At 37.8% G+C, this 72,089-nt stretch overlaps 3 protein-coding genes and 1 long non-coding RNA gene across 4 annotated transcripts; all 4 read left to right on the top strand.

Moving 5' to 3' along the window:
- The first annotated feature begins 16,138 nt into the window (after positions 1–16,138).
- LOC142506194 (uncharacterized) lies at positions 16,139–19,828 on the top strand. The gene is made up of 7 exons (XM_075619375.1): positions 16,139–16,183; positions 16,756–16,942; positions 17,046–17,195; positions 17,438–17,563; positions 18,388–19,298; positions 19,406–19,589; positions 19,705–19,828. Exons 2-5 carry the CDS (start codon positions 16,759–16,761, stop codon positions 18,426–18,428), a joined length of 501 nt encoding a protein of 166 aa, XP_075475490.1. The 5' UTR covers positions 16,139–16,183; positions 16,756–16,758; the 3' UTR covers positions 18,429–19,298; positions 19,406–19,589; positions 19,705–19,828.
- A 5,605-nt stretch (positions 19,829–25,433) lies between these two features.
- LOC142506195 (uncharacterized) lies at positions 25,434–28,036 on the top strand. The gene is made up of 3 exons (XR_012804537.1): positions 25,434–26,281; positions 26,653–26,740; positions 26,840–28,036. It is a non-coding gene; the product is annotated as an uncharacterized LOC142506195 (long non-coding RNA).
- A 1,039-nt stretch (positions 28,037–29,075) lies between these two features.
- LOC142506005 (putative proteasome inhibitor) lies at positions 29,076–32,106 on the top strand. The gene is made up of 9 exons (XM_075619144.1): positions 29,076–29,323; positions 29,454–29,625; positions 29,705–29,851; positions 30,368–30,445; positions 31,056–31,133; positions 31,245–31,276; positions 31,361–31,424; positions 31,507–31,584; positions 31,811–32,106. The coding sequence occupies exons 1-9, from the start codon at positions 29,149–29,151 to the stop codon at positions 31,884–31,886; spliced, it is 900 nt and encodes a 299-aa protein (XP_075475259.1). The 5' UTR covers positions 29,076–29,148; the 3' UTR covers positions 31,887–32,106.
- A 9,027-nt stretch (positions 32,107–41,133) lies between these two features.
- LOC142505674 (uncharacterized) lies at positions 41,134–42,368 on the top strand. Its single transcript, XM_075618758.1, has 2 exons — positions 41,134–41,644; positions 41,731–42,368. The coding sequence occupies exons 1-2, from the start codon at positions 41,156–41,158 to the stop codon at positions 42,247–42,249; spliced, it is 1,008 nt and encodes a 335-aa protein (XP_075474873.1). The 5' UTR covers positions 41,134–41,155; the 3' UTR covers positions 42,250–42,368.
- Positions 42,369–72,089: the final 29,721 nt, after the last annotated feature.

Below are 72,089 nucleotides of genomic sequence, written 5' to 3' on the forward strand. Positions count from 1 at the left end.
ATCTTATACTTTTCCTTTCATCATATACATATACAATTCCTTTGTGGTGAAATCGGTTCATTAATTGTGACCATCATTTCATTTTTCGGTCGATTGATCAATCTCAGCTGTAACCATGGTACCAGACGGAGGGGCGACAATAAACACTTTTCCATACTGTGCCTTGGCCTATAGTTGGCGGGGACACCAGCAACAACTTTTTTGTTACTGGGCCGCGGCCTGTGGAAATTTGGTATTGGGTTCCCAAATGGCTTTGTCCTGTAAACGGGTTCCACTGAGGCTTTGTCCCTCACGAATCCCTCTTACCATGGCTTTGTCCTTCACAAATCCCTCTTACCATCACAATCAAGTCATTTTATTCAAAATATTTTCAGTATTTTCATCACTTTATAAAAAACAGGTATAAATATCATTTTCCTTTTAAACCAAGCATGCAACACGATTTTTAGCATTTATCATTTTTCATCATAAAATTCCATAACCTTTCAAAATAAACATTTAACATTCATTACAGAATTTAGGACACTGCAGGACTCCTAACATTTTTCAGGTGTAAAATGACTGTTTTGCCCCTGAAACCCTAATTTTCTAGTTTTACCCTTGGACCTTAAAACTTCGACCCGAATCAATCCAAACTTACCATAACACCTTAAACACACCCACAAACATTTCTTAAACGTAAACTTAAGCCCCATGAATAAATTCGTAATTAGTTTTAAAACTTGAACCGAAATGCCGATTTTTACCCGAATCATCCCGAATCTTAACCAAACTTTAACCATAGCTTAGTAACAACTAACCAACCCATTTTCAACCCAATTCAAGCCATTTAGAACCATTAGAAACCACTATAACCCTACTGAAATTTCTGCCAAAAACGACTAAACCCTAGCCTCAACAAGTCCCATGTTCTTCGATCCAAGCCCCTAACCAACGAGACCGGACCCTAACCAACCATCCTAGGACCCTAACCGAACCCTTAGCACACTGGTGGACTAAACCTAGTGATCCATGCACGAGGACGTGCATGGTCATCCCTTTTTGCGTGCGGCACAGCTAGATTGTGCCCTAGCCGTGTGCCTGCCCTTCCAAGCCTCTCCAGTTGTGCGTGGACCACCATGGCTCATGGCTAGGACCCTCACAAGCCCAGCCCCTCGCCTGGACAGCAACCCACACAGCCTTCTCCAGATGAGATTCTTCAATCACGAAAAGCAAACGCGCTCAAAAAGGAGTCACGCCCTCGATTCGATGAAAAAAAAATGTTGTGTTGTCTCCATTTTTTGAAACAAGTAATTGTTGTGATACTCACCTCCAAATTACGAAGAACTTAGCAACAAATATTAACGAAGATAATGATCGATCACAAATGAACCTTGCTTGCAAGCTCTTCTCGATTGGTCATGAGTCCATGCAATGATTCATTGAGTCTCTTCTCAATCATTTGCACGCCACGCTCGATCAGATTCATATCATCTCCCTTATTTCTTCCAAAACCATGCCCTAGCTCCCTTGAACCCCAAAATCATTTAGCCCCTTTATCCTCCCTTTCCAGCCTTGCACAGCCGCATCTAGGACTCCTAAACAGCCCATAAATCGAATCCATAACATCCCGAACCTGGCACCCCTTGTGTACATCAAGATCATGAGTTATAAAGCAAGGAAATCCAAGTTTTTCAATGTGTATGTCATAGAAACGAAAATACTATGATCCTTATTAGATTTTTCATACAAGAACACATATTCACACATAACATGGTATGAACGATGAGAAAAGAAGGAATAAGGTGTGTCTTTGCATGATTCACACACGAATATTCAAGTCTTGACGCGAGGAAACATTGTCGGAGCGATGGGGAAAACGTTTGCTGTGTTTTTCCTTCAAAACCCGATGTGTAGAAGCCTAGGGACATGTAGGTGTGTGTGTGTGTTGCTAGGGAAGAAAACCCTAGGTCTCTTTGAAACGTCAACTACTCATTTTCTTAAAAAATACTAAAATATTTTTTTTCGTATCCTACAGGATTCGGCCGAAATGATACATATACATATATATACTTTAAAATATGAGTTGTACCATTTTAAAAATAAAACAACCAACTATATTTGAAAATCAAAGGAAATAGTTTAAGAACATAAAATCGTCAATCGTTTGCATATCCTAACTTATCAAAATTGCTAAAACTAACAACCTCTCAAAAACCACTCAAAATCATAATAAAAGTCATAAAACATCTTTGACATAATCCTAAACATCATAATTCATAATCATAAGTCTAGTGCGAAAAACTAGTGTTGGTCCTCTGGTTATATGCACCTTTAGTCCAGTCAGATCAACCCTCAAGACCTTCATTATCATTAGTATCATAATCACCTGCATCAATCACACCTAGTGAGTCTAAAGACTCAACACACTATAATCTTTATAACAAGTAATACATATACAGAACACATGCAACAGTGAAACTAATTGTACGTAAAATAACATTTTCATGAAGATGCATAAACTTTAAACATAAACATTTTCATAAATATTTTCATATCATCATAAACATATTCACATTCATATTCATATTAAACATATTCATATTCATTTTCGTTGAATTCAGATCGTTAATTGTGACTTCGTATTCGTATTGGGCGATGGATCCATCTACATGTGACCACAGTACTAGGCGACGGGGACATCAGCGACACTCTCACCCGTCAACTGAGCCTTGGCCTACGTATTAACATATCATTGTATCATCGTATTCATATTAGTCACAATTACTTCACTTCCTTCAACATTTCATATTCTCATCACTTAACAAAAATTAAACATGCATATAACATTTCCTGTTAAACCAAGCATGCAACATGTCTTTTAACATTATCGTTTATCATAAAATTCCACAAACATGCAAAATAATCATATTAACATATGAAACAGCACTCAGGACACTGCCATGACGTTTATTAATTTTCGGGTGTAAAATTACTGTTTTACCCCTAGACGTAAAATTTCACGTTTTTGATATTTTCTTAATTCCGTTGACTCTAGAATATCCCAAATAATTATTTAAGCTTAAATTAATCTTCTCGTATTTTTATTTAGCTTAAATCGATGGCTTTTAATTTATTATTTAATTACAACATATTAATGCGTTTTAATCTCAAATTAAATCAATTTTTAATATAAAATTCCCAAATTAAAAACTTAGACTTTTAATAATTATTTAGCCATCGTGAACCACGACTCGCCCCCGTTGAGACATGTTTCAACTTTAAAACAAAGGAAGAAAACCCTAACCAAACCATGCTACGACCATACGAGCCATCTTTAATTTTTACCGAGCCATGCTCTACCCGGCCTGAGCCAACTTCTAACCAGCCCTCCCATGGACCCTCGTGAACTATTAGCTGCCGTAGGACTCAACACCAAGCTCGCAGCCACCACATAAGATGAAGCAACGGCCGAGACTCCTAGTTCGATAGGACTTTTTTTGTACGCGCCTAGGACCTAGCCACCGGACCAGCCCCTGAACCAGACCCTTGTGCACCCTCCTAGGACCCTAGTGAGTCCTATTGTGGCTAGGACTCCTTCCCTGACCCCTACGTGACCCTAGCCAGCCCTGGTCCTAGCCGAGACCAAGCCATGCAAAGATTAACCATCAATCGAGCCGTGATCAACCCAAAACAGTGAAGATGGTTCCAGCTTGTTTGTGCTTTGAGTGCAGCATGTTTGGGGTGTTCTAGGACTCTTTAAACTTGTATAAAACCTCCCTTGAACATACCCTAATCATGGCAGCCCCTTAAGAACATAATAAACAATTTTTAGGAACATATAACAAGAGTTTATCACATGTAGGTGCATAATTACGAAAATATAAGAAGTGTGGCTTATTTTTCCATGCAATTCATGATCATACAAATACTATGGTGTGATGGATGAGTAAAGGGAATAATATGGCGTGGCTTTGCGTTATTAACGCACGAATAAACGTTGACGATTGTGAAAAACGACGACGAACGACCTTGGCTTGAATTTTCCTTGACAATTTAGAAACTCCTTTTGTAATTCTTGTCTGTGCCGTGTGATGATGAAAGGAAAGAGTTTGAGATGCTTTGGGGAGTGGGGCGTGTAATTATGATTGGTTAAGGGGTGGGTTTTGGTTTTAAATAATAATTAAAACACTAGTCATATCTTAGGTCTATTAACTAGGTTAGTTAGGCCCAATAAGCCCATTAGTTCTTAATAAAATTATTTTGTTTAATAAATTTTGTGAAATTAATAGCCGGGTAGTCAAAACGTTCGTATTTTTTATAAAAATCGTATACCGATAAAAATTATATCCCGGCGTATAAAATCACCTCAAAACTCCTTATTTTCAAAAATAATAAAAACCATCACCCCTATTTTAAATTATTGAAAACAAATACCTAATAAAAGCATTTTCTATTTTTCAGTCATCGGTCTTCGTTTCTCGATCGCAACTCGAATAACCTTTAAAATACATTTAAATGCAACCATGAAGAAAAGTATATTTTAAACATGTCAACATGCACAACATAATTAATTTATGTAATTAAAACAATTAATTGAAATACACAAGGAATTTGATAATCTTGCATGCATGTGATTCACGTGGACTTTCGAATTTTCGGGACGTTACACTCTTGGTGTTGTAGGCTTGTGATTGTGGGAGAATTAGGGCTTGGAAACTCAAGTTTGGATACTAATTATTTGGGTAGAGAAATAGAACCATTAATATTAGCATAATATGCCCACTAGAATGTAGGACAAATATTTCGTATAGGAAAGTTTTCAAAAATATTAACTGAGTCTCCAAAAAGTCTTTATTTTCGTCAAAAATTGATTATCGATTTAAAATACGACTCGACACGTAAAAATACTCTGAAAGACACCATTTTCGAAATTTTCATATTAAATATATCATTTATTAAATAATTAAAAATAATCATTTAATAAAAATATTTTTCCTTACAGTCCCCGGTCTACGTTCCTCGGTCGCGTCTCGAATAACCCTTGAAAGCACTGATATATGTATTTTAGTAGAAATTCATATTTTTAACATGTAAACATGCCTACCACATTTAATTAATGCAATTAAAATAATTTAATTAGGTATTTTTCATTTTTCGTAGATTTGGTTGCAATTGGATTACGTTATCGAATTTTGGAACCTACAACGAGAATCTTAGCATAATTATCTAAGATCTAGAAAGACAAACCCCTTAATTAATTATTTTACACAATCTTATTAATAAAGAAAATATAATTTAAGGAATAAATTATTGGAAACCAAGATTTATTTTTCCTTTAAATCTCCTCATTTTTGTCTATCTTTACAAAATGAGCACAAACTCGAGTTTCCATGTTTACTCCATCTTATATCCCCCTGATTGTGAAAATCTACCTCCCCTAAATTTAATAACATCTCTCCCCAAAATTTGATCATGTTAGCATCAGTTTTGCTAGCAGTGTTGACAACATGGAAGACAACACAAGAGAGAAACATTCATTGCATATTATCAAAGTAGAGCATAGACTTGACACAGAACAAAACAAAACACAGACACAGAGTACATGATATAAGATGATAAATCACTTATCACTATTAATATTAGATGTTGCTTCATCTTCTTCTTTCGTTCCCGACGGTCCTCCTTCATATATTTGTGCACCAACATTTTGTGTTTCTCCCCTTTTTTGTCCAAAGTGGACGGCAACTTCCAGGGCCAGCATGTAGTCATCAACAAGATTTTCGTATAGATCAAATCAGTCTAGGTTTGAATGATCTTAGCCAGGGCAAGATCAAGCGGAGCCTGTATGACAGTGGTGGAGAGCATGACATATCTCGTGGAGGCGGCTGTGTTGTGAAAACCTTGGGATGTGCTGGAGATTGATGATTATATCAATGAACTGCTCTTTTATTAGAGTAAAATATTTCATAACGAAGAAAAGTGTAATTTCATATTTTTAGTAAAGTAATAATGAAATTAATAAATTGGATAAATTAATTAAATAATTTATTTATTTATCTAATTTGTTGGAGCTTCTAATTATGGGTCTTTGATCCAGTACACCTCCCAAATTAATTATGAGTTTAAATTGCAATTTAGAAATCAAAAGTGATGATGAAAAATCGTTTGCATAACTTCAAGGGCTTGTAGATAAATGTAATTATGAGATAATTATAATTTGCATTATTGAGGTAACATCCAAATAGATATCAATAATATCTTTAATATATTGAGAAATATCTTTAATATATTGAGGAGTATGTCTCTTGTGAGACGGTATCACGAATCTTTATCTGTGAGACGAATCAACCTTACCGATATTCACAATAAAAAGTAATACTCTTAGCATAAAAATGAATATTTTTTCATAGATAACCCAAATAATATATATGTCTCAGAAAATACGACCTGTGAGATCGTTTCACACAAGTTTTTGCCGTTATAAAAGAACACACGCCAAATTCTGAAGTTGGAAATTGATGTGCATTCTTTTAACAATTGGGATTAGGGATGTCAACTTTCCCCACGGGTTTGGAGCCCCGCAAAGGAAAACCCGAAACGGGGATGGGGATCCCCGATTTTTTCGTGTTTGGGTTCAGGTTCGGGGATTTTAGTTCGGGACGGATATAGGATTATTATCCCCATCCCCGAACACGCCCCAAAAATAATATCAATAATAAAATAATAATATTATTAGAATTAATAATATAATAATATTATTATTATTTAAACTATTAATAATAATATTATTATTGATATTAATATTAATATTATAACTAATAATAATAGATAATAATAAGTTTTGATTTGAGAAAATTTCTGAATCCGTTATCGTCTTGCCATATTAATATTTTTGAAACGAGAATGAGGGCGGGGATAGAAAGTTGATCCCCGAAGTTTCGGGTTTGGAGATTCTCCGAACCCGAAAAAGCGGGGATAGGGGCAGGTATGGGGGTGGGGATGGAATTCGAGGACAGGGATGGGGATGCCAAATTCGCCCCCGCCCCGTCCTATTATCATCCCTAATTGGGATCTCTAGTACCAAATACTTGAAAGAAAGACCTAAATAAAGAAGGATATTAAAAAAATACCAATTTTGAAAAGGAAAAAGATTAGGAAATTTTTTGTATGTATTAGCAAAGAAACCATCGGCCATGGAAAGAGAAAAATGGTAGTGGAAAATTTTCTATAATATTTTGCCTTAGAATCCCATCTAGTTTTCACAAGTCTACTCTATGTTTTCATGTGTTGAAAACAACGTCGAGAAAAATTTAGATTCTAAGTATTTGTATTTTGGAGTGCCCACACACGAATTTGAAGACCTGTATGAAGAAATTTGCTCAGAAAATTGTTGAGTACGTGGCAAAGTCATAATTATTGTTCTTTAGCTCGTTTACGATCAAAATAGCATTTTTTTTCCTCTCAAATCCAATATTGTTTACAATCCGCTAATTTTACTTGTCTTACTTAACCTTGAGGTGATCCCAACATACCAAAAAAAACATCAAAACGTGAATCGAGATTTTTATACCTACAATAATCTACAAAACCTTGTACTGATAGAGCAAAATTTACTAGATTCTGCTTTACATTAATAGAAGATTATAGACGACGTTTCATAAATACAGCTTGCAGGAATATGTTCTTCGTTTAAAGCTGACTGTTATGTTCACTTATTATTCACTTAAGAAACGTAACAATCATCAACAAGTTTTCTAAATTCCATGCATACGTTCGTTGGTGGGCTTAAAATCGTTGGGTCATTTTCCAATCAAATCCATTGATTTGTAGAGGCTAAATTTTCTCTATAACTTCAAATGACCTCTTGTATCTCAAAATAATATATATATATATATTAATAATTATAGACACACACACACACACTATATATTTTATTAATAGAATAATAATTATAGACACACACACACACACACTATATATTTTATTTCTATACTATTTTTTTATTATCAAATTTTAGTCCAGTAATTTTACATTTCAGTTTTAGCCCTGAAATTTAAAATTTTGGCAATTTTAGCATTTGTTTTCATTGGGAAGTACGTATATAGCACTGGATACATCAGCGTCACATCAGTATTGCATTAGTTCCATGTCAATGTCGAGTTGCAAAAACAAAAACAAAAATAGTGAAATAAAACTAAAATTCGATAATATAGAAAACTAAAATCGCAAAGAAACAAACGTACAGGACAAAAAAGTAATTTTCTCTTATAGTTTTAACATAGATTTATCCAATCATTTACGATATAATTTAATAGTCATAATAAATATTTTTAATCAATTTATCTGTTTACAGATCGAAGATGGTAGACAGAAAGAATAATACGTGCATGCTTGTTGAGCTGTAAAATATGTTCCTCTCCAAATAATTGTATAGAATAATAATTATAAAAATAGATTTTCTTACGTAATTAATTAGTTTATCTATGTTATATTATTAAAACATTTTGAGTAATTAACTTTTGGTGTTATAGTTTGTTTTAATAATTATATATACTAATAAAGTGTTAAAATTTTAATGCAAATCACATGTAGTTCAGCAGATAGATTTTTTGTTTTTTATACATCAAGTTGTAGGTTCAATTAATTTTTGGGTATTTTTAATTTCTTTCTTTTTTCTATTTATTTTTTTAATTAATATATCAAAATTGCGGTATAGTCTCTCGTTATTTCTTATAATTATATTTTGATTTTTATTTAAATATAAATCAAATAAATTATAAAAAATATTATTTAAGTGAGTCGGTGCACTGTTATAAACTAATGGTCTAATAGTGCCCTGCAAATAGACCCAGGTTCGATCCCGGCTGGTCACTTTTAAATTTTGGACCCTTGAAGATATTCTATTAGGCCAATCAGCCCAATATTTTGCTACTATAAGAGAAGAATTGACCTCGGCCCATTTGTCCAATAGCCAGGCCTTGGTCATAAAAATCCAAACGAAAATGTACCATAAACATATTCTTAAAAGAGGATGGGTGTATTAATTCTAAATTTTTTAAAAAAAATTGTAAAATTTAAAAATTTAGAAATATTTAATCTAAATTTTTATATCTTTTACTATTTATTAAAGTTAAGGCCCATATAAAAACTGAATGATGTCTTGGTCTGTTATTTATTTACCCAAAAATACCACTGCATCTCCTTTTAATTTCTCTCCATGTTCTTCTCTTCTCCTCTCAAATCCAACGTAGACATCGGTTTCTCTTAAAACAGAAAGAAAATTCTCTCAAATCAAATGTATCGTTTATTTGAAAACAGAAAATCCAGATATCGGATTCTCTGAAACAGAACACCCGCAAATCTATCATGGTTGTTGCTTCCTCTTCCGCTTCCACAACAAACCAACCTCCTCTTTCGCTTCCACAACAAACCAACCCCACGCTTTGTTTATTTTTCTCACACTACTTAAAGCGGCACAAAACATCACAACGACTTCCACAAACAATCAGCTACACTCAATAGCCGCAATCAGTTTCAATTTCTTTCGAAGAATAGCCCACACAAATTGTCATGTAAGAAACTCTTTCACAACGTTGTGTTCTCACGATATTCACATATTTTTTTTGTTTTGTTTAGCGTTAATGGAAAGGAGTAACATATCCAATTTAATTTTTAATTTATTGTTTTTTCAATATTTTTCACACACATTTTTGTATACCCAAATTTCTGAATGTATCTGATTCATCGTGTTCTGTGTAGAATTATCCATGAATTAACGTATCCAAAAACAGATTTCAGAATTTGGGTTTCGGGAAATTCAATTATTTTCGGTTTCAAACACCAAACTATTGTTGACAGAGAGGTTATCACCTCTCACGCTGCAAAATGGATGCAGGTATCCAAATAAACCAAATCGCCTTTTGATTGGTTTATCCATAATATTGATTGTTCGTACGAATTATTGTAAGTATTGTTTGAATTATTAAAGGGTTTCGTGAAATATTGACTGGGTTTAAGCTGATCTGCTGAACTTCTCTGTTGAGATAGTTCTATGATCTGGGAGGAGGAATTCATGTATTGGAGTGTTAGTTTAGGTATACGATGCTTGACAGTTGTTTATGTTCTTGGATCAATCATTTCCTAGATTGTACGAGGTATGTTGTCTGATTTTTTCCTTTTTAAAAAATAGAATAGTATAATTTTTTTCTTTACAAAATTCAAAAGTTAATATGTTGTGGTGAATATGAATTGTGTTTGTGTTGATCGGTGTTCTTGCTGATTTTGTGTTTGAAAGTTTTTTCTTTTGTCAGGTTTTTCATGGTAGTTGTAGGAAACTTCATCTAATGAACCTTGGGATTGTTATTATTTCAACAGAACAGTTGAAATTTCAATTTCGTCGGCTGAAGCGGATAACTTTGTTCTTCTTAACACATGTAATCATTGTCTCTACCACTATGTGAATTTAGAATGTGGAATTTTTATGCCACTTGATTATATTGTTTCTCGCATGGACTCCCCAGAATTATTTAACAATCTGATTTGTGTTGTAAATTTTATCGAGGTAATAGTTGAAGTGTTGATATACGTTCATATTTTTTATTATTATTTTTATCTGTATTCGAAGCCCCGAGTTTTTTTTGGGGGATCGAGTCTGTGAATTATTGGAGAAGCAGTAAAGATGATGTCATCTGCTTATCTTAATCGATTCATCTATTTGTATCACATGGCATAAAATATTTGGTGGTTAACTTTGCTATCCTCCCATGATTCAACGGAGGAGCTAGGATTATGAAGTTGGGGAGAGGTCCCAAGCTTAAACTTCCATAAGTTGGCGAATAAGTGTTCTATAATTTACGCTCAGTACCTTTATAATTTACAAGTGATCAAATTTGTTGAGATTATTATTTGTTAATGTTGTTTTCTCTTGGCACCCTTACCGAATATCTCCATGTTATTTTATTCTGATCTTGGGATTCAGTAGTTGTGACAGGCAAATCAGAAACATTACGAACGGTCAAATGTATTGACAAGTTCATTGTTATTCTGTCACTTGAACCTAAAGAAAAAGATGTACATAGTCCTTTTGTTTTGTTAAGAGAAAATTTTGGTTTTGAATTGGATGCAATTAATAGTTTAGTTTAATTAACTGCCTCTATGTACTATGCGTATATAGCCCATGTGATATGTACCAACGGTATCAAGATTCCATGACTTTAGTACAAACATATGGAAAACCAGATATAATTGATAGGATCGGTTAAAGGTGAAAAAGTGTTTAGAAGGGGGGGTTGAATGAACACTCACGATTTTAGAATCTTTTCGAATGAAGTGTCAGTTCTGTGACAAACTGAAACTAGAAACCTTGTCAGTCAATGACAATCAGTTTAACTGATAACAGTTGCGGAAATAAACTGACTGAAAGATAGAATAAATAACTGAAGTAGTAACACACGAAGATTTATGGATGTTCGGAGATTGAAATAACTCATACGTCACCCCTTCTATCACAAGGATATGATATGCACTAAATGACTTTGATCGATACAAAACTAGTACAGACCCACTTCAGTTTGGACTTATGTTGGAACTTTTCAAATTCGCAATCTTGATTTTGATGTTAACAAAACTTGTTATTGTGTTTCTAACATATTTACTCAAGTGTGAAATTGCAAATACAAGAAGCAAGCTGAAACTGAATTTTGCACAAACTGAATTTCTGGCGAGCTTCGTTATTTTGATGATATCTCTCAACTGGATTATTCAAATGACAATCCGCCAACTAGACTGATTAGAAAACTCAATTTGGAACAAATCATATTTCACATCAGTGGGCAAAATCGGATGTTATCATGGTCTAACTGATCGCTCAATTACCGAACTAATCACACGAAAACAGCAATCAGTTGAGTTTGAGCAGCTGCGGTATTTTGGTCATATCTCTGAGCTCGATTATCGAAATGAAGCGATTCAGTATGCGTTGGAAAGATAAGACGATGATCTACAAATAATCTTTAGAAGTCAAAGTCTGAATCAAAGCTTAAGATGCAGATAAATAACGATAAAGTTACTGGTTCTGCACAAACTGAAATCAGCTTTGGTTTAGTTTCAGCTGGGGTGCTGAAATCAGCTAGGCTGATTTCAGCACACCAGCTGAAACTAAACCAACTGAACCAACTGTTGACCAGCTGACCAACCAACTGAACTGAACCAGCTGCTGACCAACTGAAACTGAACCAGACCAGCTGAAGACCAGTTGAACCAGACCAGTTGAACTGAACCAGCTGAAACTGAACCAGACCAGCTGAAGACCAGTTGAACCAGTCCAACTGAACCAGTTAAACTGAACCAGACCAACTGAACCAGTTGAAGTGATTGACCAGTTGAGTTGACCAGTTGACCAGAGTTGACCAGTCGAGAAAATGTCCAGCAAGACGAATTTGACCGTTGCAATTCCAGAAACAGTACAGAAACTTTCCAACGGTCATATTCTTGTGTCTAACGTATATATCAGTGTTGGAGCCTATAAATACAACATATTGAAGATCAAACAACAGCTTTTGAAGTGGATTCAAAGCATGGGCAGTTAGCATGAAGATATCAGCTAGTTGAGAGCACAAGCCCTTGTGTGAGGATACATTTGAGATGTGCACTGTAAAAGATAAATTCCTCACACACACAATCACTCACGCATATACAAGAGAGTTGAACTTCAAGAATTAGTTGAGTGAGTCTTGCACAAAGACAATAAACTTGTGTATGTAGTCTTTGCATATGAGACATTAAACAAAATGCTGATTGTGATGTGCTGCCTACAATCTTGAGTGCTAGGAGTTCTAGTTGGGTGCTGCCCTTCCAGATCGGGTTTGTACAAAGAGTTGTATAAATCAAAGTCTTTTAGTGGATCCTTCCCAAGGGGAAGAAGGGGTGACGTAGGAGTGTTTGAAATCTCCGAACATCCATAAACAAATTCGTGTCTATTTGTTTATTGCATTTGCTTATCATTTTCACGGTTTTTAAAGATGCATTGTTGAAGCATTTTATGTGTTCTTCAAATATCAAAATATTGTATACCAAGTGTTTGATAAAATGCTTCAACTGAATATTTTTACTCATTCAACTTGCATATATTTTAAATGGTTTACAAAATATTTAATCGGTTTCTACGAAGGATTATTTCGAGTATCGTCCGCTTGGTTTTTAACCAAACTCGATTTAATTCATCGGTGTTCAATATTTCAAGAACCGAGCTATTGTAGCTCAACGATTACCCCCCTAATTGATCCCAACAATTGGTATCAGAGCAGGTGTTCTTGAAAGAACATTGAAACTGATTTTGATGTTTAAAATTCGAAAATTTCAGATTTTTTTTACACATATATATGCAAAACTGAATTTTCGCGCAGCTTGCAGCGACCGTAGGAAAAATGGCATATCTCCTTGCTCGAGTGTCCAAATGACGAACCATTTTTTGCGTTGCAAACTAGACTCATAGAGGTTTACAAAGGTATAAAATTTACAGCCTAATTATGCTCGAGAAAATACAGTTTATTCGTTGAAGGCAGAGCATATGTGCTGCAGCAGAAAATGAGCCAGAGAGAAAATTGGTTAGTTATCCTTCTTCTTTTATAATTTTCAAAATTTCAAAAATATAGGGGGAGAACTCAATGTAATTTTAATGGAGTTATTATTTTTAAATATTGAGGGGGAGAAAATTTTGTTTAAAATATTTTGAAAATATGACTTTTTGATTCACACAAAAAGGGGGAGAAATATGTTAGTTGAGTTGATTGTTTATCTAAGTTTTGTTATCATCAAAAAGGGGGGGATTGTTGGAACTTTTCAAATTCGCAATCTTGATTTTGATGTTAACAAAACTTGTTATTATGTTTCTAACATATTTACTCAAGTGTGAAGTTGCAAACACAAGAAGCAAGCTGAAACTGAATTTTGCACAAACTGAATTTCTGGCGAGCTTTGGTATTTTGATGATATCTCTCAACTGGATTATCCAAATAACAATCCGCCAACTGTACTGATTAGAAAACTCAATTTGGAACAAATCGTATTTCACGTCAGTTGGGCAAAATCGAATGTTATCATGGTCTAACTGATCGCTCAATTACCGAACTGATCACACGAAAACAACAATCAGTTGAGTTTGAGCAGCTGCGGTATTTTGGTCATATCTCTCAGCTCGATTATCGAGATGAAGCGATTCAGTATGCGTTGGAAAGATAAGACGATGATCTACAAATCATCTTCAGAAGTCAAAGTCTGAATCAAAGCTTAAGATGCTGATAAATGACGATGAAGTTACTGGTTCTGCACAAACTGAAATCAGCTAGGCTGATTTCAGCACACCAGCTGAAACTGAACCAACTGTTGACCAGCTGACCAACCAACTGAACTGAACCAGCTGCTGACCAACTAAAACTGAACCAGACCAGCTGAAGACCAGTTGAACCAGACCAGCTGAACTGAACCAGCTGAAACTGAACCAGACCATCTGAAGACCAGTTGAACCAGTCCAACTGAACCAGTTGAGCTGATTGACCAGTTGACCAGAGTTGACCAGTCGAGAAAATGTCCAGCAAGACGAATTTGACCGTTGCAATTCCAGAAACAGTATAGAAACTTTCCAATGGTCATATTCTTGTGTCTAACGTATATATCAGTGTTGGAGCCTATAAATACAACATATTGAAGATCAAACAACAGCTTTTGAAGTGGATTCAAAGCATGGGCAGTTAGCATGAAGATATCAGCTAGTTGAGAGCACAAGCCCTTGTGTGAGGATACATTTGAGATGTGCACTGTAAAAGATAAATTCCTCACACACACAATCACTCACACATATACAAGAGAGTTGAACTTCAAAGATTAGTTGAGTGAGTCTTGCACAAAGACAATAAACTTGTGTATGTAGTCTTTGCATATGAGACATTAAACAATATGCTGATTGTGAGGTGCTGCCTACAATCTTGAGTGCTAGGAGTTCTAGTTATGTGCTGCCCTTCCGGATCGAGTTTGTACAAAGAGTTGTATAAATCAAAGTCTTCTAGTGGATCCTTCCCAAGGGGAAGAAGGGGTGACATAGGAGTGTTTGAAATCTTCGAACATCCATAAACAAATTCGTGTCTATTTGTTTATTTCATTTGCTTATCATTTTCACGGTTTTTAAAGATGCATTGTTGAAGCATTTTATGTGTTCTTCAAATATCAAAATATTGTATACCAAGTGTTTGATAAAATGCTTCAACTGAATATTTTTACTCATTCAACTTGCATATATTTTAAATGGTTTACAAAATATTTAATCGTTTCTACGAAGGATTATTTCGAGTATCTTCCGCTTGGTTTTTAACCAAACTCGATTTAATTCATCGGTGTTCAATATTTCAAGAACCGAGCTATTGTAGCTCAACGATTACCCCCCTAATCGATCCTAACAACTTAACACTGCCAAAACTGAAACTCTTAGTTTACTAAATATCTCACAGTTCTTCAACTGAACTTAGCACAACTGATCTAGATAAGATCAAATAAACAATAAAATGATTTGTGCTAGTAAGCTCGAAAGTTAGCCTCAAATGCTACAAATAAATCAGATAAGTGTGAGCCTTTTGATTCTTGAGTAAGAGCGATGAATTCAGCAAGGTAACAGCAAGCTTGATAGAATAGATAGATCAATTATTTGCTCAACTGCTATTCTCACCTATTTATACTCTTCTATTCAACGGTAACATTAAATATAATTTGAATCATTATATCCGTTGATTTTCACGTCAACATTCCTCTGACATTCGTACAATGTAAGCTCTGAAATGCGGCCTTCCACTACGAGTTGCAGTCTCCTTTGTACTATTTTCGGTTGAATGTCCTTTCAACAACTGATGACGTGTACAACTGAATGATAAACTGATAAGCTCACAACTGAATATATCAACTGATCAGTTTCCTACTGATCATTCAGTTGTCTTCGTAAGTTCAGTTCAGCTGGTTTCAGTTGCCTTCGATAAATTGAGCATTAATCTTCAGTTAGGCAACTGTCAGTTGGTTTGAGTAGTTCAGTTAATACAAGTAACTTGATCAGTTAGTCCAATAAATTAATCACTTAGTTTGTAAAACAACCGAAATTATGTTTCTAACAATGTTTTCTACCCAAAATGACGTCTCAAATCAACAACAAAGGTCTTCGCAGGTATGATTTTTTTTTTTCATTCAAAATTTCAAGTAAACATTTTAATAATGGATTGTGGAAAATTATAAAAAAATTAGAAAAAATTTATATTTTAACAATCAAATTCATTCATGACCAATAAACATAACACAATAGCATTAATATATATAATTTTTTATATCTTTCATATTTAGACAAAAACGATGAAATATACACAAAATATAGCTTCAAATAGTTGACGACAATGCCATGTATGTACATGCAAAAAAAATCATTTAAAATTTTCTGAAATGTATTCCATTATTATTTTCTTATTTTCATAAGTACATTAACTATTGATCTATAATTCTATGCAGGACATGACAAATTCTAACTCCAACTCTTACATCATTGAAAGGCGACAAATGCTAATGTATAACGAATATTAAAAAATACGTTCTATGATATAATGGCAAAATAAAGCCTCAAATAGTTGACGACATTTCCATGCACATACATGCAAAAATAATCATTTAATTTTTACTGAAATGTATTCCACTATTATTTTCTCATTTCCATAAATACGTTAACTATTGGTCTACCATTCTATGTAGGACATGACAAAATCTAACTCCAGCTCTTACATCATCGAAAGGCGACAAATGCTAACGCATAACGAACGTGAAAGGATACATTCTATGACCCAACAACAACGACAATCTTACCTTGCTCGACGTCGATCAAATTACCAAATTAGAAGAATGGATTTTACTTCCTCCATTTCTACTTCAAACCAACATTGTATAATAAGTAGTTCAAAAAATATTTACATGGTCTATAAGTGATAATTTTAATGTGTGATAGATGCACAAAACACTTACAAATTGCATATATTGTTCAACAGATCAACAAATAAATTGGATATTGGCCCAACGTAACAGACGACGATCAATGAATGAGGATGCAAGGAATATGGAATTGGCTCGCCGTCGTGCAAATTATCAAAGGAGACAAGATAATGAAAGATCAACAATTCCAGATGAGTCTAATCTTGGTAGTAGTGATTTTGTTGCACCAATTACAATGATTCAAGAATCAACTCATAACATCGGTGAAAATCATAAGTATCTTTTACAATATTTAGAATTACATCCACAATGTAAGGTAAAACAATATTTTCTTGGCAAAAAAATCATTTATTTACTTTGATGTATTGTACAAAATATTCCAAATAGTTCTCATTCTCAAATACTACTACGAAGTTAAAAAAAGCTCAATATTTATTGTTCATGACAGATGTTGATGTGACTACAGTGCGACAAACATGTCGCTCAGAGCCAATATCTTTTCATACTTTGACATCAAATTACGAGCGTGGAAGTACTAGCACACGTCTACCAAAGCCAAATTATGTTCATCAAGGTATTCTACTATATCCAAATAAATAGTCGATGGAATATATATGTTTTACACCTTTATCCATTATCAATGGGTTAATAAATAATTTAATCAAAATATGTTGACTTATTTGGTATTAAATTGCTAAATAATTGTTTCACCAAATTTTTATATTTGTGACATACATGTGTATTTTTTAAATATAAAAAAAATTTATTGCTTCTGTCATCAATTTCCTCTCTCGCGTTATACATTTAATATTTAATGACTTCAATGAGAGTCCATCAATTAGGTGATTGATTTTATTTTTTGTTTTAAATGTCAACATTTTTTGCATAAATATTTAATCATTTAAATGTTTCAGAAGTTGATATAGAAATTAACTAGAAATCATCCTACGTTAAATATATTTTTAAACATGTGAAATTAAATTTAAACACATTATATATTTTTTAATGTCTTATTTCATAGTTTTGTACAACAAAAATTAATTTATTTAAAATAATTACTCATATTTTTCAAAAATTAATATAAATAAGAAAAATATTATTTCAAAATATGGTATATTTTTTTAATGTAAAATATGAAATATATGACTTTTTTATTAGAGCTTATATGCATTTCATAATTTCAATTAACAAATAGGAGAAAAAAAACAAAAAATTTGAAATTTTTGCAATATATAGTATACATCGTCATATATTTGGAAAATGGGTTACTTTTAAAAATCAAAGTTTACAAATAGTTTAGAATAATAAATTTCCACTATATAATTTATTGTTTCACTCTTCCAGTAACAACTCTTTTTAAAATTGATAGTTTCAAGATTAATTTGAAATTTTTTGCAGGAAACATTTTCGATGAAAACAATGTCATTACTAACATATAACGATATCCACGTCCACGTCGATATCGTAATCTAGCAAGAAATTTCTATGAAAGTGAGATAAATTATCGGTGGCAATTGTCTGACCCAAGAATTTGTATACATTGCCAAGCTCTATTGTTTCATGGTGAAACATCACAATTCTGCTGTAGAAATGAAAACAAAAATTTGGATCATATCCTTTCTCCCATTGAATTGCAAGAGTTGTATGCTGCAGATAACGAGGAAGGAAGACATTTTCGGCGGTTCATAAGGGCATACAATCATGTTTTCTTTTTTACATCAATGGGAGTCAATATAGATGAGTCCTTAACAACCGGTACACATGGAATTTACACATTTCGTGCCCAGGGATCAATATATCACTCGATTGGAAGTCTTATACCAAATGAGAATTGTAGGCCACGGTACATGCAGATGTGGATTGTAGACACAGATCATGATATAAACAGTAGACTTCATTAAAATCCAGAACTAAGGCGAGAATTGCTGCTTAAGATACAAAACATTCTTGATCAACACAATTCATTTGTGCACGTGTTTCGACAAATTGGCAAATGTGAAGACATACCTAAATGTAGGCTCATCATCAGGCAACAAAAACCTAATAAACATCAATATAGTTTACCAACGACATCTCAAGTTGCAGTCGTCATTGTTGACAACGAGTGTCAAGAAACTTTGAGCATTCGAGATATTACTTTACAAGAAATCGGTGGAAATCTTATCAGCATTCAAGATGTAGTTGGCTATTATGATCCTTTACAATATCCCCTCCTTTTGCCATATGGTACATATGGTTGGGACTTAAATAGCCGAAACATCAATGGTACCCGATTAACATTCTTAAATTACTATGCGTATATGCTACAGGTTAGTGAAAAAAACACTGTACTTTATGCTTTATCTTTTTAAAGCAAAAAAATTCAAACTTATATTTACATCAATTCTCATATAGTGTAAATTATCTTCTTAACCAGATACGACAAAATTCACCATCTTTGATTCTTAGAGGAGGTCGTCTACTTCAACTATATGTGGTTGACAATTACGTAAAGATTGAAACACAAAGACTACAATGGATACGTTCAAATCAACGTGATATACATTCAGAACTTTATCAAGGATTGCAAGATTGTTTACATGGAGGTGAAAATGATGCAGGTATGATAACTTACTAATTTGAATATTGTACGATAACTTAATGATTTGAATATTATTTTTCACACTATATGTTACAACTCACATCTTATACATATTTATCATATACATTATACAGGAAATGTTGGTACCAGAATCGTTTTGCCATCATCTTTCGATGGTAGCCCACATGGTATGTACCAACGGTATCAAGATGCCATGACTTTGGTACAAACATATGGAAAACCAGATACAATGCTTACGATGACATGCAATCCGAATTGGAATGAGATAAAAAAAAATCAAATGCTTCCTAGGCAATCACCTCAAGACCGTCAAGATTTGATTACAAGAATATTTCGGTCGAAATTTGAGGAATTTAAGAAAGACATTGTGGATAGAAGGGTTTTAGGTAAGGTCCACTCTTATTCGTACGTCATTGAATATCATAAAAGAGGGCTTCCTCATGTTCATATGTTGGTCATATTTGAAAATAATGACAAGTTGTGTTGAAACGTCCTGCCCTTTTTATTACTTTAAAAGTACTAGATTTTTTTTTTAAACCTCACTTAGCATCGGCCGAACCATAAAATATTTTTTATATCATTTTAAAAATAAACATCCAACTGCTATTTAAAAATCCAAAGGAAAATATTTTAAAGCATAAAATCCTCAAACATTTTACCAACCTAAAAACATTATTTAAAAAGTATAGCGCATACTAAACCTCTCAAAAGCCTCTCAAAAAGCATAAATGAATAATCTTAAAAATCCTTAACGTAAATCATGAGTCGTAAATCAGAATGCGGAAAAAGTAGAAGCGCTGGTCCTCGGGTTGTATGCGCCTTCAGTCCAGTCAAATCACCCGTCAAGACCTCCCTCAACCTCCCCTGCATCCATCACACCTAGTGAGTCTAAAGACTCAACACACCATCATCTTTATAGCAAGTAATACGTAATACAGTCAACATATAACAGTGAAAAATATTTGTACTTAAAATATCGTTTTCATGAAGATGCATAAACTTGAACATAAACATTTTCATAAATCTTTTATGATGCATGAACTTTAAATAGAAATATTTTCATAATGATGCGTCAACCTTAAGTATAAATATTTTCATGACATGTATAACATAAACCTTAACCTTTTCCTTTTTCCTCAACATGACATGACATAAAACCTTTTTAACATGATCATAAACATTTTTCCTTTTCCTTTTTTTTTTTCCTTTGTTGAATTCAGATCGTTAATTGTGACTTTCCTCAAACCTCAAAAGTCGATGGATCCATCTACATGTAACCACAGTAATGGGCGGCGGGGACATCAGCGACACTCTCACCGGTCAACTGAGCTTTGGCCTATCATGATCGAATAGAAATACGATCGTCGGGGCTCCCTCTGGGGCCTTCTCCCATAAATGGGCTCCCTCTGGGGCCTTCTCCCCTCACGATATTCCCATTCTTACCTCAAACCTCATATCCTCATAACCTCATATTCGCAATAATGGAAACACGATCGTCGTGCTCCCACAGGGACCATCACCCTCACGACATCGCCATCATTAACGAATTAGTCACAATCACTTCACTTTCTTCAACATTTTTCATTCCCACCACTTAGAAAAATCATGAATAATATTTGCATTTTTCAATTTGAAACCAAGCATGCAACATGTATTTTAATTGTCTTCCCTCAATCATAAAAATCAAATAGACATTTAAAAATCATAATTTAATCATGAACATTTCATAAACATTTAAAAATAATCATAATATCATAAAAACAACATTTATGGCACTTCCATGACGTTTACTAATTTTTAGGTGTAAAAAGATCGTTTTACCCCTAGACGTAAAATTCCTCGAATTTGACTTTTTCTTAATTTCTTGACTCTAACATGTCCCAAATAATTATTTAACCCTACATGAATTTTCTCATATTTTTATTTGACTTAAATCGATGACTTTTAATTTATTCTTTAAATATGACATATTAAGGCGTTTTAATCCCGAATTAAACCAAACCTTAATATAAAATTTCCAAATTAAAAACTTAGACTTATAATAATTATTTAAGCTTAAATATAATTTTTCATAATTTTATAAGGCATAAAACTAGGCTTTTAAATTAACTCGTTAATTGACGTGCGGCGATTAAATCTCGAATAATTCCATAACTCAATATTTTGATCCCAAATTTTAAACATAACATTTTTGTGATTTATTCTACCCTTTCAAGTCATGAGCCACCCCTGTGGACCCATAATTTCAATTTTAGCTTTATTAATTCGTTTTTGATATCTTATCGAACACACCGAGCCATCTCCCAATTCACTCGAGCCACGCCCGAGCCGCCTCGAGCCAAAACCTAGCCAACTCACCTAGGGACCCTACCAAACAAGCCCAGCCCGAAAAACAACACCTGGCCCGCTCAAAACCTTCCTGAAACTTGACCCAAAATCTGTACATGCGTGTGTGAGTTTCATAGTTGCTCTAGGACTCCTAGTTATCCTAGGACTCTACCGGCTGAGCTACTACCGAGCCCAGCACACCCTAACCCTCCCTGGACCACGCCCACACCATGCCCAGGCCAAACAAAGCCCTGCGACTCACGTGCAAAGCTTCTGAATCACGGAAACACCCTGCGCGTTCTTTACTTCACTTGCGCCCACCCACTTCCAGTCGAGCCACCGGCTAACCACTCCACTCCAACACCTAGCCCGACCCATGCCCATGACTATAGGATCCTAATGAACCTACCCTGAGCCACCTAGCCCCAGCAGGAATCCCCCTTAGCTGTTGTCCCTACACCTAGATCGCGCGAGGAGTCCCTTCCCCATGGGACTCCTCCAAGGCTAAGCGCGAGGGGTCCTAGCCCTTCTTGACCCTAGACCGAGACCCTTAGGACCCATCACCCTGACCTGGTCGAGCCTGCAAGCCCCATGCATAAGAACGAGGCAACAAGATACACACATGCACTCAACCCTTCAACTCTCGGCCTCTTTTTCTTTTCTGTTTTCTGTAGGCTGTTTCAGCTTGATTCTAATCATGTTGTAGCATTTTGTGTGTGTGTCTAGGACCCTAAACATGTGTAAAAACATGACCCTAACCCTTCCTAATCATGGCAGCAACTTAGATACACAAATTTCACAAGTTTACCTCATGTACATGCAATATTTCGAAAATATTCGTAAAACCTCATGCTTTTCATTCAAATATAATTTAAACAATAATATGATGTGATGAACGAGAAAAAGAGATGTATGACGTGCTTTTGCGTAATTTACGCACGAATATACGTTGACGAAGCGAAGAACGGCGACGAGAAACGACGGCTTGAAAAATCTATCAAACTTGATGCTTTTTCCTTCCACTTTTGATGTGTGTGCCATGTGTTTATGCTGGTAGGGGAGAGTTTTAATTGTTTAAAAGTGTGTGGCCGTGTGTAGTGTTTTGGGAGAAAGAATTTGAATTGAAAAGTGGTGTGCGGCGTGAGTTTCCTTGAGGTTTGGGAAGGGTTTAACATAATTAAATACTAAATAATTCACTAATTAGGACTTAGGCCTATCAAGCTAACAAATTAAGCCCATTAGTCTTAATTAGGATATTAAAAATAATTTTGCTTAATAAAATTTGTGCATTTATTAGCCGGGTTGCCAAAACGTTTATATTTTTGTTGAAAATCCAACAACGATAAAATTACGTCCCGGCGTATAAAATCACCTTAAAACCTCATATTTTCAAAAATAAGAAAAAACATCACCCTTAATTAAAAACAATTAACCAATAAAAACATTTTCTATTTTTCAGCCATCGGTCTCCGTTCCTCGATCGCAACTCGAATAACTTTTAAAAATATATTTTAATGCAACCATGTAGAAAAATATATTTTAAACACGCAAATATGCACCACATAATTAATTAATGCAATTAAAACATTTTAATCAAAATACAAAGAATTTAATAATTTATATGCATGTGGTTCGCGTTGCCCTTTAAATTTTCGGGGCATTACATGTGTACTTCCGACCACTTTGACTCAATTGTGCGTGCTGAAATACCTTTACAAACAGAATAAACTAACTTACACAAAGCAGTTCTCCACCATATGATACATGGGCCCTGTGGATCGATGAATCCTAATTGTCCATGCATGATAAATGGTAAATGCAAGAAGAACTTCCCAAAGCCATTTGTGGAATACACGTCTCGAGGAAATTATTCATACCCTTGTATCGAAGACGTGAAGGTGGCAAAGTATCAATTCCCAACAATGACGATGTTTTCATTGATAATGGTTGGGTTGTCCCGTACAATCCCTGACTTTTATTAAAATATGATTGTCATATTAATGTTGAAGTATGTGTAGGTATTAAGTGTGTCAAGTAAATATACAAGTACATCTATAAAGGTCCTGATCGGGTCGCACTAGAGTTACGAAATGGACAAAATTGTTATGAAATCCAACAGTACGTGGATGGAAGGTGGATTTGTGCGCCTGAAGCATTGTGGCGAATTTTCTCATTTGAGTTCAGTAGGATGTATCCTTCAGTCATTAGGTTACAACTACATACACCAAACCAACATTTGATTTATTTTGACCCCCAACAATGCGTAAGTGATCTACTTGCAGATGATGACAACTCGAAGACTATGCTTATAGAATGTTTCATAATAAATTGTGATCCTGACTTGACTGGAAAGTATTTATATCGAGAATTTCCACAATATTACACGTGGATAAAATCTGGAAAAAAATGGATTCGTCGAAGAAGCAACAATAAAGTGGTTGGAAGAGTATATGTTGTGTCGTCATCTGAAGGTGAGAGGTTTTATCTTCGTATCCTTTTAAATCATGTCAGGGGCCCGACATCTTTTGAAGATCTGATGAGTGTGAATGGGGTAACATATTCAACATTTAAGGAGTCTGCTCAAATGAGAGGACTTCCCAAACAGGATGATTATGTAATACAATGTCTGCAAGAAGCACGCTCTGTTAGAATGACATCTTCATTGAGAATGTTATCTGTATCCATACTGGTGTTCTGTTAGCCAACAATAGTTCGAGAACTCTGGGATGAGTTCCATCCTAGCATGTGTGAAGATTATGGCAGAGAAATTTCATCAAGTAACTTAATCATCAATAAGTTATTGCTTGAGATACGAAGGTTGTTGCATCAGTACAAAATGAAACTTGATGATTTTGATTTGCCATCAATAAATGCTGAGTTTTTAGAAGACGCACAACTGCAAAGAATAATTGAGGATGAGCTTTCTTATCATATTTCTGATGATGATTTGAGATCTATTGAACGTTTGAATGCTCAACAGAGGATTGCGTTTGACACCATCATAGAAAGTATTATGCATAACCAATCAAATCATTGATGGTCCTGGAGGCACTGGTAAGACTTTTTTATACCGCTCAATGTTGGCACATTTAAGAAAAATGGGTAAATAATAATTGCGGTAGCAACATCTGGAATAGCTGTGACATTGTTGCCAGGTGGAAGAACTGCACATTCACGTTTTCAAATTCCACTTAGTCCAACCGCATCAACACTTTGCAAAATAAAAAAACAGACAGAACTTGCATATCTATTAAGGCGTGCATCAGCTATAGTATTGGACGAGGCTCCAATGGAAAATGTTATGCTTTTGAATCTGTCAGTAAGAGTTTCCAAGATATTATGGAAATCAAATAGCATTTGGAGAGAAAACAATGGTTTTTGGTGGCTATTTTTGACAAGTGTTACTGGTTGTTAAACAAGGGTCAAAGGTAAAACAAATTGCTGCAAGTATTTCAAGGTCAACATTCTGAAGTTGCCTAAAGATAATACACATTCAACAAAATATGATATCTGCTCAAGATATTTATTTCTCGCAATTTCTCTTGCGCGTAGGTGATGGATTGCAACATGCTGTAAGTCGTGATTTCATAAAATTACCAGATTCAATTATCATACCATGGGAAGGTGAACAATCAATTCAGATGTTGATTGATTCTATTTTTCCTAATATGATAAATCATGTTAATGATGAAAACTATATGGTTGATTGAGCAATCATCACACCAAAAAATGTTGATGTGGACAATATTAATCAAATGCTCATTCTCAAGTTTCCTGGAGAGGAAAAAGAGTATATCTCTTGGGATAGTGTAGAAGACGACAATCACAACCATTTTCAAGAAGAATTTTTGAATTCCCTTAGTCCAAGTGGTTTGCCACCGCATAAAATCAAATTGAAAGTAGGAAGTCCTGTCATGCTCTTGAGAAATATTGCGCCTGAACTTGGTCTATGCAATGGAACAAGATTAATATGTCGCAGTCATGGTAGAAATTTTATAGATGCTGAGATCATAACAGGTCCTCACAAGGATACCAGATTCTTTCTACATAGAATGCCCTTGAAAAGTGAAGATAATTCTGGATTATCATTTGAGTTGACACGTCGACAGTTTTCTATAAGGCTTAGTTTTGCTTTGAGAATAAACAGAGCAAAAGGTCAAACAATCCCAAATATTGGCATATTTTTGTGTAACCATGTGTTCAGCCACAATCAGCTATATGTGGCACTTTCGAGAGGAGTCTCACAAAATTCTACAAAAATTTTGGTAAAAGACGGGAATTTAGAGCGTCAATATGGTGTATTAACAAGAAACGTGGTTTTCAAAGAGGTATCGCTACCTAATAGAGAATGATAAAGTGTAAGTAAGTCAACTCTCTTTATTGTAAATTTTTTAAAAATACATTATGTACAATTATTTACAATAATCGTTAAATACATGATATATGTTTCAATGTTAGAATTTGGGGGATGCTAATAAATTCAATCTATATCCCTATTTTTCTATCCATGCTTTTATCGCTATCCATGTTTATCTATTTTTCATCATCTATCTTATCACGTCTCCCAAATAACCATTTTTGGCATTGATATTACAATTTCTATATTTATTGAATCAATTTTAAAAAGTACTTAGTTAGTGTCTAATGGATAAACAGATTATTTATGATTTTCTGTTTGTTGGTTTATGTTTAATTTTTTTGTTGGTTTTGACTTTGTGCTTTTTTCTCAAAAGCTGAAGGATACTAGTTGCAAACAAGTTATTTGTAGAAATGTCATACTCAATTCAATGGATCAGATCTACTCGCCCCCATCTTCATCTCGTTTGTTTTTAACAATAAATAAGTTTATCGTCTATAATTTATTATGTTGCTTTATATTAGTAATCATATCAAATTCGTTTGTTTGTTTTGATATTGCAGGTGATAATGTATTTATTACGAGCTTCACGGTCTTATGATATAATCTCTTGGATATTGTCAACAGAGTCACTAAATCATTATCTTAAGGCTTCTTAAATATTGTTTTATTATAATCTTTACAGACAAATTTACATTTTGGTTGGTAGATTAAACTAAAATATTTCAAGATCTAGCAGAGTTCCGATCTCAAAATCTGAACTTTTATCTGGCACATTTGCATCTTTACTGATCTGACACATTTGAATCCTTGATGCATATATATTTAAACCTGACAATTCATACATGAAAAAGCGGATGATGGAGGCAGGAATTCAACCAATAGTCTCCATAAATAGCCAACGCCGTAGGTTTTTTAAATTCTTAGTATATTACAATAATAAACTTGAACTTAGCATAGATTTACAAACTTATTATTTTCATTGTTCTATCTACTTAAATTGTTGATTTCTATTTCAATTTAATCAAAACCTAATATGTGTCTTCCGAAAATGATTTAATTCTACCACTATTGCTATAATTTGTATTGTTCATCTTTGTGAAATAATATACTTACAATTTTTTGGTTTTTTTGGCAAATAAAAGGAGTTTGTCAATTTCTACTTTATTTTTTATGTATTTAGCGAAATCCTTGCATTAATTTATATTTTGTTACGTCATGTCAATTTTTTATAGCACGCTTTAATAGATTTCTCTATTTCTTTTATACATTTATGTTGTACTTGGGTGTGATTCGATAAAATGAATATTTTATTATTACGCTAGAACTGGGAGGGTTTAACTTATGCATACAATGTCTAAAGATAAATAAAATTTTAATTGTTTTTTGTTCAATTTATTAGCTGAATTTAGGAGACAAATTTGAGGTTTTTATATTCAATAAATTTTAGTTCGATGATATTATGATATTTTTTGGAAAAACATTTGACTATTTGTTTGCTTCTTTTACGTTGAAGTTTATCATTATTTCACATGAAATGATATTGCTGCTTCAAAAGAATATTATTTTTTATGATCAAAACATATATCATGTAAGGTAACAAATTGAGTTTGACATATTTATTTAAGCTTTGGAATCCATTCTCTTTCATGATTCAAGTACAAAATATTTCGGTGTCATGCTGTTGTAATATCATGAATGTTTAATATATTAGCTCAATATGTTCATGACACACGCAACGCGTGTACCTCGATGGCTAGTATCTTATAAAAGTTTAGTGATATTTAATGTAAACTTTTACAGAGTTTTAAAAAATCATGTAGTATTCAAACTTGACTTTGAAAAACTCTACAAAAGATTATAGTTATTCAAAATATCAATAGAATTTTAATAACTATATGGAATTCTACTAATTACAAGAATTAAAGCTTAAGATACAACTATAAAATATCAAAAAATGTCTTTGATATCTAAATATTTGAATGGACATTCAATTGAGAAATATCTCAAAACCACATTTATATTTAAAATAATATCAATGCAAAATTTCATTATTTTCTCAACCATATGTTTTTATTTTTATTTGAAATTTTTTAAAAATTATTTTTTATTGTTAATTATAGTTTAAATCAAAATTATGAATATCATTTATTTTATTTCAGTCAAAAAATATAGTAAAATTAAAAATATATTTAATAAAAATATTAATATCGTTTATTTTATTTTATCAACACATATATAAAAATAATTATAATAAATTAAATATATTAAAATTTTAGAAAGTTATAGTGATTATATATATTTTTTAACATATTTATTCTTTATTTTCATATATAAATAATTGTTTTATTTTTTTAGACATTTGTTAACAATAAAATTTATACAAAATTTTATTTAAAATGAATGAAATTATTTTAAGTTTATTATTTATTAATATTGAAAATTATTGTTTGTTTTTTTAAAAAATTATTAATTAATATAATAAATATGTTGAATTGATTTAAATGAAAAAAATTTAATACAATAAATTTAGTAATGATAATTTTTTCGAATATTAAATCAATAGATAATAATATTTTATTGATAAATAATTTTTAAAAAAATAAATAAAAATTATTCATTTTCAACTGTGTTCAAAGAAAAAAAAAATCTTAAATTACAAAATACATAAATTCTATGAAAAAATATACCAATATCAAAAAATTTTGAAAATCTTTAATACTTGAGATTTTATAAAAATTAATAAAAATTTATATACTCCACTAAAATCTATTATTTAAAAAAATTCAACAAAATTGTTCATCGAGTACAACCGGAACAAAGTTCTCGGATTTTTGTCACAAAAAAAATCAAGAGTCGGGTGGAAGAAATCATGGCCAGTGAACAGTCGTTGATGGCGGTGATACGGGCGGCGCGGCCGTCGTTTCGGAACGCTCACGACAAGGCTGCGTTCGCCGTGCACGCAGCCTTTGTTGCCGCGGGTTACGTTCTTAACGATGCCGGCCCTTCCGCCTTCGCCGACAATGCCCTTTCCTCGTCCTCCACTGGTATTTCGCTGAAATTACTTTCCGATTGATTTAAAAACTTAGCAAATACTCTGCTTCGAACTCCTGTGGTTGATGTTTTATCTGATATTTATTCGTTGTTCTGTTATTTGATTGAATTTGATTTGAGAAGACGAGGTAGGGATAGAGAATTGGAACGCCATTGAAGAACATTATGCTTTTGTTTATTCTCATCCTGAGAAGGAATCCAAGAAAGTGCTAATGAAATGTCTTGTGATGAATGGTAGTCTCATGGTTGATGTTTTGAAGGATGGTGATTCTGAACTTCTTCATTTGGAAATCGAGTAAGTAAAATATATGATACAGGCTCCAAAGTTTGTTTTTGCCTGTATAAAAAGGGTATTTTTTTGTTTGCCTTTGTAGTGTTGGAGAGTATGTGAAAGACAATGGGGGCACAAATTATGCTTCTCATTTCAAGAATTTGGGGAAACTGGTGACGGAAATCAACAAAGAAATTTTAGGTAAACTGGATGGTTCCGTGGCCACAAGTTCATCTAATCAACCTTCAAGGTACTTGATTTCTAGTACTGTTAATTTTGTGTTGTTCAATTCGAATCTACTGTGGAAAGCGTATTGGGGTGCTCACTACGATCTGGTCCTTGTTTTGTTTTTGATAAAGCTTGTTGTGCTAACTGATAATAAATTGGAATGTACATGGATTGGATTGGTATCAATATTCCTTTTATGGATGTTTATATTGATTAAGGTTCCAAACATTTTGTCGGAAAGATTGTGTTCTCGATAGGAATGCACCAGTTATTCTAGTTTTATGTGTTTAAGAAGTTATCTCTGGTTTTTTAGCCTACGCACATTCAAATTGTTAGGGTAGATTTATATGTGCATTTTCTTAAGAAGTTGGAAATTTTATGTGTTGTGCTGTCATCTTAGCAAATGTAATTAAAATTTACACTTGTTGGATTGATCTACCACTAATCGATTTTGCATCATGTTCCTGAGCATTCCATTTATCCTTCACAAAATCAATTTTTGAGGTTCTTAGCTACTTGTTTGATGTTCTGGAACAAGTTTGAGAGATGACAGGTATAAGCCCGTGACAGGAGATGATGACCCTGAAGATCAATATGTTAATCCTCTTCCTTCAGGGTATGTTTTTCACAACTATTAGATTACCTATATTGACTGGCATAAACGCTTCTGATAGTCTGTACTTTATCAACTCTGGTCACTTAACTAAACTAGCTTTCGTTACTTGAATAAAATGACTCTATTATATGCTTGTTTTCTCTTCTATATAATGGGCTGCCATTTAAGGATACTAGGCAAAATGAATGCCTCCGATCGAGCTACAAATGAAATTATATTTGGTATATGTAATACAAAAATTCATATTAATTATAACTTACATTCTTTCAGAAGGGCTACTTTAACTTGCTTCCTACGTTTTGAATTTGTTTGGGAATCTGATTTTGACCTAAATATTTATATTACTAATATCATTAATTTAATCTTGAGGGCCTGAATCTGAGTATTTATTAGTGTGGAAGTTATGTTCAAGATTTTAAAAATATTTATGTAGAATGTTGAAGGTTGTATATTGAGAGAATATGGTATGCGGATGTTGAAACTGTCAAGCAAGTTACCATTTTCCGGATGACTGAAATTATAATTATGTGCATGTGCTTTCGATACTTGTTATATTTTGTGCTTATGCTCGCAATATTTGGCGATATCTTATCTCACTTATTCTCTGTAGATTTATCGTTCCTCCAGTTCCTGGTTCTGGTTCCAGCGATCTCTTTCCTGGGCCTGGGGCTGGAATGTGTCCCACCAGGTTTGTAGTTTTCTTTTCTTTGTTTCTTCATCACTATTTAAACGTGTCTTATTTCTCTGTTTGCAAGTTGTGCTTTGGTCAATGGTTATAACTTGGTTCAACTTTGTACAGGGGAGATTTTCGCAGTGGGAGCATGCTAGTAGGTCTGTATACGGTGATATTTTAGAATTTCCTTCTGGAAAATTGCACTCTTTACATTAGTCTAACAGCCTTTCAAACGCATGTAGGTCCCAATGACCCAAGGTTCTTTGGAGGAAGAGTCGGGGACCCTGGCTTGCCTGGAGGTCTACAGTGAGTGCTCACCTTCCATGTTCCCTGTGTGCATATTTCTTTTGTATGTGTTGTTTGGGTTCTGATTGATTTTCTGATGCAGGGGTGTGCCGCCTGGTGCTCGCTTTGACCCATATGGACCTCCTGGTGTGCCCGGTTTTGAGCCGGGTCGGTTTGTGAGGTAGTTTCAGACGCACATTTTAATATCTGCAACATGTTAGGACCTTTTTCGAAACAGAAAGTTGTAGAAATAAAAAGATACACGTGCTTCTATCTTTATTTTTGTAGGGTTGACATCATATTTTTTCCTAGTCAATAGTATTCGTGTTTCCTCTTCTCCCCTCTTTACTTTATGCATTTAACCGTTGTTCAAAGTATAATGCTTTTGCACTTCGAATGCATTGCAGAAATCCCCAGAGGCCAGGGCGTGGAACGCATCCGGATCTGCATCACTTTCCTGATGGCTCAGATTATTATATCTAAGATGCAAAGACTATGAAACAGAAAGAGGGATAGCTTATCTTCTATTATCGTGTTGTGTGTATGTAATTTCCAAGCAACTCTGCAAGTATTTTTGAATTGATATTGTCGAGTATTTCAAATTTTACGCAGCGCATTCATTTTGTTTCCTGTTCCATTCTTCACATAGCTTTTCATCTTGTAATTCTTGGCACTCAAATGTATATCATCGATGTATTTGCCAGTTTGAATGTAGAAGTACTTCGCTTATTGTAAAATATTTTACTGTCTTGAGTTTCCTCAAAGAAAAGAAAAAGAATCATATTAAAATCAACACCCATTGATTTCCACTGAACAAATTCTCAAGTTCGAGTCTCCTGAACGGAAACATAAACGTAGCAGAACCTGATAATCGGTTCGACTAGACCAAAAGACGAATTTACAACGATTAGTCGACATTGATCCATTGATTCAAAAGATACAATAGGATCCAAAATTAGGAAGAAAGCTGTCGGCAAGTCAACAAAGGTGGGCAGCTGAATTTTCAACATGGTGATTGGCAATTGATTTGTCAAAGTGGGTGCAGCAGAAAGAAATTCTGACTGAAATATGAATACGCATTTTTTCTGAAATCATCCATTCTTCGAGTTTTCTCTCATCTTATAAGCATTTGTTTTGTTCTCCTGTGTTAAGAGAGAGTGTGTGATCTATTTGGAAACACAGTGAGTGAGTTGTACACCACAAAATATTATAGTGGAATTCTTTTCATCTTACCCGTGGTTTTTACCCTAATAATTTTTAGGGATTTTCCACGTAAATCTCGGTGTCCAGTTTATTCTTTATTTTCGGATTTTATTATCTCAAATTCCGCACGTGGGACCAACAAGTGGTATCAAAGCCTTGGTTTAAAATTTCTGAAAATTCTGAGTATGCTCTGTGGTTGCAGCCTAGACTGATCTTCCACATCAGAAAAGATTTTTTGAGTTTTTTTATTTAAGGCGGGATTATTTTTTCCAGTCTACTAAAATTGTTGTAGACATAATGGCGGGCATGTACGATATAACAAAGTTCAATGGAAGCAATTTTATGCTGTGGAAAATAAAGATACAAGCAGTTTTAAGAAAGGAGAATTGCTTAGAGGCTATTGGAGATAGACCGGTGGAGATTACGGACGATGGAAAGTGGAACGAGATGAATGATAATGCTGTTGCTAATTTACACTTAGCTATAGCTGACGAAGTTTTGTCAAGTATCTCTGAGATAAAAACAGCCAAAGTTATCTGGGATACTCTGACAAAGATGTACGAGGTCAAATCACTACACAACATGATTTTCCTAAAGAGAAGGCTTTATACTCTTCGGATGGCGGAATCCTCATCAATGACCGACCATATCAACACACTAAATACTTTATTTGCCCAACTCACTTCCATGGGGCATAAAATAGGGAAAATGAACGTTCGGAGCTTCTACTTCAAAGTCTACCAGATTCATATGATCAACTTATCATCAACATAACCACAATATTCTTATGGGCTTTCTAAGATTCGACGATGTCTTAACTGCGGTTCTCGGAAAAGAAAACCGGCGCAAGAATAAGAAAGATAGGTTGGTAACATCGAAGCAAGCAGAGGCTTTACCGATGATAAAAGGAAGATTTATGGACCGTGATTCCAGTGGGAGCCAAAGGAGAGGTAGATCAAAGTCAAGAAGTAAGAAGAAAAATATTTGCTGCTTTAAATGTGGCAGTAAAGACACTTCAAGAAAGAGTGTACGAGTATCGAGAAGAATTCTCAAGGAAATGTGGCCAGTACTTCAGGCAGTGGTGAAAAATTATTCAGCGAAGCGGCAACAGTTGCAGAAAGCAGACACAAATTTTGTGATACATGGATTATGGATTCAGGAGCGACGTGGCACATGACGTCTCGGAGAGAATGGTTTGATCATTATGAACCAGTCTCAAGAGGATCTGTATTCATGGAAAATGATCATGCCTTGGAAATCGCTGGGGTCGGTACTATCAAAATTAAAATGTTTGATGGCACCATTCGCACCATACAGGAGGTACGACATGTGAAAGGACTGACGAAAAATCTTTTGTCCTTGGGGCAATTGGATGACATCGGGTGCAAAACACGTATCGAGAAAGGGATCATGAAAATTGTGAAGGGTGCGCTTGTGGTTATGAAGGCGGAAAAGGTTGCTGCAAATCTGTATGTACTTTTGGGAGAAACACACAAAGAGGCAGAACTAGCTGTTGCATCAATTGGTTCAGGAGAAGAATTAACAGTGTTATGGCATAGAAAGCTCGGGCATATGTCAGATCGGAGGGTTGAAAATTCTTTCAGAACGGAAGCTGTTGCCGGGACTTACAAAAGTGTCACTACCATTTTGTGAACATTGTGTTACCAGTAAACAACACAGATTAAAGTTTGACACTTTTACTGCCAGGAGCAAAAGCATATTGGAGCTTATTCATTCGGATGTTTGGCAAGCACCGGTTGTATCCCTAGGAGGAGCGAGATACTTTGTCTCGTTCATTGATGATTTCTCTAGGAGATGTTGGGTGTATCCAATCAAGAAGAAGTCAGATGTTTTCCAAGTCTTCAAAGATTTCAAAGCGCGGGTTGAACTTGATTCTGAAAAAAAAATCAAGTGTTTGAGGACTGACAATGGAGGAGAATATACCAGTGACGAGTTTGATGCATTTTGTCAACATGAGGGAATCAAAAGAAAGTTCACGACGGCTTACACACCTCAACATAATGGAGTGGCGGAGCGGATGAACAGAACCTTGTTGGACATAACAAGAGCTATGTTGAGGACTACGGGTCTAGACAAGTAATTTTGGGCGGAAGCAGTCAAAACCGCTTGTTATATTATCAATCGTTCTCCTTCAGTGGCTATTGATATGAAGACTCCGATGGAGATGTGGACTGGGAAGCCGACAGATTATTCTCATTTGCATACATTTGGAAGTCCTGTGTACGTTCTGTACAATGAGCAAGAAAGATCGAAGTTGGATTCGAAATCCAGAAAATGTATCTTCTTGGGTTATGCTGATGGAGTAAAGGGGTTTCGCTTGTGGGATCCTACTGTTCACAAGCTTGTCATCAGCAAGGATGTTATCTTCGAGGAAGATAAAGTAAAGGGAGACAAAGGCACACCGAATTCAGAAACTACTCTTTTTCAGGTGGAAAATAAGACGGACGAAGATCAAGTTTCTTGTGAAGCAGTACCAAAGCACGAAGAACAAGAACATGTTGAGTCTGAGGTTTCCAATGTGAGACAGTCAACTCGAGACAGAAGACCACCATGTTGGCTTTCAGATTATATCACTGAAAGCAACATTGCATATTGTCTATTATCAGAGGATGGTGAACCATCGAGTTTCCACGAGGCTACTCAAAGTTCGGATGTATCCTTGTGGATGATAGCAATGCAAGAAGAGTTGGAGGCATTAGACAGGAATAAAACTTGGAATCTTGTTACATTACCACAAGGAAGGAAAGCCATTGGTAACACATGGGTCTATAAGCTCAAGCGTGATGACAATAACCAAGTGGAGCGGTATCGTGCTATATTGGTGGTAAAAGGGTATGCTCAGAAAGAATGCATTGACTTCAATGAGATATTTTCTCCTGTAGTTTGGCTTACAACAGTCAGAGTGATGTTGGCATTGTGTGCGGTGTGTGACCTACATCTAGAACAGCTAGATGTGAAAACGTCGTTTCTTCATTGTGATCTTGAAGAAGAAATCTATATGCTGCAGCCAGAAGATTTTGCGGAAAAAGGCAAAGAGAACTTGGTTTGCAGGTTGAACAAATCTCTGTACAGCCTCAAACAGGCGCCGAGGTGTTGGTACAAGAGATTTGATTCCTATCATGAGCCTCGGATACAACATATTGAGTGCAGACCCTTGTACGTATTTCAAGAGTTCTGGTGATGATTATATTATTTTGCTATTGTATGTGGACGACATGTTGGTAGCAGGCCCCAACAAAGATCAGGTCCAAGGATTGAAGGCACAATTGGCTAGGAAATTTGATATGAAGGACTTGGGACAAGCAAACAAGATTCTAGGGATGCAAGTTCATCGAAACAGAAGTAACAGAAAGATTTGGCTTTCCCAGAAAAATTATTTGAAGAAAATCTTGCAACGCTTCAACATGCAAGATAGTAAGCCAATTTCGACCCCTCTTCCTGTTAACTTCAAGTTATCCTCCGAGATGTGTTATAGCAGTGAAGCAGAGAGGATGGAGATGTCTCGATTACCATATGCATCAGCAGTGGGAAGTTTGATGTTCGCCATGATCTGTACAAGACCGGACATTACTCAAGCAGTGGGAGTAGTTAGTCGGTATATGGCGAATCCTGGACGAGAGCATTGGCGCACTGTTAAGAGGATCCTTAGCTACATTAAGGGTACCTCGAATGCTGCATTATGTTATGGAGGATCAGATTTTACACTCAGGGGCTATGTCGATTTAGATTATGCAGGTGATCCTGATAAAAGGAAATCTACTACTGGTTATGTGTTTACACTTGCGAGGGGAGCAGTAAGCTGGGTTTCAAAACTGCAGACAGTTGTGGCGTTATCTACAACAGTGGCAGAATATATGGCAGCTACTCAAGCTTGCAAGGAGGCAATATGGATTAAAAAGTTATTGGAGAAGATCGGACACAAACAAGAGAATGTTCCTTTGTTTTGTGATAGTCAGAGTGCCTTGCACATCGTAAGAAATCCAGCCTTTCATTCCAGGACTAAACATATATATTGGAGTACAATTTCAATTTGTGCGGGAAGTAGTAGAAGAAGGAAGTGTTGATATGCAAAAGATTCATACAAATGATAACATAGCTGATTTTATAACCAAGCCAATGAACACTGAAAAGTTTGAGTGGTGTAGATCCTCTAGTGGTCTAGCAGAAACGTAAGCAGCAGGTAATGGCAAGATTGAAAGGATGTGTGAAGATGTGCTTGATTTTCAATCAAATCTTCAAGTGGGAGAAATGTCAGCAAGTCAACAAAGGTGGGCAGCTGAATTTTAAACGTGGTGATTGGCAATTGATTTCTCAAATTTGGTGCAGCAGAAGGAAATTCAGACTGAAATATAAATACGCGTTTTTAACGCGTATTCACACTGACAAGGGGCTCTATAAATAGAGCTCCCCCCTTCATTTTGAAATCATCTCTTTTTCGAGTTTTCTCTCATCTTATAAGCATTTGAGTGCTTAGTTCTATAATATTTGTGAAGTGTTTTGTTCTCCTGTGTTAAGAGAGTGTGTGATCTCTTTGAAAACACAGTGAGTGAGTTGTACACCACAAAATATTATAGTAAAATTCTTTTCATCTTGCCCGTGGTTTTTACCCTAATAATTTTTAGGAGTTTTCCACGTAAATCTCGGTGTCCAATTTATTCTTTATTTTTGAATTTTATTATCTCAAATTCCGCACGTGGGATCAACAAAAGCTAACCCTACTTCATAATTGATGAGGGCAATATAATGATGTTTTGTCATGAAGAATTCCCCTCCAACCGCAAACAAAAATTTAGAGAAAAAGCAAGCCAAGAATTGATTATAGGAGTGCATGTATGTCTCTCTTTAGGTCAAAAATAAAGGTCGTAGCATCCAAAGTCTAAATGTTAGGTGGATCACAAATCTGTGAACAACTAACTTCCGCAATCATTGGCCATCATATGATTCCAAAAAGGAGCAAAATAAAAATTGGCAATTTAAAGGGATAATGACATGTAAACAAGAAACGTTAAAACATGCTAGCAATATTATCTCCATAAGAGTGTTAATGAACTTAATCGAACTGAATATTATATAAATTTTAAGGATTTATTCTAGTTTGTGTTCATTTCGAATTAGAATTTAGGTTGAGTTCATCTCGAAGTATTCAAATATGTTATCATGATATTCATACTTGAAAATAAACGTTCGAACTATTCTTAATATATTTAATATTTATTTGATATGTAATTATGTTTTACGACTAAATAGCTCGTGATATCGAACATATTAGAGTTCAAATCGAATTCAATGATTTCAAATATGAATAAAATATTTTTAAAGTTAGCTCGATTAATTTGCACCCTTAAATCAATCACCAATAGCGTGTGAGTTTAAGGGTCCATGCATCTAATATTGTTGATAATATAAATGATAATCAAGAACATGGATTAATATGAATAAATCGTATCTATAATTTAGATCAAGGTAAATATGATAGATACGAATTGGTTGGTGAAATTCGTTCAAAATGAGTCGTTTTGAGTGATATCTTCTTATATTATGGAATTTCCGAAGTACATTTGTACGTTGAACCTTGAATGCATGGTTGGTTCCAGACTTGTGGCCAATTATTAAAAAAAAATTTACTTTGATAATTATATATAATATGTAATATTAGCAATATAAGCGAGATATTCATTTGTCTAAATTCATTGGTTGTAAACGCTAGCAGGCTACAAAAACTTTTTATTCCAAAAAAAAAAAAAATTTCGTAGCATATTTGAAGCATATTGTAACAAAAAAATTTCCATAAAATTATTTATAAAAAACAAAATAATTTCACACAACTTTTTTAAAGTAAATTTCAGAAAATATTTACGGTAATTATTATGTACTAAAAAACATCATTATAAATGATTAATTTTGTACAAGGTTGTCATTGTTGTTGTACAGGTTCGAAATAAATCATTCCGTTGATTAAAAGTCTGTCCACACACTTTTGGTGGAAAAAACGTAAAAGCATGGTGATATTCACGGGAAATTTAGGGTCCGATTCACGCAAGCGTCACTAATCCAGGCACGAGCTTCAAAATTACCCTGGGCCTGAAATCACAAATAAGACCGTTAGGAGGGGGCCAGGAGAATGTCCTGGCGTAGCCCCTCCGACGCTCAAGTCAGAGACTGAGGATATATGGGGGAGAGCAGCTAAGGGCGCTGCTGAAAACAATATAGTGAATGCCTGAACTAAACACTTAAACCTGGTATTTATAGAAGGATACTTGGGCCCTTGATGGGCTTTCTTCCATTTGGGCTAGGGATGAGCCAAGAGTAGTGGGCCCATCCATGTCTTCCATCTGGGCTAGGCCCATCTATGGGGTATCACCAGTCTCCCCCTCCCGAGTCGAACTGAATCGTAGGTTCAAAGTTCGATTAGTTGTGTTGTCCTTGGTTTATAGGCGACGAGGACGTACCGTAACAGAAAAATTTATTTCGTTTGTCGTTAACGAACGATGCTTGCCGCTGCGAAAATTACGGGGATCGACCTGCCCGGTCAGGTCGTGGCGGTGTGGGGGCAACGCCCCCATAATTTTTTCAGAAATAAGCACTCGCAAGGGTGATGCCGTGCATTTTTCCTGCCGTTCTCCAGTCTCCCAAGATTTGGAAACAAATGAAATCGCAATCCTGCTCTGAAAGGAAAAGATATCAAATCAAATCACAATCTTGGTAAGATTTGTGCTCCCCCTATAAATATAGGCTCTTTCCGCACTCCAATCCTCACTTCTCCCTGCAAAATTTTCTCTGCCCTCGCACCCACACCGGCTCGCGCCCCAGCACACACGCCGGCTCGCCACGCTGTCCTCGTCGAGCCGCAAGCCATTGCCTCGCTTGCGCGCCTCGCCAAGCCAGCCCTCACCATCTGCGCGCTAGCCCTGCCCCTGCAGGTCTGCTCGCCCAAGCGCGCCACGCCACGCCATGCCCCAGCGTCCGAGTACCTGAGCATCCCTGTGCTCGCCCGCGCACCGCCACGCTCGCCCGAGCGTCCAAGCATCCACGCTCGCCCGAGCATCCCTACGCTCGCCTGCGCATCGCCACGCCCGCCCCCGCGTCTGAGCACCCGAGCACCGACGCTCGCCCGTACAACGCCACGTTCGCCCGAGCGTCCGAGCACCCACGTTCGCCCGATCGCCCACGCTCGCCCGAGCGCCCCCGCACAGCCCGATCGCCCACGCTCGCCCAGCGCCCCCAGCTCGCCCAACGCCTGCTCGCCCGAGAGTCCAAGCATCCACGCTCGCCCGAGCGTCATACGTTCGCCCATCACCCGAGCACCAGCTCCCGTCGCCCTTGCGCGCCAGCCCTCACGTGCCGTAACGCACCTCGCTCGGCCATCCTTGCGATTCTATTGCTTTGAGTATTTTCCCCTGCCTCATCCGGGTCAGTTCCCTCCTCTTCCTGTTTGATTATCCTTAGCACTTATGTCTTCTTCCGATTCCGATTTCGATTCCGAGTCTAGTTCTTCGAGTGGTTCTGAGAGGTTTAGCGAGTCTAGCGAGTCCAGCAAGTCTAGCCAGGGTAGGACTTCCCTAGCTGATCCTGATTTTACCCTTGATCCTCCTAAGGAGGAAGTCACCGCTCGTAGTCGTCCGGGTAAGGAAGTTCGTCACGTGACCCAACAAATGAACATATATGAGGCAGATAACTTATGGTATGGTCACTTGTCATCCCACATTCCTCCTGGTAGTGAGTCGAAAATTAGGACTCTGTGGCACATTCCTTCCTCCCACCAGATCATCATTCCTGGCCCAAAGGACCGACCTTATCTAGCCCCTAAGGGCTATTATACCTTTTTCAGCATCATTTTGATGCCGGCCTTCGTTTCCCCCTGTGTGATTTCTTTCAAGAATTAAGCAAGTGCTATCAGGTGCACTTAGGTTTACTCACGCCTAATGCCTTCCGTTTGATAAGCTGTTTCGCTGTGTTATTCAGAGCTTTAGGCCTCCCTTTGAATTGCACCACTTTTTCCTACTTCTTAGTTTTGTCCAGGTCAAAAGATGGACCTTTCTATGTAACCTCCCGGTCTAGCCACAAACTGTTCGATGGGGCCCCCAGTCATGTGAAGGACTGGAAAAAATACTTCTTTTTTGTACAGCCACCCGAAGAATTGACTTGCTTTACCGATTGGTACCCTGTCTTCACTAAACCCAAACTTTCCAAGAGTTATAAGAAAGATGAGGAGTACCTGCAGATAATGAGTGTACTAGGAGATCGATGCTTTAACATTCCCAAACTTCTATCTGAGGATCTCCTATGTCATGCCGGGTTAAGTCCCGCTAAATTTAAGCTGAAGGAGAATGCTGGTAGATATTCTCATCTGTCCGTACTTCTTGCTTTTCTTTTATTTATTATGTTACTTGATAACATTCTCATTTGGTTCCTTGTCTCTGCTTGCAGGTACTAGAGTCATGAACGTCCTATTTCTCCGTGAACTTTTCAAGACAAAGGCCTGGGGTTCTTCATCAGCTTCCCAGAAATCCATTACCCCGGCAGTCACGATGGGCCCAAAGGGAGATTGTTCTGCTGCTGAGAAAAAGAAAACAGGTTCCTGTTCTACTACCGCGAAGAAGCCTGCTAGCTCCCCTAGCTCCCCTACTGCTGCGAAGAAGAAGAAGGCAGGCTCCTCCTCTTCCGCCTCAAAGCAAGCCTCCTCGCCACCTCCTCGCGCCAAGTCCCCTCCTCCGTCTGGTAAGCAAAAGGCATCCACTGATCTTAGCCCGTCAGCCCCTCAGCATGGCAAGCGCAAGATTTCTGAGATTTCTGTCGTATCGGTCTCTTCTCCAGAGGGGTCCAAGCCCGATGAGGGGCCTCCCCTTGAATCGGCGGTGCATCCTCTATACACTTCGGATTCGGCCATCGTGGGGCGGGGTCCTACTCATCTGGCTCAGAAGATAATGTATCAGCTTCCTTCTGACGCCGATGCAGCGTTCATGAGTTCACTGGGGTGGTCAGACCTCCTCCGCCGGACATGCAGCAGTGTCACCGAGGTATACTTCTCCTTATAACCTTTAGATTGATGTTTAATATACATTTGATCTTCTTGTCGTCTTTTCACCCTTGTCTACTTATGCAGGGCATGATGTACGTCGGGGAGTTGGCTGAGCGCGCTCACGCCGCTCGATCCGACTCTTGTCAAGAATTACGCGAGGGTCAGGCTCTCCGCGAACAGCTCCAGGCTACTATTGACGAGATGAAAGTGTCGCATGCTGAGGAGCTTTCGGAGTCCCAAGCTCAATTGTCGGAGTCCCAGATCCAGTGCGGCGAGCTCTCAAAACAGAAGCAAGAGTCTCAGCGGCTGATAGAGAATCAAGCTAAAGAGATCCAGAAGCTGAAGAAAGAATTAAAGAATTCACAGGCTGAGCTTAAAGACGCCAAGGCACGACATGTTGCAGAAGCCTCCTCCTTCAAAGAGGAATTTCTCAAATCCGAAGAATTTTTCAAGATCTGTGGCCCGAAAGCTTTTCACTACCTGAGGGTGGGTTTCGAGGGTGCAGTCGGCCTCTTCAAGGCTCAGGGCTATCCTCCGCCAGGCGCCCCTACTGACTTCATGGACCTCGAGGGCTTCATATCGAGTCTCCCCCCTGATTCTTAGATTGAGCTCATTTATTTATGTTATTTTCTGCATTGCTTTACTTTCCATAGGATTATGCGACTTTTGCACTGTTTACATTTGGTTATTTCCTCTTGCGCACTTTTGACATGTACGAACTCGTTTTATTTATGCAACCTTGAGTATTTTGCATTTGAATTTATTACTTCTCACGAGTTTGTCTCTGATATTATTAACCTGCTAGGGCAAATAAAATCCTCACCATCTAACTCTTCTGCTAGGTGATACCTTAGCAAGAAAATAGAAATTCACCACCTCCCCCCTCTAACTCCTCTGCTAGGTGACACCTTAGCAGGAAAATCAACATCATCACCCTCTAACTCCTCTGCTAGGCCATACCTTAGCAAGAAAATAAAAAACAACACCATCACCCTCTAACTCTTCTGCTAGGTGATACCTTAGCAGGAAAATAGAAATTCACCACCTCCCCCCTCTAACTCCTCTGCTAGGTGATACCTTAGCAGGAAAATCAACATCATCACCCTCTAACTCCTCTGCTAGGCCATACCTTAGCAGGAAAATAAAAATCAACACCATCACCCTCTAACTCTTCTGCTAGGTGATGCCTTAGTAGGAAAATAAAATTTCCTCCGGCCCTCTGCTCCTCTACTAGGCGATGCCTTAGTAGGAAAATAAAATTTTCCCCTGCCCTCTGCTCCTCTACTAGGTGATGCCTTAGTAGGAAAATAAAATTTTCTTCGGCCCTCTGCTCCTCTACTAGGCGATGCCTTAGTAGGAAAATAAAAATCTTCTCCGGCCCTCTGCTCCTCTGCTAGGCGATGCCTTAGCAGGAAAATAGAAATTCACCACCTCCCCCCTCTAACTCCTCTGCTAGGTGATACCTTAGCAGGAAAATAGAAATTCACCACCTCCCCCCTCTAACTCCTCTGCTAGGTGACACCTTAGCAGAAAAATCAACATCATCACCCTCTAACTCCTCTGCTAGGCCATACCTTAGCAGGAAAATAAAAATCAACACCATCACCCTCTAACTCCTCTGCTAGGTCATACCTTAGCAGGAAAATAGAAATTCACCACCTCCCTCCTCTAACTCATCTGCTAGGTGATACCTTAGCAGGAAAATCAACATCATTACCCTCTAACTCCTCTGCTAGGCCATACCTTAGCAGGAAAATAAAAATCAACCCCCTCCACCCTCTGCTCCTCTACTAGGCGATGCCTTAGTAGGAAAATAAAATTTTCTACGGCCCTCTGCTCCTCTACTAGGCGATGCCTTAGTAGGAAAATAAAATTTTCCCCTGCCCTCTGCTCCTCTACTAGGCGATGTCTTAGTAGGAAAATAGAAATTCACCACCTCCCCCCTCTAACTCCTCTGCTAGGTGATACCTTAGCAGGAAAATCAACATCATCACCCTCTAACTCCTCTGCTAGGCCATACCTTAGCAGGAAAATAAAAATCAACCCCCTCCACCCTCTGCTCCTCTACTAGGCGATGCCTTAGTAGGAAAATAAAATTTTCTACGGCCCTCTGCTCCTCAACTAGGCGATGCCTTAGTAGGAAAATAAAATTTTCCCCCGCCCTCTGCTCCTCTACTAAGCGTTGCCTTAGTAGGAAAATAAAAATCAACACCATCACCCTCTAACTCCTCTGCTAGGTGATACCTTAGCAGGAAAATAAAAATTTACCACCTCCACCCTCTTCTCCTCTGCTAGGTGACACCTTAGCAGGAAAATCAACATCATCACCCTCTAACTCCTCTACTAAGCGATGCCTTTAGTAGGAAAATAAAATTTGCTTCTGCTCTCTGCTCCTCTACTAGGCGATGTCATAGTAGGAAAATAAAAATCAACACCATCATAATATAACAACATTCATAAATTCGAAAAGAAGAATTTGATTTTATTGAATTCCAATGGATTACACAAGAAAGTTCAAAAAGTAAAATACATCGACGACAGAATCAAGAATAATACTTCCTAAGGTGATAAGCATTCCAAGGCCTCTTCAAAGCTTTGCCTTACGCATTCTCTAAGTAATAGGCTTCAGAGCTCAGCCTCTCGATCACTTTGAAGGGACCCTCCCACTTTGGGTCCAGTTTTCCTCTCTGCTCTTCTTGCACCTTCCTCAGAACCAAGTCACCCACCTGAAAGTTCCTCTGCACGACTCTTCGATTATAAGACTGTGCAATGCGGTTCTTATAAGCTTCCAATTGAATGCTGGCAGCCTCCCTCTTTCCTTCCAAAAGATCAAGGTCAGTAGCGTGTCTCGCACCATTGTCCTCGTCATAAAACATCACCCTTGCCGATTCCAACCCGATCTCAGCCGAGAGCACTGCTTCATTACCGTAGACCAAACTGAAAGGAGTTTCTTTGGTTCCCTCTCTCGGAGTGGTTCGGTATGCCCATAAGACACTTGGTAGCTCATCCACCCAATTGCCTTTGGCTTTGCCCAGTCAAACTTTCAGACCCTGTACCAGTGTCCAATTAGTCACCTCCGCCTGGCCATTACTCTGCGGGTAAGCTACAGAGGTAAAGACTTGTTGGATCTTCATCTCTTTACACCAAGCTTCGATTTTGGCCCCTTGGAACTGTCTCCCATTATCGGATATCAGCCTCCTAGGTACCCCGTACCTGCATACTATACTCTTCTACAAGAATTTCAGGACGTCGTTCTCTGTGATTTTGGCCAAAGGCTCTGCTTCCACCCAATTTAAAAAATAATCAACTGCTACCGGTGGAATTTCTTTTGAGCTGGAGCTATAGGAAACGGTCCCACAATATCCATTCCCCACTGGTCAAAAGGACATGCGGCCGTGACAGCTTTCATCATTGCGGTCGGCCGGTGATTCAAACGCGCATGACGTTGACAACTATCACAAGACATCACTAACTCTTGAGCATCATGCATCACTGAGGGCCAAGAATAACCGGCGAGCAGCACCTTCCTCGCCAATGCATATGCCCCCAAGTGATTTCCACAACATCCCTCATGAACTTCTCGGAGCACATAATCAGCCTCTTGGTAACTCAAACACCGAAGAAGCGGCCCTGCAAAAGATGTTCTAAACAACACTTCCCCCATCATTACATAACGCGAGCATTTCATCTTCAACTTATGAGCTTCGCGAGGGTTATCAGAAAGCTTTCCCCCTTTCAAATAATCGGTTATAGCGGTTCTCCAATCCCCTTCTTCTTGCTCAACTACAGGCGAACTCATGTGAGGTGTGAGTTCGACCTGAAAGACCACATCTCTAGTCTTCCAACTCCCCATTGTCCCAGCCATTTTGGCTAGAGTGTCTGCCTTCTCATTTTCTTTCCTGGGAATCTGTTCAAATGTAATCTCCGTGAATTTCTCTCTGACTCTGTCTACTTCTTGAGCATATTCAATAATTTTCTCATCTTTCACATCATACATTCCCTTCATCTGCTGTGCTACCAACTGTGAGTCAGAAAAAACAAGTACCCGGGTAGCTCCCACGTTTCTGGCTGCTCGCAGTCCTGCCAACACAGCCTCATATTCTGCTTCATTGTTAGATGCTCGAAAATCCAATCTAACTGCCAACTTCACCTCCTCCCCAGCCGGCGAAATCAATACTACCCCCACCCCACTTCCATCCTTAAAAGATGAACCATCAACATATACTTTCCAAGGATCTTCATTTTCAAGATGCACGGTCTCAGCCAGAAAATCGGCTAAGGCTTGTGCTTTAATAGATGTTCTCGACTCATACTGAATGTCGTACTCCCCTAGCTCGGTAGTCCACTTGATCAAACGGCCAGACATATCCGAATGAGTTAGGATTCTGCCCAATGGACTGTTGGTGAGCACCACAATCGGATGAGATAGGAAGTAGGGCCTCAAGCGTCTTGCTGTCATCACCAGAGCCAAAGCCAATTTTTCCAACCCGGAATATCGGATCTCTGCCCCTTTGAGTGCATGCGAAACATAGTACACCGGCTGTTGAACTGATCCATCTAGCTTGACAAGGACCGAACTCACGGCCCCTTCGGTGGCAGATAAATATACCCACAAAGGCTCACCCATTGCCGGTTTGGCCAGGACAAGAAGCTCGGCAAGGTACTCCTTCAATTCTGCGAAAGCCTTTTCGCAATCCGGACCCCACTCAAATTTTTTTGCCTTTCGTAAGGTCCGGAAGAAGGGTAAGCTCCTGTGGGCGGACCTCGAGATAAAACGTGCCAGCGCGGCAATCCTCCCTGTTAACTGCTGAACATCTTTGGGCCCCTGGGGAGAGACCATATCTCGGATAGCTTGAACTTTCTCGGGGTTAGCCTCAATCCCCCTCTCTGTTACCATATAACCCAGAAACTTCCCACTCCTCACCCCGAAGATACACTTTTGAGGATTCAACTTCAGACCGTAGGATATGAGGGTATCAAAGGTTTCCAACAAATCCGGTATGAGCTGGGCTGAATCCTTAGACTTCACCATGATGTCATCCACATACACCTCGACATTCCTCCCCACCTGTTTAGAAAAGACTTTATCCATCAATCGCTGATACGTGGCTCCGGCATTTTTGAGTCCGAAGGGCATGACAACGTAACAGAAAGTTCCTTCAGAGGTGATGAAACTCACTTTATCTTGGTCCTCCACAGCCAAGGGGATTTGATGGTACCCCTGATAAGCGTCCAGCATGCACAAATATTGGTGTCCGGCCGTGGAGTCCACCAACTGATCTATCCGAGGCAGAGGATAACAATCTTTAGGACATGCCTTGTTGAGATCTCTGAAGTCCACACACATCCTCCATTTTCCCGAACTGTTCGGAACAAGAACGACATTCGAGAGCCAAGTAGGAAACTGTACCTCCCGAATGTGCCCAGCACTGAGCAACTCTCCCACCTCCTTCTTTATAACCATATCTTTCTCGGGCCCGAAGTGTCTTTTCTTCTGCTTCACGGGGCGAGAATTTGGTAAGATGTTTAATCGGTGTTCTGCTACATCTGGACTCGTCCCTGTGAGCTCTAGGGCTGACCAAGCGAACCCGCTGAGATTACCCTGTAAACAAGTAATGAGTTTTTCCCTGACCTCTGGGTCCAGATCAGAAGCTATTCTGAGCATTTTCTTATCGGGCCCCAATGTCACGATCTCCAGTTTTTCATCCATCACCTCCTGAACCTCTCTCCTTACCATGGGAAACCCGCTTCGCCCTCTTCTAATCATATTGACCTCCACACGCGCCCTCTTCCCCTCTCCTTTCACTATTCCTTCATAACATCGTCGCGTAACTTTCTGGTCTCCACACAAGACTCCAACCTCCTTCCCCACAGGAAACTTCAACTTCTGATGATAGGTGGACGCTACAGCTCTGAAATCCTTTAGGGCTGGTCGCCCCAGAATTCCAAGGATAGAGGAAGGACAATCTGACCAAGCGGAGGGATGGCATGTCCTGCGAATCCATACAGAGGAGTGGAGATTGGCTCAAACTCAAATCCTTCCACCTTCATCTGATCCAAAGTGCTCTTGAACAGGATATTAACAGAGCTCCCATTATCAATAAAGATTCGTGCCACATCGTAATTGGCAACGGTGGCCGTCACCACCAAGGCATCGTTATGAGGAGCCACAATGCCTCGGAGGTCATCTGGTCCAAAACTGATGACAGGATCCTGGGGTAAGCCTGCACTCCTGGATATTTCAAAATTCTCCAACCTCCTCCCATGCGCCTTCCGCGCCCGCCCGGAATCCCCATCAGTAGCACCCCCCGAGATCATATGAATCATTCCCCTCGTCGGGTGGTTATCTTCATTCGCTCCTCTCCTGGGTTCCACGGGCTCCCGAGGGGCATCCTGACCTCGACCTTCTCTCCTTGGCTCCTCGATCCTTTGATTTATCAACGGAGGGCCTCGACCCCGCCTAGAGGATGGGCGAGATCTCAGTTCAATCCCGGACGAGGACCCTTCTTGTCTACCCCTCGACGGAGGCCGAGCACTGCTTTCAACCCTCTCTGACTTCTCCCCCCTCTCCCCTGACTCCCTCACCTCCATCACCTTATCCCGACTCCTATTCAGAGGAACATGTGATGAGAATTGTCCTCTACTTTTAGTTCTGTCCTCTTCTCTCTCCCCCGCACCCGTCTTCCTTCCCCCTCTCTCTGCTCCCTCCGCTCTACTTCCTCCCGGCCGATTCTCCATCCTTCTGTACCGTTGGGCATCTTCCAAGTTTACATATTTCTCAGCTCGAGCCAACAGATCATCATAGCTCGACGGAGGCTTTTTGACCAACGACTTAAAAAACTCCCCTCCCCTCAGTCCTTGTGTAAAGGCACTTATCATGATGTCGGGGGTAGCCGCCGGTATCTCCAGCGCTGCACTGTTGAAGCGCTGGACAAATTCTCGCAAAGTTTCAGCCTCCTGCTGCTTCATCACAAACAGGCTCAGATAATTTTTCTGGTGCCTCTTGCTGCTGGCAAATCGGCGCATGAAAGCTGTAGCAAAATCCTCGAAAGACTGTATGGAGTTGGGCTGCAGGGTATTAAACCATTGCTGGGCTGACCTCACCAACGTGCCCAGAAACACCCTGCACCTGACTCCATCTGTGTATTGATGCAACAACGCCGCATTTTCAAATCTCCCCAAGTGTTCCTCGGGGTCCGTATGTCCGTCGTACTCTCCAACGTTTGACTGTCGGAAATTCGGAGGAAGCCCTTCCTCCAATATGGCTAGTGAAAAAGGGCTTCCTCTCTTGGGTACCGGTGCCCTACTCCCTACCTGCTCCCTCAACCTCCGTATCTCCTTCCACATCTCCCCCATCTCACTAATCTCTCCACTTTGGAGGGGTTGCGTCTCTTCAACCCTGCTATGATAGACCTCAACATTTTCCTCCCGCTCCTGATGGGCGGCCTGTTCCTCTACAAACATAGACTCTTGATTCCTCCTCATGGCCTCATCCACTGTTCGGGTGATAAATTGGCCCAGCTGTTCCAGGGTCAAGTTTCCCACATTCTCATTGGGACGGGTTTGCTCGACCCTCGTCTCGTGGATGGGCTGCTCAGTTCTGGCCTCTTGACGAGGTTGTTCATGTCTCGTCTCAAGATGCGGTTGTTCCTGTCCCGCCTCAGCGCGAGATGGTTCGGGTCCCCTCCGAGGACGCGATGATGCTGAGGTGGCTCTTCCACTCCCTCTCCTCCCTACCATCTCTACGTCTCAACTCAAAGATTCCCACAGACGGCGCCAAGTGATACTCACGGGAAATTTAGGGTCCGATCCACGCAAGCGTCACTAATCCAGGCACGGGCTTCAAAATTACCCTGGGCCTGAAATCACAAATAAGACGGTTAGGAGGGGGCCAGGAGGATGTCCTGGCGTAGCCCCTCCGACGCTCAAGTCAGAGACTGAGGATATATGGGGGATAGCAGCTAAGGGCGCTGCTGAAAACGATATAGTGAATGAAATATCATACGCTCAAACCTGGTATTTATAAGAGAATACCTGGGCCCTTGATGGGCCCGTCTTCCATTTGGGCTAGGGATGGGCCAGAGATAATGAGCTCATCCATGGGGTATCACATGGACAGCTAAATTTGTATATTTAATTAGATATATATATATATATATATATATATCTATCTATCTATCTATCTATCTATGTGTGGATACAATATTAAAAACATGGAAACCATCTCTAGCCAATTTTTCAATATTATTGTATGTTGCACTATTATAAAGATTTTCATCATCTAATTTAACTAAAGCAAAAACTTATGTGAGACGGTCTCATGAGTCGTATTTTGTGAGACAGATCCTTATTCGGGTTATCCATGAAAAAATATTACTTTTTATTGTGAATATCGGTAGAGTTGACCCGTCTCACAGATAAAGATTCGTGAGACCGTCTCACAAGAGACATACTCTTATAATGTTTGGTAAAGTGACATATACTTGATGTTTAATATTAAAGGCAAAGATTTCAAAACATTATATTTTTGTCACAATTTTGTTTGACATTACATAATCAAAATATCAATTTTAGATAATTATAATGTTTGTTTGTGTAATTAATCAAATATGTTGCACTAAATAGTATTTTAGGTAATTCCAAAATTATATCATGTTGAGCCATTATAAGATAGTAAAGATAAACTATAAATATATTTAATTTAGCCTAAAAATTACTGATGTATATTACTGACGTGCCTGATTATACAGTAACACTCAAATAAAAAATGACTAAAATTTAAAATATTATAATTAGTGTACTACATACCTAGAGCCTTCAATTTGGGTTGGAGTTTTCTGGTCTATACATAACTTAAGTGAGTTGATTGAAAAAATTTCAATTCATTTAAAAACGGGCTTAGACTTTGATCCAATGTTCTCCCATGGATAATAATTTCAATTTCATGACTTGGATTAATTTTTAGTTATTTGACTTGAGATGTACGGATAACTCAATTATTTTATTTTCATTCCAGTTAGTATAAATTTCGAACAACTTTTTTCCCGGACAAAGGGGAAAAAAGGCGGGAAGCATGCGCCGTCTAACGCCGTCAATTAAAGGGTCGGGACAGGCCGTTAAATTTGACGGTTTGACCAGGGACAAAGGAACAATTTGAGCCGCCGAATTCGCAGTTCTCACACTGTGCCATGTCAGCCGGAATATTGGGATGGGAGATTCTTTGTTCTCATTTGAATATCTTTCTTAACTTAATTGGTAACTAAACAAATCACTGTAAAAATGTTGAGGCCACGCGTCTGAATTTATGAAATAGATCGATCTGATAAAATAATATTTTTTATGAATTTGTACGATAATCTCACAGAGATTGCAAAAACTTAACTGCTAACTAAACAAATCACTGAAAGGAATTAATGAAAGTATGATGTCGGACCCACCGGGCAACTTTTACGGAGTGCCATTACAATTCCATGTCTCAATCACGCAGCAAAATATCTTCTGAAAGTAAGATTTGCCGCAGCCTTTGCCATCCCCAGAATTCTCACTTGGTCCCCAACAAAATAATTTATTTTTCTATTTTTTCGCTTCTTAATGGACTTTTAAAAATCGTTCTTCTATACGAAGATGACGATTAAAGAAAAGAAAAGAAAATAAAATAAAAAAACTTAAAATTCAACATATATGTTTTTTAATGGAATAATTCAACATTTTTGACATAATATGATATTATCGAAAACAAAATTTTGTTAGACGAACATAATTGTAGATATGCAATAATTATTTTCACTCATAAAACAATCAAAAAGTAGTGTTTGATGTAGAGCTGAACCAGCTGATTGTCCAAACTGAATCAGTTTAACTGATTGTTCAGCTGATAGGTAGTTCAACAGAAGACCTTCAGAAGCCCGGCCAACTGATGAAGAGCCCAGCTAACCAGTTCAACTAAATCAGTGAAATCAGTTCAGCTGACGAGCCAACTGATTTCACCACACCAGTTCAACTGACCAGTTCAGAATATCAGTTAGGAGCCGACCAGTTTGCAGAACACGACAAGCTTATCTAAGTGGAATCCAACTATGTGCATTAAGGAAAGCAATTGTCCAGTCAAAGGATAATAATGAACGTTGCAGCAGAGCTTAAAGTCAAGACGTTCCATAATGACTGTCAGAAAGGACAAGCCACAAATATCGAGGAACATATTCAACTGCAACGAACATATTTTTTGAGTCTTGATGTACGGTCACGAAGCGTCTATAAATACAAGATCAAGACCATCAACAAAAAGGTGTGTGTGTAAATCACAAAAAGAGTACAAGGGCATGCTCAACATATATCAGCTTACAAGAAGCAAGATGTCCAGATTTGAGGGAACACTTCAACGTGTTATTAGCTTAGATTAGAAGCACAATTCCCTCAGTGTGCAAAAAACCTTCGTGTTGTATTCATATATCAGTTCTCACACACTCACACACAATCACTCACATATACAGAAAGTAGAGCTTATTGATAAGTTGAGTGAGTCTTGCACAAAGACGTTAAACTTGTGTATGTAGTCTTTAACACATAGACATTAAACAAGTGTTGGCTGGAAGGTGATGCCTCCGGTCTAGTAGGAGTTCAGTTAGGCAATAGTGTAAGTTCTAAGCTGAGTGAGTTTGTACAGAGTGTTATATAAATCAAAATCTTCTAGTAGATTCTACCTGAGGTGGCATAAGAGGAGACGTAGGAGCAGTTGAAATCTTCAAACATCTATAAACATATCTTGTGTACTTAATTGTTTATCTATTGTTTTCAAATTGATTTGATCAGTTCGAGCTGTTATCAGTTCAGTTCTCACTATAACTGAACTGATACATGCAAGAACTGATTCCCCTTATTTCAGTTATTCAGTTTACACAAGTTAAAAGTCTTTCAAATTAATCATCTTTCTTAACAAATGACTATTTCGAGTATTTTTCGCTTGACTTAAAACCAATTTCGATCTAATTTATCGGTCTTTACATTCTTAGAACACGATCTATTTGAAGCTCATGGAGAATAATGTGTTTGAAGCACCCTCGCATGTGTTAGAACCGATCATTCATCTATACTACATGTCATATCCAAGCTTGATGAACGGTACAGTTTAAGATTTCTTATGTTTATGGACTATTTGGTTAAGTTTAAGTATAGTTTAGATGTTAAGAATTTGGATTTATGATTTATAGTATTGTGGTATATAGATGGTGTGTAGTCATAGTGTAGCGTCGTTACGATTTAATTCATGATAATTTGTATGTTGAGCCAATTGGTATGAGGTCTATTGGAGTAGTTAGATAAGACATAGTGGTGCAACTTTCTTGTTGAGAGTGTTGTCAAATTATGAGAGGAAGCGACGTTGCGATTCGATTTAGTTGCAAAGAGTATAATGTTGGCTACAGAGGAGAGTGCACCCGCAGTCCATTGAGCAGCGCACCTGCGGTCGTCTTCTTCGGATTTTCGGAAGTGGTACAGTATGTGTAGCGCACCCGCGGTCCAAGGGCTAGCGCACCCGCGGTCGGTGAATAGTAAAGTTGTGTTTTCGAGATTTAAGTGATATAATACAAGAGTTGGTTCATTTCGCTCATTCTTTCTTCATTTCCTCGGTTCTTCAGCTCAAGGGGAGGCTAGGCTTCTCATTCTTTTCTTTTATTTCTTTGATTCAAGCATCTTGTTGGGTATTTGAAGTGAGAACAAGATCATTTTGGGTTCAAGGAGCTAAGGTAATCTTGTGGTTTAAGTTATTCTTGGATTATGGTGTTGGGGGAAATTATGGGATTTATGATTGTGTTGGTTCTATGGGTTTTGTGGTGTGGGTCTGTGATTATTAAGTTGTTGATGATTCAATTCATGGTTTATTGTTGTAGGAATTGTACCAAGAGAGTAGAATCAAGCTTTCCATTGGTTGTAAATGGAATTCATTTCTTGTGCTCACATGAATTATATGTATTGTATTTCAATGGTTTTAATAAGCTATTCCCTTCCACTTGATTCATGTTATGTATGGATACACTTTGTTGTATATTAGAGGCTTTTATATGTCTCAATTGTATAAAAGGGAATGCAAGAGAATAGAGTATTCAAAGTGTTTGATTTAATGCCAAAGAGAGCATTCAAATGATTTATTGGATTGATAAAGAAATAGTCAGAGATTGCATGCAATTAGTTGATCAACGACCATAGGCTTATATCACAACAGAGTAATCGATTTATATCGATGGGATATAGGTACAGAGACAGAGATACTATTGAAATATCAATCCACCAGAGAAAAGAGAAATACCATTGTTATGTTCATGTTCTACTATATTATTCATGTTTAAGAGTTAGATGGTATTTAATGATTTCAAAGCCATGTTTTACAGAGTATGATATGTATACATTGTTATGTAAGAGTTTCACTTGCTGAGTTTTATACTCATTCCAGTTATTTCATGTGATGCAGATAAGAGCGACGAGCCAGGACGTTGATTGGAGCCGAAGTCATATGTACAAGAGATGGAAGGAAGAAAGATATTTTGTTAGCTTTTGACATGATGATCAAAAAAATGATATTTTGTATTTTGATGCAACTCTTTATTGATCATGTATCTACTTTTGATTGAAAATATTTTTATGTCAAGAGAATTTTTAAGTCCTTCTTCACTCCAAGTAAATTTTTAATATTCCGCTGTGTTATTTTATAAAATCAGTCGAGGGCGTTACATTTAGTGGTATCAGAGCAACGTTCTTCGGACCATTGCATATGACTTCGTCTACTTTCAACAGTCCGGGTATGTCTTCTTCTACATCTATTCATTGTTATCAGTTGATATGTATTATGTGAGCACATTGTAGGATTTAATGCCTCCTAAGAGAAAATCTTCAGAGGGTGAGGATAGTTCCTCATCGAGAGTTGTCGATGAGTTCGGCAAATTATTGAAAGAGCAAGCCAAGGTTCATAGTGAACGGATTCAACAATTGCTCCGTTTGCAAGGTTCAGGTCAGGGTAGAGGCCAAGGGAGAGGCCAAGTGGTTCAAGCAGTTGGGACTGATGGGATCTTTACTGCTTTTAAGAGGATGGATCCGCCTGAGTTTGCAGGAAGCACTGATCTATTGGTGGCTGTAGAGTGGATTAAAGCACTTGAGGCGATATTTGATCATCTCAGGTATGAAGACAAGGACAGAGTTGGTTGTGCAGTATTCATTCTAGTCAAAGCTGCACGTATTTGATGGAATGCTACCAAGGTATGTGTTGATGTTCCGGCATTGAAGTGGCAAGATTTCACGGATCTTTTCTACGACAAGTATTTCCCAGATGCACTTCGAGCTCGGAAGGTGACTGAGTTTTTAGAGCTTCGACAGGGAGGTATGAATGTTGACGAGTACATTTTGAAGTTTGAGGAGGGTTATCTGTTTGCCCCTTATATTGCCTCAAATGACAAAGACAAGGGTGCTCATTTCATTAGAGGACTTCGAGCAGAGATCAGGAGGGACATTAATATGTCTAAGGCGGTGACATTTAAAGAGATTGTGGCTAAAGCATTGTTAGCCGAGCAAGACGAGAAAAATATTGCTAGAGAGAGACAGGCGAGGCAGCAGGCTATTGCTCAAAGAGGTTAAGGTTCGAGCCAAAGAGAGAAAGGCAGTTTCAAGGGGAAAGGCAAGATAGAGCCGAGTTCTAAAGCACCGACTGAAACGACCTCGATTTTTTTTTTCTAATCTTAAATCATAAATTCTAAATTACTAAATAAAATAATTTAACATAATCATGAATCCTAATAATTTATCAATTTAAATCTCAAGTGCATAAAATAAAATCCTAAATCATCGGCTAACCAAAATTCCTAAATCGACCTTCGAAAAGATCGGCTAGCAATAAAGCATAAAAATATCTCTAATAAAAATCCTTAGCAAAATCTTTAAATCATAAATCTATCTAGCTAGTGCGGAAAGATAAAGGCCCTCGGGTGTGTACTGCTGCACTCGATCGACTCAATCGTCACCGCCTCCAAAAATCCTCAAATCCTGCATCATACAAACCTAGTGAGTCTAAAGACTCAACACGTTCTAAACATGGATAGCAAATAATACATATACATTCACATGCATTTAAAAATCATATTTTTATTTAAAATAATCTTTTGAACATAAATAAACCATTAAAAATCATTTAAAATAAGCTTTAATCATAAATAAATCTTTTAAAAATCATTTAAAATAAGCTTTAATCATCATCATGAATCATGTATCATAAAATTATTAAAATCGTAAAGCTTTCAGTCATATATCATTTTGGGTGAAGTTTGATCCTTGAAAGTGACTAACTTTTATCCTTTGGTCGACTACAGTCTTAGCTCCACATGGTCCATGGGGGTGTGCATTAGGCTCCACCATGGAAATACGATCGTTGGGGTTCCCTCGGGCGCCTTTTCCCATAGACAGGTTCCCTCGGGGGCCTTTTCCCAAACATGGGTTCCCTCTGGGGCCTTTTCCCGTAAATAGGTTTCCTCTGGGGCCTTTTCCCCTCACGTTATCCCCACAAAATCATATATCATAAATCATATCTTTTGTCACAGTCAATTCACATTCTTCAAAATATTTTTCCTTTTCTTTAAAAATCATAAAATAAGACAGCTTTCCAAAAATAGCATTTTAGACAGTATAAATTGCACAGCTTTACCATAAATCATAAAAATACATATTATCATCAAAATCATCATTTTAAATCATATAATATCATTTTACAAACATTATGATCCTTCCGGACGCTGCCAAGCGTTTATTAATTTTCTTAAGTGAAAAAAAATCAGTTTTGCCCCTTGACGTACAAATTCTCGAATTTATCTTTTTCGCACTTTTAATTACATGAGATTATTCTAAATAATTATTTAAGCTTACATGAATTTTCTCATATTTTTATTTGGCTTAAATCGATGACTTTTAAATTAATCTTTAAATAAGACATATTAACGCGTTTTAATCCCGAATTAAACCAACCTTAATATAAAATTCCCAAATTAAAAACTTAGGCTTTTAATTATTATTTAAGCTTAAACCTAATTTTTCATAATTTTATAAAGCTTGAAACGAGGCGTTTCAATTAATTCGTTAATTAACGTTTTGTGCGGCGATTAAATCCCGGAAAATTCCGAAACTCGTTATTTTGATCCCAAATTTTAAACATAACATTTTTAGTATTTATTCTACCCTTTCAAGTCATGAGCCACACCCGAGGATCGATGGATTCATTTTTTGTTCTTAAATTTTCGAAATTGACACCTTAGTGAACCTACCGAGCCATTTCCCAATTTACTCGAGCCGTACCCGAGCCACCTTGAGCCAAATCCTAGACAACCCACCTACGGACCCTACTGACCAAGCCCAAGCCCCTGAACCAGCCCCTAAGTCGCTCAAACTCGCCTGGAAAGTGAGACCAAATCTGCATGTGTGTGTGGGTGAGATTCCTTGCATATCTAGGACACCTAACCCAACTAGGACTCTTCCAGCTGTTAAACCATCGACCCCTCTCGACCCTTACTGACCCTAGACCATGCCCAACCTCATCCAAGACCAGCCCAGTCCCTCGCACTAGCTCCACAAGACCTGCACCAGAAACAAGGCTGCGCCTCTCCTCCCGCTGCTACTGCCCTCCTTGCGTGGAGGATTCTACCAAGTCCACCACATAGCCCAGCCCTTCCTAACCCTCCGTGGACCATGCCTAGACCCAGCCCAAGCCAGCCCAAGCCCCGCCATCCTTCTGCTCGAACACCAAGCTGCGCGTCGCTTTCTTCTTCAAGCGGTTTCTTGCGCGCCCCTTCCTCCTTACGTGCAGCAGTGCCCAACCACCCTAGGACTCTTCCTAGCCACTCACCACGACCCTAGCCAAGCCCCTACCAGCCCTGGCCGAGCCCCCAACACCCCATGCAAGCTAGCCGACCCCATGAACTACCACAAGCACACAAAGCCACCCCAAAACTCACGGCTCCTATTCTGAATTTTTGCCCACAAATTCCAGCCCTTTTTTCTCTATTATTATGTCATGTTTTGGCTATAAATCCTTCATATTTTATCATGTTTTGGCAGCGTGTCCGTCGGATTCAAAAACGATTTCAAAACAAGCGTAGAAACGTTAAAAATTCGAAAATACATAACTTACCGTAAAATAATCGAATCCACATATTTTTCATGCATAAACAATTAAATGAAGCATATTATGATTTGTATCATGTTAAAAGAAGTTTAGAGAACGTACCTTTGCGTTTATAACTGTGGGGACCCGGACGCTAATCATCATCTTAATCATCTTTGGGATTTAATTATCAATTAAGATAAACAGGGTCTAAAATTTTTTTTTTTTTTAAAATGCAAGTGCGGAAGGTAATGGAATCAATCTATTATACAATCGGTATAATAATACAAATCTTGTACAAAAATTATTCAACTAGTCTAAGGTTCAACTACTAAATTCAAGTATTAAACCAGGTCTACAATAGGTCCGGAATCACCACTCTAAACTCGTCTTCTCTCATCATCTTCTTGACCCCGATCCTGCCCCACCTGTTGTCATGCACACATACAAAACAAGACAACAGCCGGATAACTCCGGTGAGACTAAATCCCAGTATAAACAATGTATACATGCAGTTAACTGAATTAACATAAAAGCATGAATTATATCTTATCACATGTAGCATAATCAAACAACATGTATCAATACCAGTCTGTAAATAAAGCATGAATCGTCATCTACGAACATAAATCAATACGGATCTGTACATCAAGTTCTAGTCTCGATATCTAAGACTCGACTCATCTCTCATTCTAATCTAGGGATCCCGATCTAATTTAGACTTTGGTATGCTGTACGAATGTCTACAATAGACGTCGCTCTACATCTAAGCTCATCGATACACCGTAAGTCTAGAGTCTACGCGGTTCTAACAAAGACTCGGCGGTTCTGCCCTAGCTAGGCTGATCTGCCCTAGACTCAAGCTCTGGCTCTGCTATAATTCAATAGGCTAAACATATCAATCTGATAAGCTGCAAATATCAATGCAATAAAGTAAAGTATGTGATTTTGGGAAACTCAAGTCAAACCTAACTCGAGTTGTGCAATCCCGAATCAACATTTATTTATACATTTGTCTTCCCGGTCTGACGAAGACGAAGTCTTGTATTCTGATCTGTCCATACCCAATCTGGCAATGACAATCGTATAATTACAATATCAGTATACCATTCAATTCAATACCTGTTCTGATCAATATTCAAATCGAATAAATAATCTGATCCATATCTGAACAAGGCACAATCTAATTCATATCAATGATATCACGATACAATCGAAATCATTACTGAATCTGATCAATCTCAATCAATACTGAATCTGATCAATATCAATCTGCTGATGTTTCGACGGCATAACAATACAGTCACGATAACCCCGTCTATTTCAACACCACCGATATAATACCAGAATTCATAACCAGTATCAGTACAACTCATAATCTGAATAATAACACAACTTTGATATAGAATCTCAACTAATTCAACTCTGAAATTCATAACAATTTCATAAACAATCTATTCTTTAATCTGACTTCGATTCTATGATGGCTAACATGTCAAGAACATCATATATGAATTCCATTTAATTCTGACAACATCATAATTTCAGAACATGTCTAAACGTAACAAAACTTACGTCCAGTTATACCCTGCGTCGATAGGAACACAGTACTGAAGTCGGATTCAAAATCGGACGGACGGATTTCTCACAAAAGGCGTAAGGATTTTCATTTTTTTCCCGAACCCTTTTCTCGATTCTTACCTTTTCTGAACGAATGAAGACTCATATGTATATATATATATATATTGCATGCAACCATAAGATACGTGGCATGATTTTTCATAAACCACGTCTCGCGCTCGGGCGGACATAAAGTTCCGCCCGGGCGCGCAACTCTCGGCCCTCCTGCGTAATTCAGTCGCGCTCGGGTGGACAAGGACTTCCGCCCGGGCGCGAAGTGTTCGACTTTCTTGCTCACTCATTGGCGCTCGGGCGGTAACTCTTTACCGCTCGGGCGCAACAGGTTCTGTCCGGGTGGTGTTCTTACTGAACACTGGCGCTCGGGCGGTCATTTTCTACCGCTCGGGCGCAACAGGTTCTGTCCGGGTGGTGTTCTTACTGAACACTGGCGCTCGGGCGGTCATTTTCTACCGCTCGGGCGCCAGACGTTCTGCCCAAAATCTTGGCTCACAATGCAACGACGCCCGGCTTCTTCATTCAAGTTCGTATAACCTCAATCATGTCAATTAATCACTTCTGATTTCAGTAATTAAATCTCGGGCCTTACATTTCTCCCCCTCTTAGATCTGAGTTCGTCCTCGAACTCGCAAGTAATCAATTCAGATATATCAGAAGAAATGTATACATAGTTTAAATAATAAACTCATCTCAATGAAACTGTTCTGAAATCTCAATCTCATATCAAATTCTATTTCTAAAAATAGCTCTGATAAAGTAAATCTCGCAATACTGGCTATACAACATCCGTATATACCGAACCACAACTCATAGCAATTCATTACCATCAGCTGCTATCAAATCTGTTTATTCCATTCAAGGATATATTAAATCTTCAGTCTCGAATACCAATCGTCACTCGACGTTGGCATATTATGTCTGTCTGGTCTGAGCTATCTTCATTCTTTTCTGAATTAGCTATCTTTTCTTGGTCATATTTCTGACCATATCGGATCCTATCTCAGGTATCTCCGAGATATTATTCTTGTACCAAAGGCATCTGCAGTACTCACTGTACAATGTCTCATCTGTAGCTATCTCAATACTCGTTTGATAACTATCATTATACAATAATTCATAAAGTGACAAGACATCAGGTCACTAGTGCCAAAATCCAGCACTACAGTTCCTGGATATCATCCAGTATCTAGATAGTTCATTCCAACTATCCGTCAATCTATAAACCAAAGATAAAATCATGCAAAATCACAATATGATATACTCTACTTCGGCATTCTAGTTATTCTGACCATTTTTCTGACATCGATCTGTGTCATTTGGTCATGTTTGTACGTTATCTGGTATAAACTAATAAATCTAGATTGAACAATCTGTCAATCATAATCATATTACATCACAATCTGGAAAGTATTGCAATGATCTCATTACGAAATTCATCGAAATATACTCCCCATGTCTAGTCAGAAATATACAAATTCTGTAATAACTCTTCTGATTTCTATTTTCTTGTCTTCATTTATTGGCAATTCAGACATTTCAGTACAAGTTCTGCCAACATTTCCGTATAAATTCTATCATAACTGATTTAATCTGTCTATATCAAAACTGTCTGTTCGGATTATCATACACTTTCTGTTACCTGAACGAACACTGAATCCATTTCTGCGCGCTTCTGACCCTATCTGTCGTTTCAGATTCGAACTATTTGGTACAAAAAAATCAGTTAATAATATAAATTAAAGAAAAATACCTACCTGGTATTCGGTTCTGATTGTCGATATCAAATTTTGTTGTACAATTCTGAAACATGTGACATCACAAGATAATCATTCTTATACAGTAAAATCACATATCTGTCACTCTGATCGATGCTCTGCTCTGATTATCGAAATCTAATTCTGAACCTTCTGATCACATTTCTGACTCACTGAAATTCTCGAATTCAACTCTGATTCGAATTGAACTGTATATAATCTCAACGGTTCACATTGATCTGTAGCAAATACGGCTGTAGAAATATATCAATACTCAGGCATACACAAAACAACAATCGTATACGATACTCTGTCAATTCTGACCAAAAATAAATTTCTGACATTTCTGATATTTCTGAAATTTCTGATCTTTCTGATCTTTCTGAAATTTCTGATCTTTCTGATCTTTCTGATATCAGTATCATTCTCAGTCACTGATTCTGATCTCAATTGTGTCAAAATCAATCGGTATACTAACTTCAGATATCACATACTCTGAATACAATCTGTTTCAAGCAGAATTCATATCTGAAAAATTTCTGTATACCATAATCACATTTCTCAGAATATCCCATTCAATCTTCAGTTATTCGATTCAATCAATCAGATGCTGCGAATATATCAAAATATCATAGATACAACGAGCATGAAATCATCAAAATATCTCTGAACATACTGAAACATGCCAAGGAGAAACACTAAATCAGATGTAACTCCTGATCGGTACTCTTCTACTGATCTTTCAATTCCTTCAATTCATTCTGTATCATTCTGTACATTCAATGTCATTCTGTGCTAAATTCTAAAGCACAAACAGTACCTGATCTCAATTCAATTCTGGAATCTATCTTTCTGATATAAAGCAAATATGAAATCTTATCTGGGCAAACATCAGCCAACTCATACATCATTGGCAAATCTGTCAATGCTAGACTCGATTTCAGTATGTCTACTGAATACATAAGGATATCATCTGTTCCTTCCAGTATCAATCGAGTTATAGACAACACACCGATATCAAAGGAATTCTGAATCTAGAATCCTTACCGTGAAATCTTTACTCCTCAGCCATATCTGGTCTGAATCTTATATTTTTCTGAAAGGAATCTATACTAGTTCTGTACTTGTTCAGCATATTAGTGTCAATAATGTAATCAAATCAGAAAACACAAGCACATCATAATCCAACTCGGTCCCATTCTCATCTTACTGTAGTATACAATATTTCACAGAAATCTCTAATATCAGTTTTTCTTTCCCAGAAGGTACAAAAATTAATACTACAACAATACAGACCCTACAGATACCATATATATCAATGCAACTCAGTCAAAGATAATCATAGGAAATGCATCAGTATATATCAATACATATGCAATATAATCATAAAGTAACAGTACCTGCTACTATATCATCAAGTGTCTCTTGGGTCTGTTCCTCGGTCACTACCACCAGATGGTCCTGATCCCTGAAATCTTCGGGAATCTCTCTGGACAAACTCTAGCAAAATGTCCCGGCTGTCGACAGATACGACAACTACCACTCACTCCCTGGCATTGCTCTGTGGAATGTTTCCCTCCGCAAATCCTGTAATACACTCCAGTATAACTTGGGCTGGAACCACTGGAGCTAGTTGAACCGCTCAGTCCGCTCCCTAACTTCTTAAATGGCTTCTTTCGAGCTTTCAGCAAATCTTGCTTTCCACTCGTGCTGCCGCGATCAAATCGGAGAGGGGATTGCTGTGTCTGGGGTTGCATCGCACACACCCTTTTTAGTTGTCTAATCAGACTCGCCTCCGCTCTCTTCGCTTTACTCAAGGCATCAGCAAAATGATAAGGTCGCTGCATATTCATCAATGCAACTATCTCCGAGTTCAATCCTCTGATGAACTGATCCGCTACAGCATCATCATTCTGCTGATGTTTCGACGGCATAACAATACAGTCACGATAACCCCGTCTATTTCAACACCACCGATATAATACCAGAATTCATAACCAGTATCAGTACAACTCATAATCTGAATAATAACACAACTTTGATATAGAATCTCAACTAATTCAACTCTGAAATTCATAACAATTTCATAAACAATCTATTCTTTAATCTGACTTCGATTCTATGATGGCTAACATGTCAAGAACATCATATATGAATTCCATTTAATTCTGACAACATCATGATTTCAGAACATGTCTAAACGTAACAAAACTTACGTCCAGTTATAGCCTGCGTCGATAGGAACACAGTACTGAAGTCGGATTCAAAATCGGACGGACGGATTTCTCACAAAAGGCGTAAGGATTTTCATTCTTTTTCCCGAACCCTTTTCTCGTTTCTTACCTTTTCTGAACGGATGCAGACTCATATGTATATATATATATATATTGCATGCAACCATAAGATACGTGGCATGATTTTTCATAAACCACGTCTCGCGCTCGGGCGGACATAAAGTTCCGCCCGGGCGCGCAACTCTCGGCCCTCCTGCGTAATTCAGTCGCGCTCGGGCGGACAAGGACTTCCGCCCGGGCGCGAAGTGTTCGACTTTCTTGCTCACTCATTGGCGCTTGGGCGGTAACTCTTTACCGCTCGGGCGCAACAGGTTCTGTCCGGGTGGTGTTCTTACTGAACACTGGCGCTCGGGCGGTCATTTTCTACCGCTCGGGCGCCAGACGTTCTGCCCAAAATCTTGGCTCACAATGCAACGACGCCCGGCTTCTTCATTCAAGTTCGTATAACCTCAATCATGTCAATTAATCACTTCTGATTTCAATAAATAAATCTCGGGCCTTACAATAACGCTCGATTATTCGATCTTCGGCGAGGGTGCGACGTTGGACGACCGGACGACGAAGAACTCCTAGCCTTTTTCTGTTCCTTATTTTCAAAAAAATTGTGAATGTGTGCAAGGTGTTCTCGGCTGATGGAGGCTGAAATATGAGGGTTTGAAGACTAGGTTTAGTTATTTATAAACTTAATTACATATTAATGGGCTTTAGTTTTGGGCTTGCATGCTTAAGGGTAATTGGGCCTACTTAAATTAATTAAATTGGGCCCAATAACACTTAATTAAATAAATCATAAAATTTTATAAAATAAATTTCCCAAAAATAATATTTTGATATTTTAAAACTCCTTATTTGCCCAAAACCGGCTTCCTGGGAAAAATCGAGCTCGATTCGAAAAATAATTCGAACTCCAACATTTTTCGAAAATTTAAATCATTTTTTTTAATCATATTAGGAAGCCTTACCACTATTTAAATAAAAATACATATTCTTGTCTTGGTCGTCCTCGGTCTCATTTCCCCAGCCTATTATCGAATATTCGTGCAAAATCTTTAATTTCATGCAAACATGTCATATAATCATTTAATCATGCAATTATACATTTAATCATATAGTAAACATCATGCTAGCATTTAAAAGCAATTAAATAAAACAATTAAGCAATTAAAATATTTTTGCATGCATGTGGTTTACGTGGACTGATTTTTCAGACGTTACACCGACAGTCCCATTTGATCCAGAGAAGTCGTTGTGTCCCAAGTGCAATAGGCATCATAGGGGTGAGTGCATGTTTGGTACTCATACGTGCTACCGATGTGGTACTGCAGGCCATATCGCCAAGGACTGTCCGAGAGGCTCGAGTAAAGAGAAGGTGTAGGGTCGCATCTTCACTATGACGAAGGAAGGTATAGATCCTGATTTTTCTGTGATCTCTAGCACTATCTTAATTTTAGGCAGAGTAGCTACGACATTGATTGATACAGGTGCTACTAATTCTTTTATGTCTGAACTATTTTTGAGATCTTTGGGTTTAGTTCCTTCTGTTCTTCCCCTCCAGTTTAATGTTGTATTGCCTTCTGGGTATGTGTTATGCCCGACGTCTATTATGTATGCGTGTTCTGTTCAAATTGATGAGCTAGTGGTTTATGTCGATCTGATTGTTATTCCGATGGTTGCGTTTGATATTATACTTGGCATGGATTGGCTATCGACTTACCGTGCTGTGGGGACCCGAACTTAATTCAATTCTTAATCACTTTCTGGGAATAATTAATCAATTAAAATAAACATGGTCTAATTTTTTTTTTTAAAATACAAGAGTACGCAGCATATGAAATAAGTCCTATCTCATTTACAAGATCACTATTCAGATCTAAGTACAAGTCCTGTACAACCATAAATCATAATAACTACTGTTTCTTCACTACATCTCAGGTGATATAACAGATATACTCCTAAGTCCGGATCTCCACGCTAACTGTCTTCTCTCATCCTCTTCTTGACTCTGATCCAGCCCCACCTGTGGTCATGCACACATACAAAACAAGACAACAGCCGGATAACTCCGGTGAGAAATACATCCCAGTATAAACCATGTAAACATGCGATCATATAGAAACATATACAAAAGCATATACCAGTTATCATTAACATGTAGCAAATCAACAAACATGAATGATATAAAACTGTAAATCAACTAGTCATCACAGACTCGACTCAAACAACGCGTCGTCTCAGACTCGACTCAACTCTAACCTAGGGATCCCAATGTCTGGATATTGATAATTATATCGAATCTCAGTCGATAGGAATGAATCAACCCTAAACGGCATCGATATAATTCATATATCCAGTGTCTGGGCGAAACAGCCGCAGAATTGACGAATCAGTCAAGAATTAAGCGAATCAGCCAATAACTAGACGAATCAGCCAGTAATTAAGCGAATCAGCCAAAGTTTAGACGAATCAGTCGATAACTAGACGAATCAGCCAATAACCAAACGAATCAGCCGGTGACTAGGCGAATCAGCCAATGACTAAACAATCAGTAGTCAATACATGCAGTGGCTATAAATCAATAGACTACAAACATCAATCTCATCAATTACAAATATCAATGCAATAAACCAAGTATGTGATTTAGGGAAACTCGAGTCAAACCTCACTCGAGTTGTGCAATCCCAACTCAACATTAATTTATACCTTTCTTTCTGATACTCTGACTCTGTCGAAGTCTCGAACTCAAAGCCTGTCAATACTCAATCTGACAATAACAATATTGAGGGTACGACATCAATACACCACTCAATCAATACTGGATATAATCAGAATTAAATCAAATTCTGTTTCAACAATATAATGTCATAATTTCAAAATATCCATCACTACCATATCAGTCAGATATCAATTCCAACACCTCATAATCGATAAAAATTCAATTCTGATATCAAATCGACTCCAAAACTGCTCCGAAAATCATAACAATTTCATATGGTATTTGTTCTCCAGTCCGGTTTCGATTATACGATGTCTAACATGACAAGAACATCATATATGAATCATATCAGATTTTGACAATACCATAATTTCAAATCATATCAAAACGTAGCAAAACTTACGTCCAGTTGTAGCCTACGTCGATAGGAACTCAATACCGAAATCGGATTCAAAATCGGACGGGCGGATTTCTCACAAACGGCGTAGAGATTTCTTTCCCTTTCTTCGTTTCTCCCTTTTCGTTCCTTTCCTTCTGAAGGATCAAGATGTACATATATATATATATATATACATCCACGCACATGCAAACGGACGAGTGGCTCATAGTGCATACTGCACGTCTCGCGCATATGCGCGACTAATATCGGCGCATATGCGCGAGACCTACGGGTCTCGTGGATACACTTCTCGGCAGCTCGCGCATATGCGCGAGGTCCTCTGGACTTCGCTTGTACAGGCTCGTGCATATGCGCGACTCACTTCGCGCATATGCGCGAGGTCCTCTGCCCACGTCGCGCATATGCGCGCATCTGTGCCGCGCATATGCGCGAGGGCTACTGTTCCTCGCACATTTTCATGCATTATCTCGTCTTTCCCGATCCGATCCTTTCCGTCTATAATCATATCAATTATCCCCAAATCAATTCAGATTAATAGGATAAAATTCTTTGGCCTTACATTTATCCCTCCCTAAGATATGATTTTGTCCTCGAAATCACAGGCAATCAATCATATCATAAGAAGGTATCTAGAAGAAGCTAAATTGAAGAACACACATCATTGAAATAACTCTGGAAACTTCTGTCTCATATCTGACTCAGTTTCCCAGGTAGCTTTTTCAACGCCACGATGACTCCACTGAAGTTCCACAAAAGGAATCGTCTTCGTTCTGAGCTACTTTTCCTTCCGATCAAGAATCTGAATCGGCTTTTCGAAATAACTCAATGTCTCATCCAACTCGGCCTCATTTGGTTGGATGACATGTGAAGCATCAGACAGGTATTTTCGCAAGAACAAACATGAAAAAAAAAGCGTCCTGTATCCCATATAATGAAGGCAATTAAAGCGAGTCGATAGGCACAATCTCCTATCTTCTCAAAAATCTCGTACGGCCCAATATATCATGGAGATAGTTTCCCTTTCTTGCAAACTCTGACAACTCCTCTGAAAGGTAAATAACTTCTCTAGAAGGTGAAATTTTCAAAAATACTCGATCACCAGCCTCAAATACCAACGGTCGTCATCGGACATTGGCATAATTGGCTTGTCTGTCTTGGGCTGCCTTCATTCTCTTTTGAACCAGCTTCACTTTTTCAATCATATCTCTAGTCATGTCACGTCCGATCTCAGGAGAGATATCATTCTAATAAAGAGGGGATCGACACCTCTTTCTGTACAACGCTTCGAAAGGAGCCATCTCAATACTCGTTTGATAGCTATTGTTGTACGAAACTCACCAAGTGGCAATATATCTTGCCAGCTAGTGCTAAAATCAAGCACTGCTGCTCTCAGCATATCTTCCAATGTTTGGATCGTCTGCTCAGACTATCCATCGGTCTATGGATGATATGCAGTACTAAAATATAACTTCGTATCCAAAATCTGCTGTGAATTCTGCCAGAAGTGCGATGTAAACCGAGAATCATGGTCTGCTACAATCGACTTCGGCACTTTATGCAATCTACCTACCTTTATGACATAAATCTCAGCCATCTAGTCATGTCTGTACGTCATCTTGTACAGAATAAAGCATGTGGATTTGGTCAATCTGTCAATCACAACCCAAATCGCATCGCAACCTCTGGAGGAACATGGTAACTGCGTCACAAAATCCATGGAAATATGATCCCATTTCCATTCAAGAATGGACAACTCTGTAACAATCCTCCGGGTTTCTTTCTCTCAGCCTTTACCTGTTGGCAATTCAGACATTTGGCTACAATTTAGCAATATCAGCTTTCATTTGTTTCCACCAAAACTGTCTTTTCAATCATTATACATTTTATTGCCACCAGGATGAATACTGAATCGAATGTTGTGCGCTTCCGATAGTATTTATCGTTTCAACTCCGAAACATTTGGCACAACAATACAATTATTTACATACAGAACATTGTCACGAATCTGGTACTCGGATCGATGTCTTGCTCTAATCCCTCGCTATCTAGTTTTGTACATTCTGATCAACTTTCTGAGCTGCTTATATTTCAAAATCAGCTCTGGGTCGGACTGTACAATATAAATTCCCCCACTGTCTACTATCTGATTCAAACACGGATTCAGAATAACAGCAATATTCAATCAGATTCAAAACATCACTCACCGGTACTGATCTGCTAACCTCATAAAACCGCAAATATCTGACACTGATATCTATCTCGGCCAACTAATTACGGTTTAATTCTGCTAAAATCAATAGATACATCATCTTCAGATATAAATACCCTGAATGCAATCTGTGTCAATCAGTATTCACCATTTCACAATTTCTGATATCAAGTCAAGGTTAAAATCAATCTCTCTGACTGAAATCAAATCTAAAGTCTTATCTGGGGAAACATCAATAACTTTCATATCATTGGTAAATCAGCCAATGATAGACTCAATTTCAGTAAATCAACTGAATACATAAGGAGTCTCTCTGCTCCTTTCTGTAATAATCGAATCATAGATAGTATGGATTATCAAAGGAATTCTCAATCTAGAATCCTTATCGTACAATATTCATCCTTTGGCCATCTCAGGTCCGATTCTCACCATCTTCTGGAACTAATCTAAGGTAGCTCTGTACTGGGTCAGCATATCAATAACAGTAATGCCATCCCAAAATCAGACAACACTAGTACAATTCCAGCTACCAGACGATCTAACTCAATCTCATTCTCATCCTATTGTAGAATACGATATTTTACAGAATTCACTGCTATAAAAACTCTCCCCAACCGGTAAAGAGATACACTACATTAGATAAAGACTCAACAGGCAATGCATGACTCAATGCAAATCGTTCAAAAATAAACGTATGAAAAGCATCCGTATTTATCAATACCAAAGCAGGATTACTACATCAAGAACAGTTACCTGCAAAATCATAATCTGGTGCTTCCTGAGCCTGCTCCTCGGTCAAAGAAAATACTCTGGCCTGCTGTCTAGGAGGCTGGCCAACTGTCTGACTTCCTCCTGGCCTCTACTGTGACTGAGATGGTGCTGGCTGAAATGAATGAACAGCAGCTGATCGTCTACTCCACTGTGCTGCTGATCCAAATGATTCGGCTCCCTGGGATCTTTGAGAACCCTTCTGTGGACACACTCTGGCAAAATGTCCCTGTTGTTTGCAGAAGTGGCAACTACCAAGTACTCCTTGGCATTGCTCAGTGGAATGTCTCCCTCCACAATTTCCGCAGTAAGCTCTGGTATAACTCTGTTTGGAACCACTGGAGCTAGAAGAACTGCCGCCAGACTTCTTAAACTGCTTTCCTTTAGCCTTCAGAAAATCTTTCTTTCCACCACTGCTACTGCCACTCTCAAATGGGGGAGGTGGTTGCTGTGGTCCCGGTGCGGGAGGAATATCTCCAGCTCCTGTCTGCCTTATCAGGCCCGCTTCAGCGCCTTTTGCTCTATTCATGGCATCAGCAAAGTTATTCGGTCGCCCTGTGTTCACCAATGTAAATATATCGGGATTCAAGCCGTTGCTGATCAGCCATTGATGAACTGATCAGCAACGGCTTCGTCATTTCCAGCCACATGTGGAGCAAACTTCAACATGATAGAGAACTTGGTCACATATTCTTCAATGTTCAGCTGACCCTGTCTCAAATTGGCAAACTCCGCCCCCTTGTCTTTCCTGTATGACACTGGAAAAAATCTTTGATAAAACTCAGTTTTAAATACATCCCAAGTAATAGTCGTACCTCGATGCTCCAAGGCCCTCTTCATCGTAATCCACCAGTTCTTTGCAACATCAAGCAACTGGTGCCCAATCAATTTAATTCGGCGCTCATCACTGTAATACAGTGAATCAAACAGCATCTCAATGTTATCTAATCAACTCTCACATTCAACTGATGTCTCAGTACCCTTCAGAGTCGGTGGTTTGAATGACTGAAACCTTTTCAATAACGTTTCCATCGGAGTTGCTGTCACATCCATTGGAGGATTCGATGTGCTACCCTGTTCTGGTATTTTTCGAGGAGGCATATCTGATAATCAAATGGATTAGTACCCCAATCCAATAAACATGTTTCACTTCAGTTCCCTCCTCCGATCATCTTACTGCTGATCGATAATCGGTTCAAATTCGTTCCCAATAATACATATTACAAAATCAAATCAGATAAGTCACGTAACATGTATTATATAAATCAGTAAAGCATGCTAGCAATCACAAGCAAAGAAGGAAAACTCAATCCACCCCGCTCACTAGCTTCTATCTCAGTCTAAAGGATCTATCGCTCTGATACCACCTGTTGTGGGGACCCGAACTTAATTCAATTCTTAATCACTTTCTGGGAATAATTAATCAATTAAAATAAACAGGGTCTAAATTTTTTTTTTTAAAATACAAGAATACGTAGCATATGAAATAAGTCCTATCTCATTTACAAGATCACTATTCAGATCTAAGTACAAGTCCTGTACAACCATAAATCATAATAACTACTGTTTCTTCACTACATCTCAGGTGATATAACAGATATACTCCTAAGTCCGGATCTCCACGCTAACTGTCTTCTCTCATCCTCTTCTTGACCCTGATCCAGCCCCACCTGTGGTCATGCACACATACAAAACAAGACAACAGCCTGATAACTCCGGTGAGAAATACATCCCATTATAAACCATGTAAACATGCGATCATATAGAAACATATACAAAAGCATATAACAGTTATCATTAACATATAGCAAATCAACAAACATGAATGATATAAAACTGTAAATCAACTAGTCATCACAGACTCGACTCAAACAACGCGTCGTCTCAGACTCGACTCAACTCTAACCTAGGGATCCCAATGTCTCGATATTGATAATTATATCGAATCTCAGTCGATAGGAATGAATCAACCCTAAACGGCATCGATATAATTCATATATCCAGTGTCTGGGCAAAACAGCCGCAGAATTAACGAATCAGTCAAGAATTAAGCGAATCAGCCAATAACTAGACGAATCAGCCGGTGACTAGGCGAATCAGCCAATGACTAAACAATCAGTAGTCAATACATGCAGTGGCTATAAATCAATAGACTACAAACATCAATCTCATCAATTACAAATATCAATGCAATAAACTAAGTATGTGATTTAGGGAAACTCGAGTCAAACCTCAATCGAGTTGTGCAATCACAACTCAACATTAATTTATACCTTTCTTTCTGATACTCTGACTCTGTCGAAGTCTCGAACTCAAAGCCTGTCAATACTCAATCTGAAAATAACAATATTGAGGATACGGCATCAATACAACACTCAATCAATACTGGATATAATCAGAATTAAATCAAATTCTGTTTCAACAATATAATGTCATAATTTCAATATATCCAGCACTACCATATCAGTCAGATATCAATTCCAACACCTCATAATCGATAACAATTCAATTCTGATATCAAATCGACTCCAAAACTAC

This window comes from Primulina tabacum, chromosome 10 (assembly GCF_025594145.1).
Source record: "Primulina tabacum isolate GXHZ01 chromosome 10, ASM2559414v2, whole genome shotgun sequence".
NCBI lineage: Eukaryota > Viridiplantae > Streptophyta > Magnoliopsida > Lamiales > Gesneriaceae > Primulina > Primulina tabacum.

Coding starts and splice junctions, on each gene's coding strand:
- LOC142506194 (XM_075619375.1), top strand. CDS start 16,759: ATGACAAAATCTAACTCCAGCTCTTACATCATCGAAAGGCGACAAATG. Junction 16,943..17,045: donor TTCTACTTCAAACCAACATT/GTATAATAAGTA, acceptor ATTGTTCAACAG/ATCAACAAATAAATTGGATA. Junction 17,564..18,387: donor GCCAAATTATGTTCATCAAG/GTATTCTACTAT, acceptor AATTTTTTGCAG/GAAACATTTTCGATGAAAAC.
- LOC142506005 (XM_075619144.1), top strand. CDS start 29,149: ATGGCCAGTGAACAGTCGTTGATGGCGGTGATACGGGCGGCGCGGCCG. Junction 31,134..31,244: donor GCTGGAATGTGTCCCACCAG/GTTTGTAGTTTT, acceptor AACTTTGTACAG/GGGAGATTTTCGCAGTGGGA. Junction 31,585..31,810: donor GAGCCGGGTCGGTTTGTGAG/GTAGTTTCAGAC, acceptor AATGCATTGCAG/AAATCCCCAGAGGCCAGGGC.
- LOC142505674 (XM_075618758.1), top strand. CDS start 41,156: ATGGGCCCAAAGGGAGATTGTTCTGCTGCTGAGAAAAAGAAAACAGGT. Junction 41,645..41,730: donor CATGCAGCAGTGTCACCGAG/GTATACTTCTCC, acceptor CTACTTATGCAG/GGCATGATGTACGTCGGGGA.